Source organism: Rosa rugosa, chromosome 2 (genome assembly GCF_958449725.1).
Source record: "Rosa rugosa chromosome 2, drRosRugo1.1, whole genome shotgun sequence".
Classification (NCBI taxonomy): domain Eukaryota; kingdom Viridiplantae; phylum Streptophyta; class Magnoliopsida; order Rosales; family Rosaceae; genus Rosa; species Rosa rugosa.
In genome coordinates, this window is record NC_084821.1 from 39,129,910 (window position 1) to 39,201,998 (window position 72,089).

The following is a 72,089-nucleotide window of genomic DNA, read 5'->3' on the forward strand; positions in this document are numbered from 1 at the left end:
GCGTATCATGGAAGCAATCACAAATACACCCTTCTACAAGTGACTGTCTTCGCTGAGCGAAACCCCGCCAGCGGAACTTCTCACTTGTCCTCTCCAAGTGACTATCTCCGCTGAGCGAAACCCCGCCAGCGGAACTTCTCACTTGTCCTCTCCAAGTGACTATCTCCGCTGAGCGAAACCCCGCCAGCGGAACTTCTCACTTGTCATCTCCAAGTGACTATCTCCGCTGAGCGAAACCCCGCCAGCGGAACTTCTCACTTGTCCTCTCCAAGTGACGGTCTCCGCTGAGCGGAACCCCGCCAGCGGAACTTTTCACTAGCTGTCATTCACGAAGTCTCCCAACAGCGGAACTTCTCCCTTGTCATCATGCAAACGGGGCGCCTTCCGCTACACACATCTAGCGGAACCCTCTTTAATCTGGCAAGTCGCGTACTTTATTCAGCGCGGTACCGCTCAATAAAGTAACGCCAAGCACGTCTGCTGGACGCTGTTTACTGCTATAAACCAGCGGGGGGACACCCGCCAGCGGCGGATCCCGAGGCCACGCCTCATTCCGATAAACGACCGCCACGAGGCGTTACAGTCAGATTGTCTCTACGGGACACGGGGACTAGTCAACAGTCTACGACGGCCCTGATCAGGTACGTTGACCCCCGTCACTCGGGTACTAAAGATTGGGCTCTCTACCCAACACCCTCTGCTCCGTGCAGCTCCCCCTCACCAAACAAATTTTGCGACCATCCGGAGGTCCATCTTAGCCGGGGAGTGGGGGACTCCCTGGGGGGCCTAGCAGGGGCCCGCCCGAAAGGGTATAAAGCGTTTGCTCAGTAATATCCATGGCTGACAACGCACTGACGCTAATTATGCTTTTGCAAAGTCTAGCGGAAGAAAACGCTTCAAACCGCCGATCAACTCCCCAACCAAGATTGCCCTCCTTGACTGGGCACTTGGGGGACTTGTACCTACATGTACATTTGCAAAGCATAATTAGCTATAATAAGCCACGCTCATTGTACCGCCAGAGGTACCAACTACCGTCAAAGGAGTGACCCACGGATAGGAAGCCAGGCGGGCTATGGCCTGAGCACAAGATTACCCCGGGATCACCGCTGACGCGCCGCCACGCGTTGTGCCAAGACGGCATCAGAAGCTACTGAAACTGGGAACTGAAGCACTTCAGTCCCACATCGAAAACAAGGAGAAGATCGGACCTCTCCTCACCTATAAAAGGTCCTTTTCTCTCTTCATTAAATTATGCATTTAACTACTCATTTATTATTGTGCTGCCTATATGTATCAACTGACTTAGGCATCGGAGAAGTAAAGACCGCCCAACGCGGTCTCCCTCTGACGCCCTGTCTTTCATTTGGTAGCCAGCGAAGATCATCAAGTATACAGAGTAGCAGTCTGCCCACCGGACCTGCGTTAAACGGAGGTCTGGCTACCGCCAGACTTTGAGCATTAACACTTCAAAAAGAGCTTTAGTAGATCTTTTACCCTTTTCCGGGCATTCATTGGCATAGTGCCCTTCAGCTTTACATAACCAACATCTGCAAGCTTTCTTGCTTGGTTGTTTATGATTGACTTGGTGATTCTTCTTTTTCTTGAAGAATTTATTTTTAGGATCTTCATCCCGTTGTTTCTTGAAATTGGAGCTTTTCTTGAATTTTCAATCTCTTTTCTTATTACTTTTTTTGAATCTTTTAGAGTAATATTTTTCTTTTTTCTTTCTGTGGAACTTGGATTCATGACATCCCCAGTTGGTTGGCATATCCAGTATTCCATAACAGAAATTTTCAACTCCTTTGAGTTGTTTTTTAGCCATCTTTACTCTAAGATTGGCTTTGCATTGCTCTTTTAGTAATTGCCTGATTCTGTCGGCAATTCCTCCAACTGAAAATCTTTCAATTGGCTTTTCCACTATGCTTTCTCTCACAGCTGTTCTCCATGGTTCAGGGAGTTTTCTGTGTAATAAGTTAACTAGATCAATATTCTCTAGTTCTCTAATCGTACAGTAATATTCTTGAAATTCATTCAAGTATTCTTCAAAATATCTCATGTCACAAATTTTGAGAGCATAGATATTTGATTTGGCCGTTTCTTTAACCTTTTCACTCAGATTTGAGAGATCTCCATAGAACTGATCGTACAGGAGTACTGCAAAATCATACGGAGATTTCGAAGTCTTGATTTCTTCCAGCCATTCTTTTCCTCTGGCAGTCTCTTTGAAAGAGAAGTAATACTTTTTTGCTACTCCGGTGAGAGTAGTTTCAAAGTACATCTGAAGATCTGGTGCTTCAAATTTTCCAAGGGTGAGAGCAGAGGCCATCATCAGGCTGTCTAGAGCTTTGTCTAAATCTAACCAGATACCATAATTGGAAATTGGTACTCTGCGTATTTTGTCCTCTAGGACAAATCTTTGAGAATTTCTTTCTCCATTTCTTCCCATAGGGGCTTTTTGTAGAGGGAGTTTCACTTTCCCTTTATCTCTAGTGATGAAAGTTTTGGAGCTTTCTCCTTCTTCCATTTCAATATCTTGATAGGGAAGGAGTTTTCTTTCCTTTCCTGGTTTGAACTCTTTCATTTCTTCGATTAATTTTTCTAATCGTTCAGGATTTTCACAAGATTCTGCTTCATCATAGAGATCATAGAGCTTTTGTGCTCTAAGCATATTGACTGGTCTGTTCAGATCAGCTTCTAATTCTTCTTCAGTGATAGGCTCTGTTGGTTCTTCAACAGAGAATTTAGTACCACTAACACTAGCTTCTCTAGTGCTGTAGCTTCTTCTAAGAAGATTGTTGTTTATCCTGATATTTTCAGGACATACATCACTTTTCCTGTCATTGTCAAAATTTAGACTGATTTCTCCAGTCTTTCTACTTTCATAAATTTTGGCTTTTGCACTTTCTGCTGGTAGCTTGGGACCAGATAGTTTCCATCTAATAGGAAAAGTTACTTCATTCCAAGCAACCTTATGAATTTGTTGTGAATGGTTCTTCTGACTGGTGAAGAATCCAATAGTAAGACCTGGGATATTTGATATCCTTGTCTTAGGTTCTACTGTGGTACTCATCAGTTTATAGTATACTCTATATACTATAGCCAATTCTTGCATATCTTTTTTCATGGATATGTCATTTGTCTTGACTCTCAGTCTTAGACAGTGAGCTGCATCTTTCAAGCTGGTTGAGAAATTTGGGAAACAGTTGAAATAAGCCACTTGATCGCATAGAGATGCTTCAAGGGTTCCCAACAGACTAGCTTGAAAATCTGTTAGTCTATTGTCTTGTAAGACACATAGAACTGAACAGTTAATGCCTTCTCGGGCAAGTTTTATGCCTACTTGGACTGTTCCAATGTGCATAAATTGATAATTTTTTGTTCTTGCTCTGGCAACTTCAGCAGGAGTGATCATTAAGAGATCTGTTTCTCTTGTTGTAGAGGGGGTTGTAAATTCCAGTAATTTGAAATGATGGCTATCCATCAGGTCAAATGTTCCCCTTTTGTAGATTTGTTTGAAATCTAGCTTTGGAATTGAGGCATTTTTTACCTTATGCTCGATTTCGTTGTATTCGAATTCTTCAGCATTTAGGAGTTGTACTCCTTTCTTTTTTCCGAAGACGCTTATCATTTTGACATCTCGGGCTTCTTTCGGATTTTCATACCGAATACTAGCTAGTGTGACTAGTAGATGGTTCTAGAAAAATCATGTTTGGAACAGGATTCTTTTCTGGTCTTTCTAATGGTTAGAATCCATTAGTTTTCTTTGGTTTTACTGTAGCCACTTTCTTGTCCTTCAGTATATTTTTCATAGAATCCAGCGTTTTTTGTTGTTCAATGATTTTTCTACTAACACTTGTTAGCTTTTCTTCTTCCGTTTTTGGAAGTTCCTTGATATAATCCAGTTTGTTTTCCAATTTTTCTAATTGGTGGATTATAGCAGGTAGTTTTTCTAGATGATCTTGACATCTAGATAATTCTTTCTGCAGGTTCTGATATTTCTCATTAGAAGATTTCAGTAGAGAATTCAACTTCTCTAATATTAAATCAGACATTGTCCCCATTAGGGGATTCCCCTTTTTGAGCTCTTTGCAAGCTCTGATACCAGTGATTTGCGGATATAACCAATGCTCAGATAATCAAGAGGTTTTTGTTCCTCTTTCAGAGTATACAACAGATTTTCAATCTCCTGCTCAACTTTATAGATTCTTGTTTGAATTCTAAAGATGATATTCCAGTAACAGGAGTTTCTCTTTTAAGACTTTCTCTATAGTCTTTCAATTTTCTCAATTTTTCTCTTTCCTTTTTCAATTCTTTGCTAGAAATATTACAGATAGCAATTAACTCAAGTCTGTCAACGATCGAAATTATGAATAGTAAAAATTAACTACTTTCCTTTGAATATAGAGGATGAAGTTTAGCTGCAATTATAGTTTAGACAAATAGATTCAAGATTGGCCCACCACGCTTTATCAAAAATAATATAATTATGTAAGATAAAGGAAAAGGATAATGAAGAGGGGTATAAGTGAGATGAATAGTGAGTGGTTTTGAAAAGTAGGGAGAAAAAGTGGAAAGTTTTGTGTGAGTGGGGATAAAAATAAGTTGGTGGGGTGTATGGGAAGTATATTGCTAGATTTGGGGTGTATGAGAATTTTCCCTAAAAAATTTTACTTAAGTTAGAAGTAAAATAACAAAAAGTGTTTGATAAAATTTAATAAAACAGCTTCTTTTGAAATTTATAGAAATTGGTATAATTTAATAAAACTGCTTTTAGTTGGTAAACCCTATATTTGTTGTGTTTGTTTAATTTCAATAATTTCCTTGTATTAGAAACCTAGATCTCTAGCGCCTCCAGCGTAGTTCCAAAGGAGGATTCCAACTATGCCTACGTACTGAAATGTCTAATGAGTGGGTCTATTTCTATGTGCCATTGTGGATACTACCACTATCTTCTTGTCTATCTATAAATGACGACAGAAGTGTATGTAACAGCTTATTTTGGCTTCTGATGAATACACTATTTCGCTCCATGGGCTTGATTTAAAAAAAAAAAAATGTTGTTTATAGAAATTGGTAAAAAACAGCTTTCTTAAGCTAAAAGATACAGGTTCTTATGATGTCACGCCCCAAATTTCGAATAAAGAAATTCAAATCTGAAATGCGATAACTTAACCATTTACCCGAAATACATAGTAACATTTTCAATTTAATTTGAGCAACAACATAACCAAAAACATGATGTCAACAAAGACTCACTCACTCGAGTGGATCGAATATTACATCAACAAGTGTTCACAAAACTCGGGGGAAATGAAATACAAATGTAAACGCTCGCTAGGAGCGTACCACATACAGCAGTATGATAACAAAATAGGTTATAAATCTAAAATTGCTGCAACTACGCCTCGAACTCAGCCCTGGTGGTCCTGACCTGCAGGAATAACCGCTACACCATGGAGTAGTGCACCGGGTTGTAAACAACAAACCCGGTAAGCTTTTGAAGCTCGTATGAGTAAACTCAATTTAAAAGACACAAGCCCGCATGCTTGACAATTTCACCACACTAGAGTAATCAAAGCAATCCAAAAACAACTTCATAATTAATAAGATCCCAAGTCCCCCCATGGACGATAAAAGAAAGAAACCACACGAACTCTCTTTTAAAAATGCGTACTCATGGGCCTCCTGTAACCCACGTGTTACTCCCATGCAATACAATGACAGATAGACTAGAGCTCTAACTGAATCGTAACCTGTCACCTAGGCCGAGGTTCAGCCTTACAATAATACATGCCTCTGTCACTACTCTGACCCGGATCCGTAGATCCGAAAACATTTAAAGTCATACATGACTCGATATGATACACTCATAACTCATGTTCACTTTCAACACAATATAATCACCAATTACACAAAATGTTACATTTCAGTAAAGAGTAATTGCCCAAAACAATTACTTGAATAAAATCACAATTATTATGCATATCACAATGCCACACCATCAAGATATATATTTTACGTAAATATATATATACTTCACGTAAATATATATATATATATATACACACACACACGTAGTCATCCACTCAAGGATGCCACCAATACCAACTATAGTTCACAATCACAAAAACATCGAGAAACTCATTTTTATACTTAAAACTCATTTTCCATACCTATGAACCGCTGTCCTATCAACCATAGTCGATCAAGTTCATATTATTTAAAACAAATATTCATTTCCGAAAACGATTTACAATTTATCACATAATTCTGAAGAATAAATAAATTCGTTCGTAAATGAACCGCATGAGATTTACTCACCTCAAAATCCCGCTGCGTCTTCTCTTACCATAGAGATAAGGCATCGACTACTCTCCGTTAATCACCTAAAGAATGTACGTCACAACTTAGTAAATGAATCAAAAATGATTAAGTTTTGAACCCCCATTTTTGCACTAAAATCCCGAAAGTAACACAAAGCGACGCGAAACTTCATCCGAGACCACCTGAGGTCTCCGGAATACTTATACAATAAATATATCAAAACTACAAGTCGATCGGACGGTCGGATCCACACGGATCGAAAACCCTAAAACCCTAACATGCTCATACGATCTCCAAAATTTAAGTGTTGTATATCAATATGCTCGTATCGACAAGTAAATCAAAATCAGGAACAGAAACAATCCCTGAAATGGCCGGAAGCCGCCGGCACAGGCGGCACCCGCTAACCACCGAATTGGGTGGTATCTCTTCGTCTCATCATGGTGAAGAACTTTCATAACTAGCACAAGGTCTGAATCAAAGTAAAACAGGTCGAAAACCTACCCCGAAAGTCAATGAAATTGGAAATTTCCAATTTTTTGGCGAACTTGATTTCTCCGTCCACGCTTCAAATCGGTTCAAATCACTTGGAGAGCATGATCACCATCTTCTGGGCTTCTTGAAATGGTAGGTGGCTCAAGCTATGGTAGCCGGAGGAGGGAGAAATCAGCGTTGACTTCAAATTGGATTTTGGATCGAGTCGTATTTGTTACAGCGGTGGCTATGATGTGTTCATATTTTCCTATATTTCTATGCCTCTTAATCTTGATGTTTATGTTTAGTTCTCCTTATTTATGATTCATTTACATCTTTTAGTGTTTTTGTAGGTTTGTTCCATGGAAAGAAGAAAAGAAGCTAAAATGAGCTAACTAAGATTGAAAGGCAATGTGCAATCTGAGACTGGGAATCTGCCAGTGCAGAACATCCAAATTCTCCGAATTACTGGGAAAGTACCAAATCGAATTAGACAATGAGCCTTACATCATTGGAAAGCTACGGATGTCTACTTTATGTAGAACTTTACGGATCTCGATTTTGATACTACTGGAGAAAGTTATGATTATTTGAGTAAAGATAGGTCGGACAGGAAATCTGCTCGGGAATTTACAACCATTCGTGAGAACTCAAGTTCCATGGCACAAGCTGGTCAATCCTTGTGATGCCCCAGAAATTTGTATTTATTTTCCGAGGATTTTCCGGAATTTAATTTGTGGTTATTGGACGGTTTTGTGGCTCGTGGATGGAGTGGAAGCGTTTCGGACGAATTGTTATTCGGAAAGTATGACTTTAGGGGATTGCAAAGGTTGACTTTTGATACATTGAGATTCTCCGAAAACTTCCTTCATGAAAGTTGTAGAGCGCGTCGGTACGAGTTCGGGGACATGCGGAACGTCAAAATTAGAGCTCGTATGAGAAAGTTATGGCCATTGGAATAAGTTTCCGTTTTAGTATAAATAAGGAAAATCAGAAAATGAAATCATAATTCCACTTTCCATTTCCGGAAAGTCATTTTCTCTCTCTTTTCTCTCTCGGTCGATGCCTTCACTATCTGAGTTTTTCGTCTGACCCAACTCGGACCGGCCGACCCGACCCGACTTTTCCGTCGATTTCCGGCCATGAAATTTTCCAGATCATCCCGCCTCGGCCGTCTGCTCCTCCCTCTAGTGTCCTCTAGCAGCGATTCTCCTTCACGGCTGTGCTGCAAGGAGGCAAAGTTTGAGAATTTCTGACCCGACCAGAAATCCTTGTTCCGGTGACGGCACGGCTTCAAGTTTCCTTCTTTGGGTTCGTGGAAGCTTTCTAGATCAATCTGTGGTGTTTGTTTGGATCGATTTACGTGGAAATCGGTTCAACTCGGATTGAGCAAAAATTCAAAGCTTGTGAGGTAGTTTTCGACCCTTTCTGCTTGTTTTCTGACTTCGAGCTAGTTATGAAAATTCACAAGCATGCTTAGATGAACATTTTTGATGTTGGGAGTTTTGGGAAATAATAAGTTTTGTCCGGCGGCGGTGCGCCACCGCCTGTGGCGGCCTTCCGGCGGTGTTCTGGCCATCTAGGGGACTGTTTCTGGTATTATATATGTTGTACTCGTTGATACGAGCGGTTCAATATATGATATGCAAATTTTGGAGTTCGTATGGATTTGTTATGATTTTTGTCGTTTCATACCGGTGAATTTATTCAATCCGTGAGGATTTGAGCATCGGATCGACTTGTGGTTTGGACACATCGATAGTGGAAGTGTTCCGAAGGCTTTGGGAGGTCTCAGAAGTGGTTTCGCCTCAATTTGGCATTACTTTGAGATTTTGGTTCGATTTGGGGATTCGAACTTTATTTAATTATGATTCGTTAACTGAATCAGAGTTGTACTTCCTTAGGTACTTGACGAAGTATTCTTTGGATGGATATTTTGGTGATTTGGCTGCTTTGTTCTGTATTGAAGACGCAGCGGGAGTTTCGAGGTGAGTAATCTCACAATGTTCATTTACGAACGGGCTTACCTTATCGTTTTGATAGTTATTTAGTTAACTGCAAACTATAGTTGGTATTAGTAGTATTCCTGTGTGAATGTTTACGTGTATATATATTTACGTGAAATATATATGTGTAGGTGGATTTGTGTGATAAAACAATAATTATGGGTGCGTTCATTTTATTGTTTTGGGTGTGACTTTTCGTGAAACAATGTTTTGTAAAAAGGTTGATTTCTATTGTTTTGAAAAGTGTTGTGTATTGTGGAACATTTTAGTTCGCGGGTGATTTATTTAAATGTGGGTCTTGTACCGGGAGTAATTGATAGGGATCAATTACGGGAAATCTTTCATTTTAGATTCGTGTAACATTTTGGGTCCAGTGCGACTCCTTTAATGTTTTGGTATTTATACCGTGGATCCAGAGACTTACGAGTCGAGGATCGTGGATCACGAAATGTGATCGTGGGTGGGAAAATCGGGACTCTTCACGCCTTTGGCCGGGTTAGTGGATACGATCAGTTAGAGCTCTAGTCTGTCCGCCGTGATTTGTTTATTGATTTAAACGTGATTCGTGTGAGTTTATCTCGTGCTTTGTTTCTTGATTGAAACGTGATTCGTGTGAGTTTATCTCGTGCTTTGTTTCTTGATTGAAACGTGATTCGTGTGAGTTTTTCTCGTGCTTTGTTTCTTGATTGAAACGTGATTCGTGTGAGTTTATCTCGTGCTTTGTTTCTTGATTGAAGCGTGATTCGTGTGGGTTTATCCCGTGATTTGTGAAGCGTGTGGGTTTATCTCGTGATTTGTGAAGCTTGTGGGTTTATCCCGTGATTTGTGAAACGTGTGGGTTTATCCCGTAGTTTGTGAAACATGCGGGTTTTATCCCGTGATTTTGTGTGAGTTGTTTTGAGTTACTCATACGAGCTTGCAAAAGCTTACCGGGTTTGTTGTGTGACAACCCGGTACACTATTCAAACGGTGTAGGGGTTAATCCTGCAGGTTAGGATAATCGGGGCTGGAGTGGAGGTAGTGCCTTTGCAGCTTTTCGTTGTCTAAGCCACCATTGCATGTGGCTTCCTTTTGTAAAATACTGTTTTAGGTGGTATGTTGCATGATGCATTTTTCATTGTTGTAATAGAGGAGTCTTTTACAACTTTGTTTGTATGTGCAATACCATGTGACAATTGATGAGTAGTTCGGCCGAGGCTGAATCTCATCTTATTGTGTTCGGAGATAGTTGGAATGCTTGTTGTGATTTTGAAAATAGTTGACTATGGCAAGACCTTGAGTTTATTGATTGATTTGAAAATGAAATGTCATTTTAAATTTTGCATAAGAATGTTGCAATAGTTGGTATATCGATGCAGATACTGTGAGGACAGGACTCTGGACTCTTAGGTGGTTGTGCATAGTGCTGTAGTTTTGCAGAATTGTTGTTGCATTGGTATGTGATTGAAACAGGTGAGATGTTTAGATTACCTTCAAGTGGAATGGTAGGATGCATTAGAATTGCGATATTAGGTAAGGTACCTATATCGATTGTTGAGCTAGACGCATGTTGTACCTTGAGGTGTGGAGATTCGATGTTTAGGTCAGTCTTATCTCCAAGGTGTTATGTGGTGCAGCATATTTTATTGTGTCTATGCCGATGATGAAGTTTACAATGGATCCAGTGTGGTTGATCATAATGTTGTTGAAATAAAAGATGTGGCGATCAGTGTTAGTGTTTGGATTGCTTTCTGTATGGATTACAGAGAAACTTTGATCGGGGATAATTGACTAGTTCAATACCCTGTGGAGGCTTTGGAATGAGTTCTTTTCTTGCAGGGGAATCAGAATTGGATTGAGCATGATTTATACGTACTTGTGGGAGTGGTACGTCTAAATTTCGGAACGAAATTTCTTTAAGGGGGGTAGAATGTGATGCCCCGGAAATTCGTATTTATTTTCCGAGGATTTTTCGGAATCGAATTTGTAGTTATTGGACGATTTCGTGGCTCGTGGACGTGGAGAGGAAGTGTTTCGGACAAATAATTATTCGAAAAGTGTGGATTTACGGGGGGCACAAAGGTTGACTTTTGATACGTTGAGATTTCTGAAAACTTCCTCCACGAAAGTTGTAGAGCGCGTCGCTACGAGTTCGTGGACATGTGGAACGTGAAAATCGGAGTTCGTGTGAAGAAGTTATGGCCATTGGAAGAAGTTTCCATTTTGGTATAAATAAGGAATTTCTGAAAATATTTTCATAATTCCTCATTTCCTTTTTCGGAAACTCTCCTTCTCTCCGTTCTCTCTCCTCCCCGCAACCCAGACCCGACGGAAAACCGCCGACCCGACCCGACTGGTTCTCTCACCTCTGGCCACCTCTAGCGACGGGACAAGCCGAAACTGACTCATACTAGCCTCGTGCTTTGCTCTGTGGTATTGGTTTGCACGGTGGTTCACCGAAAAGTGGAGATCGCAGACGTGAACAGTGGCGCGCGGACTGACCCGACCGGAAATCCACTTTTCCGGTGACTTCTCGGCCGATCCTTCTCAGTTTTGGAATGTCCTCCTCCTTCTGATCATCCTCATACCCGCCTTGAGGGACGATTTTGCTTGTGGATTGGAAGATCAAGGGTTGAAGATCAGCGGTGCATAGTGAATCTGGAGCTTGATCAGACGGCAGTGATTAGTCGATCTTGTAAGCTTGATCTAGGACGATCTAGACTGATCTAGGCTTAGCTCCAGGTATGAAAGTTTCTCTACTCTTCATGATGATCATGTTTGTTGGTCATGATTTTCCGGTGGTCAAGTTTGACCCGGCGGCGGCGTTCGATATATAATATGCATTTTTTTGGAGATCGTATGAATATATTGTGATTTTACGGTTTTGGACCGTTTGATGATTCGATCCGTGAGGATCTGAGTGTCCGATCGACTTGTGGTTTGGACATATCGATTGTGGAAGTATTCCGGAGACTTTGGGAGGTCTCGGATGTGGTTTTGCCTCGATTGGCGCCACTTTGGGGATTTTAGTTCAAAACAGGGGTTTCGGACTTAAATCGTTTGTGAATTGTTACTAAGTTGAAACCGTATGTGATTAGGTACTTGACGAAGTATTTGGACGGTTATTTTGTGGATTGGCTGCTTTGTTCTATATTGAAGACGCAGCGGGAGTTTCGAGGTGAGTAATCTCACAAGGTTCATTAATGAACGGAATATCTTTATTTTTGAGAGTTATTTAGTAACTGCAAACTATAGTTGGTATTAGTAGGCATTCCTGAGCAGATGACTACGTATATATATATTTACGTGAAATATATATGTTTTGGTGGTTTGTGGATTTATGAAAACAATAGGCATGAATGATGCGTTTTATTGTTTTGGGTTGTGGCTTTTGGAAAACAAATGATTGTGGAAATGTTGATTTCGATTTGTTTTGAAAAGCGTTGAGATTTGGGAAAAGCGTTGAGATTTGGGTATGAAAACAATATGCATGAATTGATGCTCTTTATTGTTTTGTGTTATGGCTTTTCGGAAAACAATGATTATTGAAATGTTGATTTCGATTGTTTTGAAAAGCGTTGCGATTTGTGTAACATTTTGGGTCCAGTGTGACTCCTTTAATGTTTTATTCCATGGGACTGAAAAGTTCGAGGAATGAAGGTCTATGACCTTGGGCAGAATATCAGGTAATCACGTCTTTGGCCAAACGAGTGGTTACGTTTCAGTTAGAGCTCTAGTCTGTCTGCCATATAGGTAATTCATGGGGTAACGGGAACTGGTTATTGATAACTCATGACATTACGTGTTTTTAGGGAACAAGTGTGAATTGCTTCCTTATTAACGGTTTTTAGGGGGACAAGGTGCAAGTTGTTTTCTATGTTATATTTGATAGAAATCAAGGTGTGAGTTGCTTTCTATGGTACGATTGATAGAATTCAAGTGTGAGTTGTTTTCTATGTTACAATTGATAGAAACCAAGTAGTTTGTTGCTTTCTATGTTTCGTTTTAAAAGAAACCAAGGTGTGAGTTGCCTTCTTTTATTTCGATTTGAAAGGAAATTGAGGGTGGGTTGTTCTCCTTTATTTCGTGTTTTAGGGGATAAAAGCGTGATTTGGTTTCTTGATTGAAACGTGCAGGTTTGATCCCGTGATTTTGTGTGAGTTGTTTTGAGTTACTCATATAGGCTTGCAAAAGCTTACCGGGTTTGTTGTGTGACAACCCGGTACACTATTCAAACGGTGTAGGGGTTAATCCTACAGGTTAGGATAATCGGGGCTGGAGTGGAGGTAGTGCCTTTGCAGCTTTACGGTAGGAAGCCATTTTTGTGACTTTACCGTTGATAAGGACTTCCGTTGTATAGTTAACTCTGAGCAGCATTTACGTTTTATTTTGTTGTTGACAATTTAATTCGTAAGCTTATGTATTATATGACTCTGTGGGCGGGTCAATATTGACATAGTGGGTTCATTGCATCAATATGTATGTAGTTTAAAGGGAAAAAGTTTCCAGGTACTTGGTATTGATGGTTGAACGATCACGCATGTATAATTATGAGATTATATATCGATTTTTATTTGTGTTAAAAATTAGGGGCGTGACAGTTATCCCGTGATTTGTGAAGCGTGTGGGTTTATCCTGTGATTTGTGAAGCGTGTGGGTTTATCCTGTGATTTGTGAAGCGTGTGGGTTTATCCCGTGATTTGTGAAACGTGCGGGTTTTATCCCTTGATTTTGTGTGAGTTGTTTTGAGTTACTCATACGGGCTTGCAAAAGCTTACCGGGTTTGTTGTGTGACAACCCGGTACACTATTCAAACGGTGTAGGGGTTAATCCTGCAGATTAGGATAATCGGGGCTGGAATGGAGGTAGTGCATTTGCAGCTTTACGGTAGGAAGCCATTTTTGTGACTTTACCGTTGATAAGGACTTCCGTTGTATAGTTAACTCTGAGCAGCATTTACGTTTTATTTTGTTGTTGACAATTTAATTCGTAAGCTTATGTAATATATGACTCTGTGGGCGGGTCAATATTGACATGGTGGGTTCAATGCATCAATATGTATGTAGTTTATAGGGGAAAAAGTTTCCAGGTACTTGGTATTGATGGTTAAACGATCACACATGTATAATTATGAGATTATATATCGATTTTTATTTGTGTTAAAAATCAGGGGCGTGACAATCCTAATGTTTCAAGGAAGTTAATTCAGATGAAGATTCAATGATGAACTTATTCCTACTTCTACAAGAGATATTTCAAGGTTTTCCCATTATTCCAAATGAAGAAAGGAATCTAAACCCAAGTTTTACAAGGAAACATGAAGCCAAAGATGAGCAGAAAACTTCCCTATATAAGGGAGCACGAATTTACATGAGGAGGGAGTCTCGGGAGCACAATGTAGACGCCTAAGGAGCGGAGACGACTCACCCATCTTCCCCTTCTTTTCCCTTTCCATTCTTTTCATGTTTTTCCTATGTTTTATTTAGTTTTATTTTTCTAAACCTCTTTTCTAGGGCTAGGATAAGGCCCTAGCATGATTGTTTACATGTTTTGATATTCAATTGATGGATTAACAGTTTCTTTTTGATAAATTCTTAATCTCTGCTTGAATTGTTGCTTATGTTAAAGTTCTAATGATTCACGACCTTTAGGGCTTTGCATCTAGTTATCAGAAGATGAATTTGAGGCGTACCTGCAACATAATTCAAATTAGCTTCATGAGATAAAGAATTGTGAATTACATTATTGTCGTACCTGAAGTAATGGTTTGCATGATTCCCTTGTTTTCTAGAATGTAATGAGTCCTATATGTTAAATTTATGCTGTACCTGGATAGACTGCATGCTAGGATATACGACCTCTACCGTACCTGGAGAGAATCATACACTTAAGGAAAACTATGGTCTAAGTCTCGTTCCTGAACTTAGATACGGGAATTGTTATCTAAAGAAACGAAAGAATTCATTGATTGGTTCAAAACGTAGATAAGATTGCTTGTGGTTGATTCCGACACCCTAGGCTCATCATCATCATATTCTTACTTTTAATCATTATAGACTCTTTTCAATTTATTTAGATTCACTTTTTAAGTTGTTGTTTTCAAGTTATTTTCCCATTATCATAAACTCTTTCAAAACCGTGAAAGAGTCATTGTGTGTGTCTTAATCGATTTGTGCTTATTGTTTTGTGTGTTTTTCGTTTAATTAACTTAGGTTTTCATATTGTGAAGTGAACTAATATCCTCGTGGGAACGACAACCCCTTTTCTTCCATTACTATACTACATCCACCCTGTATATTTGCAGGAAATCCATCAGGCTACAGGCCGAGATAGGCTACAAGGCGACCACGGGGAAGAGCGCAAGGTCAAGGCAAAGCTAACCCCTGAATTTCACGTCCAAAGGTGACCGGAGGAGGGAGAAATGGCCGGAAAACAAGAAAGAGAGAAAACCGAGCTCGGGAGAGAGAGAGAGAGAGAGAACAAGGGCCGATTTCCAATTTTTTAAATTGTGTCATTGGTTGCAATTTTCGGATTTTTTTGGACTTTATACTAAAATGGAAAGTTTTTCCAAAATTCATTACTTATTCATACGAACTCCAATTTTTGCGTTCCGCTTATGCACAAACTCGTATCGACGCGATCTACGACTTTCGTGAAGGAAGTTGTCCCAAAATCCTAACGTACGTACAAAAAGTCAACCCCTAAATCGAAACATTCTGAGCGACTAATTGTTCGAAATAATTCAATTTCTCGATTAACCAAAAGAACGAGACATCGAAACCATAATTTGTACTAACTGGGATATTTATTAATTTCAAGAAAAATACAAGAAATTAATACGAAAATCCAGGTCATTACAATCTACCCTCCTTAAAGGAATTTCGTCCCGAAATTCAAGTACACTAATCAACAAAAAGTTGTGGATATCTAGTCCTCATGTTCGACTCTAACTCCCACGATGCATCACTGTCATCATGGTGACTCCACAACACCTTCACTAAGTCCACCTCCTTCCTACAAAGCCTCTTTGTCGACCTATCCAAGATACGAACAGGTTCTACATCAAAGGTCACATCTGCATTCACCTCGATAGTACCATAATCAATCACATGTGACTCATCTTGGATATACTTCCTCAGCATGGACACATGGAAGACATTATGTACACCAGACATATGAGGAGGTAAAGCAAGCCGATAAGCCAACTCTCTGACCCTCTCTAAAATCTCAAAGGGTCCAACATACCTTGGTGCCAACTTTTCCTTGCCAAATCTCACCACACCCTTCATGGGTGAGACCTTCAAGAACACATGGTCACCAACCTCAAACTCAACCTGTCTTCTCTTCAAATCAGCATAGCTCTTCTGCCTACTCTGTACGGTTTGGATCCAGTCTCGGATAATAGAGAACTTCTCGGTAGTCTCCTGAACAATCTCAGGACCCAAGAATTCTCTATCCCCAACTTCCGCCCAACAGACAGGAGTCCTACATGGCCTACCATAAAGAGCCTCATATGGTGCCATGCCGATACTAGAGTGATAACTGTTGTTGTAGGTGAACTCAACCAATGGTAGATGATCCTCCCAACTTCCCTTGAAGTCTAAAACACAAGCTCTCAACATATCTTCCATCACCTGGTTCACTCTCTCAATCTGCCCATCGGTATGTGGATGAAAAGCTGTACTCATATCTAAGGAAGTTCCAAAAGCCTTCTGGAAACTACCCAGAAATCTGAAGTGAAACGAGCATCCCGATCAGAAACAATCGATACCGGCACCCCGTGAAGTCTCACTATCACGTCAACGTACAACTTGCACAAATTATCACCCGAGTATGTCTTCGACACAGGAAGAAAGTGTGCTGACTTAGTCAAATGGCCAACAATCACCCACACTGCATCATGACTTTGCCTGGACCTAGGCCAGTCACAAAATCCATAGAGATCTGCTCCCACTTCCACACAGGGATAGGTAATGGCTTCAACATACTTGCATGTCTCTGGTGCTCTGCATTCACCTACTGGGTAAGGTAAGACATCTGGATACATATTCAGCCACATCTCTCTTCATCCCATTCCACCATAAATGCCTTCGTAGATCCATATACATCTTGGTGCTTCCCGGATGTACAGTGTATCGAGATCGATGTGCTACTCGAAGGATCTCCTCTTTGAGCTCATCACAAACCGGAACATACAATCTCGACCTAAACCTCAAACCACCATCATATCCAACTGTCCACTCAGAAGGACAATCATCAATCAAATTTGCAGCTAACTCTGCCAACTTTGCCCGTGGGAACTCATCCTGCGCTTGACCCTGAATAATCCAAGAAATCAAAGTAGGCTACACAGAAATACTACCAAGGAAGATCCTCTGCTCTCCTCCTGATGGTATAAGGTCAAACTCAGATGCAGTCTCCAACATGAGCCACTCCTGAACCATGGTAGAAGCAATAATACCCCTCAGTCTCCTACTCAAGGCATCCGCCACTACATTGGCCTTTCCGAGATGATACTCCAAGGTGAAGTCATAGTCCTTTATGAGCTCCATCTACCTTCTCTGTCTCATGTTCAACTCCTTCTGAGAGAACAAATACTTCAAACTCTTACGATCAGAAAAGAGTTCGAACTTCTCACCATACAAGTAATGCCTCCAAATCTTCAAGGCAAAAACCACAGCAGTCAGCTCTAAATCATGAGTGGGGTAGTTTCTATCATGAACCTTCAACTGTCTAGAGCCATAAGCAACAACACCGCCATGCTGCATCAACACACACCCAAACCCAGATGAGATGCATCACTGTAGATGACTAAACCACCACCTCTAGTGGGAATAGTCAACACTGGAGCCGTAGTCAATCTAGTCTTCAGCTCATTGAATGACTTCTCGCATTCCTCAGTCCATACAAACTGAACATCCTTCCTCGTCAACTTGGTCAAAGCCGAAGCAATACTAGAGAACCCCTAAATGAATCGCCGATAGTACCCAGCCAAACCAAGAAAGCTAAGAATCTCGATAACAGTAATGGGGCGACTCCAACTCATCACTGCCTCAACCTTTGAATGATCCACAGAGACCCCATCCTTCGATACCACATGAGCAAGAAACTTGACCTCCTCTTGCCAAAACTCACACTTCTCGAACTTGGCATACAACTTGTCCTTCCTAAGAACCTGTAGCACAATCCGCAGATGCTTATCATGATCCTCCAAAGACTAGGAGTAAATCAAGATATCATCCACGAATACTACAACAAACTAATCCAAGTACGGACTGAACATACGGTTCATCAAATCCATAAAAGCTACAGGTGCATTGGTTAGACCAAAAGGCATGACAACAAACTCATAATGTCCATACTTGGTCCTGAAAGCGGACTTAGGAATATCCTGATCTTTCACCCTCAACTGGTGATAACCGGATCTCAAATCGATCTTAGAGAATACAGTAGCCTCTCTGAGTTGGACGAACAAGTCATCAATCCTAGGCAAGGGATACCTATTCTTGATGGTCAACTTGTTCAACTGCCGATAATCCACACTCAAACGGAGTGAACAATCGTTCTTCTTCACAAACAATACCGGTGTGCCCTATGGAGAAACACTGGGTCTAATGAACCCCTGCCCAAGTAAACCCTCAATCTGAACCTTCAACTCTTGAAGTTCAGCTAGCGTCATCCGATAAGGTGCCTTTGATACAGGTGCAGTACCTGGTATCACATCGATAGCAAACTCCACAACCCTCTTCCGAGGTAACCTCGGTATCTCCTGGAACACATCAATATACTCGGAAACAACAGGAATATCTGCAATAACTGAAGCATTACTTACTAACTCTATATGGTCTAATACTCCAGCCCTCATAGCAGTATCAGATCTCAGACACCTATAACGAAACACAGGCTGTCCAGGGATATGGCACTACTAGAATTTTGTTCATAGACATCGGCCCAGAACCGATGTTAAACTAATTTTCGACCGATGTCTTAGTGGGTGTAGAGAAAGATATAGACATCAGTATAAGCGCGTTTTTAACCGATGTCCCAGACAACAACCAACATCGATTCTAAAAAACAAATCGATGTATAATCGTTATAATCATCATATTTTTGTATGTTAGGTATGTCTAATTCTTCATATTTTCACATTTTATGCTTAATAAAGTATATGTCGAACAATACCTACGTGAACATTTGCATCGATTTCTATTCCAGAAGCGATGTCCAGTACACTTGTAGACATCAGTTGCCATGAGTATTGTTTGTTCGTGGGCATTTTTACATGTAGCTTGGCACATTATTTTCTTAGGAACGATGTCTGTATCTTTAGGCATCATCGGTTTTTTTTAAGGACTGATGTTTCATTTAACACAGCACATCGTTTTCATTTAAGCAAAACGATGTTCAATGGTTTTATGTACATCGCTTACTTTTTCTAGAATCGATGTGTTGTTTCATTGTAGACATCGTTTTTGTTTTGTAAAATCGATGTGCACTGATTTTGAGTACATCGGTTCTGCGGACACAACTCGATACATTAATAATCATAAGACATCGATTTTCATTTTGATACTGATTTCTAATCTCTCAAGTGACTTCGTTTTCCTTGGCATTACTGTTTTGTTATGCTTTTATATACTTCACTTCATTTTGACAAGCGTGATGAGCTAAGTTTGCATCTAGCTGCTGCTGGGAAAAGAAATGCATTTCATAATCATCCAAAAATTAGGGCTTTCCATTAATTTTCTTTCCAAATTCATGATTGAACATATGTCACAAAAGAAAACCCCAAAACCTACAAAGGATATCCTAGAAACATATGAGCAACAATCTACAAAATTTCTACACCAAGCTTTGCTTCAAAGCAAAAAAATAGCCTTGCTCAAAATTCATCTTGGTAGTCAAGTGCAAGAGAAATATGTATTAAGCTAAAGGTTCACATGAAGTGAAGTTAACAGCGGTAACCAGACCAATGTGACTAGATCACCTTATCAGGCTTGCCCATCCATTTCACTTCACACCCTAGCTCTTCATATTTGGCAGCCAAATATTTCACAACTTGTAATCCAAGGCCCTGCAAGAGAATGACAAAGTCAATTTCACAGTGCAACATAAACCTAATGACAGTGATTTTTGGTATTACTAAACTCAACGAAAAGAAATACCGACATGACTGAGCTTAAAAGGTACTAAAAAGGCAGTGAATCTCAATACTAATATAACTGGACTTTACCAAATGTAAACACACATAAATTAATGACAAGAAAATTATAGATCCACCTATACCGAATGGCAAAAGACCGAACTAGTATAACATGAGTATTCGTGATTTTGAATCTAGTATAACATGAGTATTCATGATTTTGAATCTGCAAATGGAACAACTGAAAACATAATCCTGAAGAAACAGTCAATAGGGGAAGCGCAAAGAAAGAATCAATCAAGCAAAATAGGAATAAAGACAAGCCTCTTGGACTATTTCACTGACAAAATTCAAGCCTCTGGGTGACTGGGTCCAATGGCAGATCCTGCTAGTAAGTATCCAGTAATGACCTGAAAATATTCAAAAGTAAAAAAAGATAAATTTTTTGAAAAGAAGCAGTTCTAGAAGCAAAGAAAAAAACTCTGTACAAATGCCAAGGCCTCACTCTTGAGTTTAAACTATGTAGCTTTGACATTGTAGCTGCTGTTCTGCTTTAAACCTGCACAAAAGAGTTCAGTTAGCCCCAGCTTTTGGTACTTTGTATGGTTACGTTCACAAACAAATCAAAAGCATTTTGTGAACTAAATGTTTCCGGGGGAGTTGACAGTGTACCAATTCAAAAAAAGAAGAAAGAAAAGAAAAGCACAACCAATGCAAAGAAACTAAAAGAAAATAGTTACCTCAGTTGGGCCACCTCAAACAACGGCAAAATGAAGAATTCTCTCGTTCTCCTCATCATTTACAGTTGGCAGGCTAGCCTTTTCAAAGCATTCAATAACAGTTCTTCGTATCTTCTACTTCCTGCATGAGGCAAGTATCTCAAAATGAGTTAGTAACAAAGATGCATACATTGATTCCCACTACCTGAGAAACCTCATTCCAGAAGAGATAATTTTAAAGTATTGCAAGACATGAATATACAAGGTTGCAAAGGACATCACGTTCAAGAAATGGCAGTTCTCCATCACACCAGGAGTATTGAATGTATTAACATTTGCTCCCACAAATATTACAAGGTAGTCGTAGTCCACTCAAATATCTTTTTCCCCATTCTCTAAATTAGATTGGCAATAGACTTTCTTCTCTTTTACACACTCAGCTTCGGTGAATTGAAAGCCAATCTTTTTCTGTATAAAAACGTCAAGAAAATGAAGTTAAATGACAAGTAATTGAATTCTGGCAGGCATTGCAATCATACAAATTAATAGAGACTTTATCTGCAGGGATATGAACCTAATTTCCAGGTTAACATAACTTCAAGTTACAGCATGCACAAGCATGGTGGTGACTGGTGAGAGTTTGAAATATGGTACAAACCAATGTGAAGACCATTTTTCTTTGATCACGCATGACCCAAGACTCCGAAATTGATTATGCTTTGATCCCGGTTGTGCACCAAGTATTATCCATGACAAAAACAACTCATGAATTGAAGAAAGGAATCAACAACTGAAAAGATAAGTGGAGCATACATTATCAATTACTTGGTCTATTTTCCTGCAGTCTTTCTGCTCCTTTTCTTCTGTAAGGGTGCAAAAAGAGGTTCCCCACTTCCCCTGTTGTTATAATATAATTGGCCCGGATGTAAATGTTGAATTAGTGTTTAAGTATATTCTGCAAAAGAAGAAGAATTTAAAACTCCTATGTTTATCTGTGGGGAGAAAAAAAGACTGATAAGAAACCATGGGCATTTAACAGTACTACAATTCAACTTATGACATGTTGATTTACACTTTATGGCCATAATTTAGGTGACATCTCATAATCCAAGCTATCAACCAAATGTCAATTAGGAAAACAAAGACAAGTCACATCTAAGTGAAATCCTATTCCCAGTATGTTAATGACTAGACAAAAGTAAATTCCAAAAGAAAGAAAGTTCCATACAATGAATTGATCAGATTGCTCTTGGAGGTTTCTCTAACACTGCAGAAAAGTAGACCTCATCCTTTGATTTGGGAGAAATAACCCACTTGTGTTTCTTGTATCTCAACTGCAGAAACATATACATGAAATCATCCAAATCCTTTTTATTGCAGAAGAACCGGTCAATCCATAACAATCCGCCGGGCCTCAGAATTCGGTCCCAATCAAACAGGATGAAATCCAGCAACTGCAGGTCAATCCAGCCATCCAGAAACCCAGCGGTATGAATCAAGTCCATTATATTATCAAAGAAAGGTAGACGCTGATTCAATGTTACATACAGCGGAACCAAACCTCTTAATGCAATCATTTCATTGAAAGGAGCCCCAAGGTTAAGAGCAGTAGAGACTACTGTAACATTATTTTCTCTCATTCTTGCAGCATAAGTTCCTGTGCCAACACCAAAGTCAAGACCAATTCTTATCTCCCCAGGCTTAATAGCCCAAATTTCACTGATCAGGAAATCAACTGGTAGCGATTTATTGGTAATCATCCATCTAAATCCTGATCAAGCTAAACCCAAAAAGCTCAACTCACTATAATTTCTATAGGGCACCCTAATAATCCACTATAAACTCAAAGAAGGAAATCATTACAAACCAGAAAGCGGCATCTTCACGAGGAAGCTTCAATTCCACACACTTGGGACACCTGCAAATGGAAAATTAAAGCTTAATTCAACAAAAGTTCCAATCTTTCAAGCCATGAACATTCAAGAAATCTCATAATCAAGTATTTCTGATTCAGTAGCATCAAGATTATAGCTTTATTAATCAAAAAAATCATAAAGATTAGCGAAATTGAAAAAAAAAATTGAGAGTGAGAAATTGACATACTGAAGATTGGCGGGTTTGCTGCAACGAGCACACGACTGGGTGGCGACGTCGGCCATGATCGCATTTAGTAGCCTCAGGCGAGCTGTTAGACAAGAGGAGGAGGGGCTAGGGTTTGAGTTGAGAGGGAAAGTAGCTCCAATCTGGGCCAGACCAACATATTCAGATTATCAGGATACATTCATACATACAATTTCATTACTCTAGGAATTCAATTTCAATTTCAAATGGGTTATTCATGAATCAATCAGATTAAGAAGAAGAAGATAAGAAGAGAAGAAGAAGAGGAAGAGGAGTAGAAGAAGACGGAGAGGGAGACTGGGAGAGAGAGATACCTGGAGCTCGGAGACGGAGACTCGGATATGGGAGACCGGAGAGGCGGAGATGGAGATTTAGAGACGGCGGAGACCGAGACACGGAGTCACGGAGAGAGTCAGAAACGGCGCAGTTGAGTGCAGCTGGGTTGCTGTGTTCGGGTTTAGGGTTCCAACCCCGACTTCGGTGGGGCTTGAGAGGAAAGAACCATTCCTCTTTAATTTCTTCAACTCTGCCAATCTCAGATCGAGGCCGGGCTCAGGATTCAGAGTTGTTACTTCAATTTTATATCGAGGTCGGGATCTCGGCGCTTCAGATTCTGCCTGAGAATGGAGGAGGGAGGATTGTGATGGTGAGGAGGAGGAAGAGGAGCTCGAGTTTGGGTTGAGAATGGAGGTCGACACTGAGCTTAGGGTTTGTGTTTCAGTTTTGGGGTCGGGCGCAATTTTTTTTCTAAGTGTGAAAGTTTTGAGTTTTAGTCCCCGGTTCTTCATTTCACTTAAAAGACTTAGCGCTTTTTGCAAATATAGGTTCCCGCAAATTTTCGAACTAAATTTTTAACACCAGTCATTTTAAGAACTGATGTTAATGACATACATTTAAATCGGTATTTTCGTAAAACGATGTTAAATTACTTTTTTACATCGTGGGCAAGTCTAACCGATTTAAATGATGTGATGTAAATGAACAGATTTCTAGTAGTGTGGAAGGACACTATCATCTCAAAACAATCAATCATATCATGGTTCGGCCTCAACCAATCAATACCCAAGATCACATCGTACGTGTGGTCTGGAATCACAATCAAAAGCTGCAGAGAACTCTCTACCACAAATCACAATAGGGCATGCATCACAAATCATACTAAGCTCAAGAAAAACATCGAGAGGCGATGTAACACACAAATATCTAGCAAGAGGCATAAAAGTCAAACCCAACCCGCCTACCACAGAACTAGATATGAAAGAATGAGTCGCTCCAGTATCAAACAATACTCTAGCAAGGTAGTTAAAAACAGATAATGTACCTTCCACCCCAGAACCTTGCTGACCGATAGCGAATACCCTAGCCTAACCCAGAGGCAACTGTCTCTGCTGTGCCCTCTGCCCACCATCCTGAGGTCGAGTATACTCTCTGGCGAAATGTCGTGCCTGTCCACATCTAAAGCATATCCTGCTCTTCGGCTTTGTGCTCGCTCTGGAAAGATGTCCAACCTCGCCACAGTTGTAACATGTCAGAGGTGCAGCCGGTGCTGCTTGTCTGATAGGCCATTGCCTTCCCCTTTCCCTGTGGATCTTTTGAAGCAAAGGTCTCACTCTCATGCATCTTGGCCTCCTGGTCATGGGCCATAGCACTAGCAAAGATGGCTGTCTTCATAGGCAGCATAAGGGGGTACACAATCTCCCTGATCTCATGCCTTAGTCCCCGCAGAAACTTCTTGGCCAGGGACACTGTGTCCACCTGTGGGACGTACCGATACAATTGGGAGAACCGTGCCTCATAGTCTCTAACGCTCATATTCCCCTGAACTAGACCAATGAACTCAAGCTCCAACTGCTCCCTCACTGCAGCCAGAAAGTACTAGTCCTCGAAGATCTCCACAAAACCTTCCCATGTCAAGGCAGACACATCTACAGCCCGCTGTGTACCGCTCCACCACACTCGTGCCTCACCCTGGAGAAGATACGCAGCTATCTTCCATTTCTCGATCTCCATGCAGATGACCATCTCGAAGTATGTCTCCATGTTCTCAAATCACTGATCGACCAACATGTGAATTGTACCTCCCTGGAATGGGATCGCTCCTAGCTTATGAACCTCCTTAGCCAATCTAGCTAAGCAGATGGCCACCCCTACATCAACGACAGGTGGAACAGGCACCACGTACAGTACCTCCACCTCCTCCTCGTAGAAGTCCTCCACAGGAGGGACCCTGCCTCTACCCCTAGTTCTGCCCCCTCCTCGGGGCCTACCTCTGCCTCTAGCTCTGCCTCTCGAGAGGATCCATCACCTGAGAAGCATAGCAACACTTGGTTACTACTTGTATAAAACATAAACACAAGTATAAATTGAATACAAGACCACGTAAACCAAGACACTAACACAAGGAGGGCACACAAAGCTCCTAAGACGACCTAACGGTCAAGACGACACCTAACACTCCAACATACCCAATGACTATATCAATACTGAAGAGTATATGATGGGGATCCGCTGCAGACGGGCCATCATTTCATCAGTACTGACTATCACCAAATATGTACCTTACGCTCTGATACCAAACTGTCACGCCTCGAATTTTGAAAAAAGAAATTCAAATCCGAAACGCGATAACTTAACCATTTGCCCAAAATACATAGAAAATTTTTCAATTTAATCTGAGCAACAACATAACCAAAAACGAGATGTCAATAAAGACTCACTCACTCGAGGCGAATATTACATTAACAAGTGTTAACAAAACTCGAGGGGAATGAAATACAAATGTAAACGCTCGCTAGGAGCGCACCACATACAGCATTATGATAACAAAATAGATTATAAACCTAAAACTGCTGCAACTACGCCTCGAACTCAACCCTGGTGGTCCTGACCTGCAGGAATAACTGCTAAACCATGGAATAGAGCACCAAGTTGTAAACAACAAACCCGGTAAGCTTTTAAAGCTCGTATGAGTAAACTCAATTTAAAAGACACAAGCCTGCATGCTTGACAATTTCACCACACTAGAGTAATCAAAGCAATCCAAAAACAACATCATAATTAATAAGATCCCAAGTCCCCCCATGGACGATAAAAGAAAGAAACCACATGAACTCTCTTTTAAAAATGCGTACTCATGGGCCTCATGTAACCCACGTGTTACTCCCATGCAATACAATGGTAGACAAACTAGAGCTCTAACTAAATCGTAACCTGTCACCTTGGGCGAGGTTCAGCCTTATGATAATACTTGCCTCTGTCACTATTGTGACCTTGATCCATAGATCCGAAAACATTTAAAGTCGTACATGACTCAGCATGATACACTCATAACTCATGTACACTTTCAACACAATATAATCACCAATTACACAAAATGTTACATTCCTATAAAGAGTAATTGTACAAAACAATTACTTGAATAAAATCACAATTATTATGCATATCACAATGCCACACCATCAAGAGATATATTTGACGTAAATATATATATACATTGTCATCCACTCAGGGATGGCACTAATACCAACTATAGTTCACAATCACAAAAACATCAAGAAACTCATTTTTATACTTAAAACTCATTTTCCATACCTGTGAACCGCAGTCCTATGAACCGTAATCGATCGAGTTCACACTACTAGAATTTTTGCCTTTTACATCGGCCAGAAACCGATGTTAAAAAAAAACCATCCGATGTCTTAGTGGGTGATGTTAAAGATCACGAAAAAAAAGACATCGGTCAAAAACCGATGTCCAGTTCAAAAATAGACATCGAATAAGCTTATGGAACCGATGTAAAACCGTTATTATGATGACATATTAGTGTGTTTAGATATTGTTAAACCTTCATATTTTGACATTTAATGCTTAATGAAGTATAGGTCCAATAGCAGAAGTATTCAGTTTAACATCGTTACTCATATTAGAAACGATGTTTTATATGGTGTCAGACATCGGATTCTTTTCATTTGGCCTACGGTTTGTGAGGTTCACGCATATATTCCATATATCCCACTATTTAAGATTCAATCTACATTCCTTAGTATTGTATGAATGATGTGCAATATTATAAACATCGTTTCCTTTGATGAAGTGATGTCCATTTTACTTTATTACATCAGGTTTTAGGTTAACGACGATGTCCATATTAATAGTAGACATCGTTTCCCAAATTGTAAATCGATGTCCATTTTGATACTATACATTGTTTCCCAAATTGTGAATCGATGTCCATATTGATACTAGACATCGTTCCTTGTAGTTTACATCGACGTCCATTAGTTTTTTTTAACATCGCTTCTTACTCAATATGTCGTTATCCATGAAAAACGAGACATCGATTTTTGTTTCGAAACGGATACATTATCTCTTTATTGACATCGTTTTTGTAGTTTAACACTGATTTGAAACAGGTGTATATACATCATATCCTTTATATGAGATGATGTCCAGAAAATTTGTAATTGATGCTAAAATGCTTGTAATCCACATTTGACAACATGAAATTCCGAATTAATTGAATATGGGGCATTGCATTAACTTCTGTCCAACATCAGAATTGTTAATAGTTCCAAAAATAGGCAAAAACACCCCAACCTACATTGTTAATGCTCAAAGTCTGGCGGTAGCCAAACCTTCGTTTAACGCAGGTCCGGTGGGCGGACCGCTACTCTGTATACTTGGTGATCTTCGCTGGCTGTCAAATGAGAGACAGGGCGTCAGAGGGAGACCGCGTTCGGCGGTCTTCACTTCTCCGATGCCTAAGTCAGTCCATGCATATAGGCAGCATAACAATAAATGAGTAGTAGAATGCGTAAATAATGAAGAGAGAAGAGATGACCTATTTATAGGTGAGGAGAGGTCTGATCTTCTCTCTGTTTTCGATGTGGGACTAATGTGCTTCAGTTCTTAGTTTCAGTAGCTTCTGACGCCGTCTTGGAGCAGCGCGTGGCGGCGCGTCGGCGGTGATATGGGGACGACCCTGCGCTCAGGCCGTAGCCCGCTTGGCGGTCTATCCGTAGGACATTACTTTGGTGGGAGTTGATACTTCTGGCGGTATAATGAGCGTAGCTCATTATAGCTAATTATGCTTGCAAATGTACATGTAGGTACATACATCAAGGCTAGCCCAAAACAGACCATTGCAATAACTATATGCAGTTTAGTTCACCTGCAACTGTACAACGTTCTACTTCAAAATGGTTCTACAAAATCTAGCTAGCCTTACTCAAAATCACTTTGGTAGAGTCAGCATTTATAGCAAAGTCTGCAAATAGTCAGCTACTTCAGTGCGGACCTCGTCAAGTTCCTCTTGGGTGTATAGTACATTTGTTTCAAGCAATCTGATTATACGCAATCTTAAAGCATCAACCAGTGAACAGATTTTGGACATACAAACCAGGCCAAAATCGAATCAATACATCTTATTTCCCTTAAGTACATCATAAATTGAGTAAAACTACAACCTTTCTTGAAACATCAAGTATCCAGATTGCTTCATAGTATATACTAGAAAAAGGCGCCCGCGCGCTGCTGCGGGTTTTATTGTCAATTGATCTACATTACAATTTTGATATACTCTTATATTTTAATAACAATTGGAATTGTTTGAAATGAAGAAGTTTAGAACATGAAGAAAGATATAATTAAGGAAGTAACCCAAGGATAGGATCCTTAATCTTACACAATTCAATTAACCCTACATGGCACTCTCTTGACATTACAAAAGATCTAATACAAATTCAGAGGCATCTCTAGTATGACCTGTACCTCCAATATGCTCTTGATCCTCTCCTACCGCCCATTCCATAACCCCACTACAGATTAAGATTGCACAATGTAATATGTTAATAACTAATCTGAATTACAAATAAAAAATTTCATCCTTTAGCTTAAAGAGATTAACCAAAAACAAACCATAATGCTGAACTTAGCAATGAAAAAATCACATACAGCAAACACGAACCTACTCTTTTCGTGAAACTTTTTGTGGTCACTATTTCTCACAAACATGATAGAGCATTAATATTATAAACTACACTGCAATCAACCACTCTGTGGAAACCCGCTTATTCGATAAATTATCTTATATTCATGAAGAAAGATCTTCCAAACTTATGAAAGCCATCAGGTGAAGTGGTGAACATACTATAGAATTCATATATTCAAAATCCAGACTTCCATACATCCTGCCATAGGGGTGCATAGGACCACCATACTACATTTAATTCTCCACCAAAAGAAATAAATAAATAAACAAATAATTTTTTTTGTGACACAACAGCTTCTTTCCAGTTTTGGCCAATGTTCCTTTCCGCAGAAAGCAAAATATGCAATGGTAAATTACATTGATCAATTGATCAATGATCATACATATATCTCTAAGAATTAACAACAGAATTGGGTCCACAACCAAGCTATTATGTGTGTGTACTATGTGCGCAAAAAAATGCAATTTGAAACAGATATAGATAAACAGTAAATAAATAATGTCCAAACACTCAAAAGCTACTTTTGTAGTTTTTCAAATTACCAGAACACTCTTAAACATATAATGAGGATATAATGACTGCATATATAAGTATCACAATGGAGTTTCAAAAATGGGCAACAGCTTTGAAAAGCATATGATTATCCACATTATGGATCAAATTCCATAAGAGAAAACAATTCTATCAAAAACATTAGGCATACAAAATATCCATACTCAACTGCTATAAGCACCCTACCCATCACTGTTACCACATTCAGTTCTCAACTGGTAGTGTTAAAATCCCAAGCCCCCTACCCCCAAATATATTAAAGTTATATGTGCTCTCCCTTCAGAAGGACATACGTACTGCTATATTCAAACAACAAAGAAAACAATATGCTACTTGTTTCGCGATGATCATGAACTAATAACCATATCAAACATACAAAAATATTTGATCCATTTAATCAAATCTCATCAAAATTGACAAAAATTGATTCTTCAAAGTTAGCCAAACAGTAGATAAAGCATAACCTTAATTAGTCCCAGATACAAAAACAAACCGTTTAAATTTGTAATAAGTCCAATTTCTCTATTGGTTATGAATTAAGATTAACTGTCAAATAGAATTCAAAGACAGCAAATTGATTTCTAAATCAGTAATAAAACATGGATCTGTTGGACCTCCAAATGTTGAATAATCACCAAATTCATACGCTGCAGGTCTTTCTCTATTTCAATTCTTCTACATAAATCAGTTGCCAAAGATTAGCAGAACTCAGAAAATCAAATCAAGAATGAGTATCAGTATACACTTCTTAAGCACATGGTCGCGGTTGTGAAGATCTATACCTTGCAGCACAGAATTTAGACAAACAAACACAGATGGAGTCATCAAGTTACAGATTCATTTGTAGTCAATGTATTTTCAAAGAAATGGAAACTGAACAAAACAAAGGTGCAGTAAGCTTCTGTTTCTACTGAAGAATACGGTAACTAAGATAAGAAGCATGATAGGGAGAGAGGGAGAGAGATGACATCGGATGTATAGTGGTTCACCTTGCACTTGGAGCAAAGCTACGTCCACTTAGATATTTTACTATGAGTGAGTGTACATACATGTACATTTGCAAGCATAATTAGCTCTAACGGGCTACGCTCATTGTACCGCCGAAGGTACTGATTCCAACCAAAGGAATGACATGCAGACACACCGCCAGGCGGGCTACAGCCCCAACGTCGGACCACCTCCAGATCGCCGCCAACGCGCCGCCACGCGCCGCGCCAAGATGGCATCAGAAGCTTCTGAAACTGGGAATTGAAGCATATCAGTCCCACATCGAAAACAAAGAGAAGATCAACCTCTTCCTCACCTATAAAAGGTCCTCTCCTCTCTCCTCATTAATTAAGCATTCAATACTTTACCTGCTGTTACTTTGTCAACATAAATACATTGACTAACTTAGGCATCGGAGAGTTGAAGACCGCCCAACGCGGTCTCCCTCTGACTCCCTTTGTATTTTACTTGACAGGTAGCGGAGGCTTTGAGAACACCATAGGTATCGATCCGCCCACCGGATCAGCGTTAACAAAGGTTCAGCTACCGCCGAACTTTTAGACATTAACAGTGAGGTCAAGTGACCTTTGTAGTGATACAAGTGTGGGGATCATGGATCCATCCCTTACCAAGAAGGGGAGGACTCCCTTTTATAGCTAAAGGAGTCCCATTCCATTTACATATTCTCGATGTGGGACAATAATACATATATTTCTTCTCTTGAAGCCTCTTGGAGAGCATGGGAGGGTGGCCTCCCTACGAGGTACCGGTCGACCTCCACCATAGTGATGTAGCTCGGGTGTCGGACTACCGGATGCATGTCGTAGGCGAGACTAGCCATGTCGCGGGGCCCACCTAAGAGGTCGTTGCTTATGCTTGGCGGTATGTGATATAGGTAGTATGTACAAGTCCCCCAAGTCCCCGAGTAAGAGGCGCTTCTTGGTTGGGGAGTTTAAATGTGATGCCGCCAAGTATGAGTGATGACCTTGTTGAACGCCATACCCATACTAGTCCCCCAACTCCGTAAGTAAGAAGGGGCTCTATGGGTATGTTGGTGTCACGAGGCCCTCATCAAGCTAGTACCTGCAAATAAGATAAAAGTGTACAAAGAGCATATTGATTGCGCCAGGGCAATCTAGGTGACATTTGAGTCAAATGCACCTTGAGGTGCATGAATGTTTATGTGAGATGCATGTTACACAATGTGTGTATGTACATATTATGTAATGTTTGACATACGACGTATAAGTCAAAAATGTACGTGTTATGCTAGTATAACGAAGTGCATATGATGCAAAGATGTGTGATGAACACGATGACACATAATGATATGTAATGTTGTATGCACGTGATGCACATGTGTTACGATCGGGAGTGTTGTTACTCGCCGAGTCCCCCAAGTCACGCAGTTAGTAAAACGGGAATTCGGACTTAGATTATGTTCGACGATGCCGGTGAGACTAAGAATGAAGCCCCGGTATCGAAGTTACGTGTCATACTAGCGAGGTTATGGCAAAGACCATGATAGTCCCCCAAGTATGAATGTAAGAATTGCGATCGCTCATATTGAGCGAGCAGTAGGTTGTGTGAATTAGGTCCTATGGTCCTATTAATGGGATGTAAAAGAAATTTAATTGTTATGATCAACAATAGGTGAAAAATTTCAATATTTCCATTTATAGACCGTAGCACGGAAAGTATGAGCGTGCAGCTCAATGATAGTCTCGGGCGGGTACCACCCCTAGTGATAAGTGGTATGAATAAGTCCCCCAAGTATAGAGAATGCTCGGGAGGTGAGATGACTCAAAAGCAAAGGATTGGACCTTGGCTTATGTAAGGGAGCTACCCTTTAGTTATCTTATTGGGATACCTCGCTTGAGTAGAGGATTTATGAGGGCCTGTGGGCCTTGTGTATAACGACTCTGGTACCCGCTGTGGTAGAGTGAGGGCTTCATGCCTCTAGTACCCGATAGGGTAGAGTGAGGGCTTCATGCCTCTAGTACCCAATAAGGTAGCATGAGGGCTTGATGCTTCTAGTACCCGATAGGGTAGAGTGAGGGCTTCATGCCTCTCGTACCCGATAGGGTAGCATAAGGGCTTAATGCCTCTCGTACCCGATGGGGTGATTGATCCAATGATCCCGGTGGGGTAAGAGATTGGTGTCTCGTACCCGATGGAGTATTTCTGGCCTTGGGCCTCCGGTACCCTATGAGGGTGTCTGGCCTTGGGCCTCCCGTACCCGATGAGGGTTGGGCTGACTCGTATACCTAGTGGAGTAGATAGGCTCGGGGCCTCATGTACCCGATGAGGTGAGTGAGCCCGTGATCCTGGTGGGATTGATGAGGGCTTGAGCCTCCTTAACCCAATGGGGTTGAATGAGGGCCGGTAGGCCTCCTTTACCCGGTGGCGTGGCCCCGGGTAGATTGATGTAACCCCGTTGGGGTAACCGGTGGCCTTGGGCCTCGGTACCCGGTGGTATGGCCCCGGGTAGGATGATGTAACCCCGTTAGGGTAACCGGTGGCGTTGGCCTCCGGTTCCCGGTGGCATGGCCCCGGGTATAATGAGGGCTTGTGCCTCGTGACCCCATTGGGGTACCTCGCTCGGGGCGGGGATTTTAAGTGCCGCATGTTACTTAGTGTCACGTACATGTGTAGCAGTTTAATTGATTTGCAATCAAGTTAAAGTATGACATAAACGCGTAGGCATAATAGGATATGCTAGTTAAATTAGCAAGTGTCATAGGCATGCTTAGATTATTGTAGTCGTTATTGAAGCATGTAAAGCATTTGTATTAGCTCAAATTTAAAGAGCATAAGTGAGAACTTATCTGGAGCCGTCCGAGAGTGATGCAAATATTGTAAGAAAAACTGCAGTTGTCCAAATATAGGTGTCTATATTTTGGAGAGTAGCATCACATTAGAATGTGTAAGTGATATATCCGGATCGAGTGATCGGGACTCCTCAAAATAGAAAATAGATGTTAGCCCCCAGGGTGGCTAGTAAAAATATATAATTATGAGTGTAAAGTTTGAGTGCAGCAAATGTATGATAATTTGCCAAAGCCTCTAACCAATTAATGTGGCTACCACACGTAAATTGCATGACGTAATTTGTGCAGTCATGGTATGTGCTGTTCGAAATAGTACATATATGCCTTAATTAAAAAGGTTATGTAATCAAGCATAATAAGGTTTGAGAAATCATGCAATAGTAATAGAAATCATGTGATCACGTGGATTGCATGGTAATAGAAATCATGCAATAGTAGTCATAGGTGAACTTCTAGTTTGAACTTAAGAGTAATATATAGAATCGAAGTTGTGTTTGTGTGGTGTGGTGAGACCACGTATAACTAAAGCAAATGTGCTTGACTGGTGTGTATAGATATTTGTTTTTTGCATGTGTACACTTGCACGGTGATATGCTTGATCATGTGTATTTGGTAAGATAGCTGGTATCTAGGAATTGTCAAGAGATATGCTAGCCAATTTGATAATGGTAATTGATGAAATCATGCTAGAGCAACCAAGTGTTTTTGTCATGCTTGACATGTGTACTAAGGAAGCCATGTGATATTCTCATGGTAATGTACCCGTGTAATACTGCATGTAGTAGTGATGTACTAAGATGTGGTTGCAAGGCATTGTATCTAACAGCCTTTGACAGGTGTACATGAGACATAGATGATCACATGGGATGTAAAAAAAAATTCTACGTGTACCGTGGACGTATGCTAATGAATTTCAAGATGTGTAGTGTCAACAACTTAGCCAAGCTTAGCCCATGCAGCCAATAGAGAGACATGCTAAGATTATAATAAATATGGCATTCTGTGATGTTGCTCTGTGCGCGCAACAGAGAGAGCAAACTAATTGTATACGAAGGACTTAGCTCAGTGGATGCCGGAGGATTCTTCTGGGTATGAATCCAGTGACTCGATGATGGCGAGTTCTTGGAAACAAAGCGCTGCTAAACAGAGTTGGAGCCCGGGTGTTGAGAGCCAATATATATGTAATTCTGGATGCCGGAGGATTCTTCTGCTTCTCTTTTTTTTGCGCAACTGCTGCCCCATGATAGTCAGACTGAATTGATGATGCCCGACTGGGTTAGTGCAAACTCGGAAATGTTCATTGATGTTGTGAAGTCTGGACATGCTGGTCATGTGTGTCGTGAAGGTGAATTATGCATGAATTGCACTGTGCCTTGAGTTTGGTCAACGGGATCAGATGGAACAGAAGCCGCCCGGGTCTCTTCACTAGACTGTTGGGTGTGAAGAGAAGATTTGAGGGTGAATATCACTGAGTGACGAAGAAGTTTTGGTGAGCAGTGTGGACGTATGGAAGCAGGAGAAGTGTTGGTGAGAGCCCTCCAGGCTGGGCAGCTGGTAGTGTTCTGGTACCGGTGAGGGCATGGGTACCGGTAAGGGCTGGGGTATGAGGTACCGGGAGGTATGAGGTACCGGTGAGAGTATACTGGGGTATGAGGTATGAGGTGTGAGGTGCCGGAGGGATGCCGAGCTTAGAGCTTGACCCATTGGGATTCCGAGACCGAGATGGGTCAAGGTACAAAGATGGATCCTCCGGGATGTGCAGTGGATACCGGGCGGGGTCGCCGTGGTTGGTCTTGGTGATGCCGGGTGCCGGGATGAGAGGTAGCAAGACCTGAAAAAGTGAACTGGGTGCCGGATGCTTAGTGGATACCGGGCGGGGTCGCCGGGTTTCTTCCTTGGAAACTGAGTCTTCGGTGCTCAGGGAGCTTGGGTTGATGCATGAGGCCAAGAGAGTGCCGGAGAGTCATTCGGGTTCCGAATTTTGTCACCTAGAGGTGATGAAGCTTCTGGTAAGTCATTGAGGAAGACGTTGCCGGAGAGACATGGATGCCTGGAGAGTTCGGGTCTGCTGCCACTTGAACTCCAGTTAACATGGATGGGGATGCTGGTGAAAAGACAAACCTAGCGGGTCCCTGTATGAGCCAGGGTCTCCGGGGTGGGTCACTGGTCCACCGGGTGTCCAGAGATTGAGGTTGCCGGTGATGACGATCTGGGAGAAGGCGTGGGTGCCTAGATAAGATCGGGTACCGGGCTCTCAAGCATGACGTACAAGAGCGGGAGAGAGGTCTGTTACGTACCGGGAGTTGTTGACTCGGTGTTTGACTCGATGACGGAGCTTTGTGGATCCGGGAAGGTAAATGCCACCGAGACCCCTTGGTGAGTTGCTAAGGGAGCTAGCAGTGAGGTGATGGAGTTACCGGTGATGATCTCCGGGAAGTGAGGATGCTGTTGAGGAGGCCTGGTTCCCAGAAATTTCGAAGTACCGGGCGGGTTGCGCAATGGTACCCGTACGTGACTCGTTGAAGGATCCGGGAAGGTGAATGCCACCAAGACCCGTGGTGTGCAAGTGAAGCTTGATTCCCGCTGACTTGTGAAAGTCCCGGAGGCTTAGGAGTGGAAGTACCCGCTGACTCAAGTACCTGCATGTACCCATGTACCTGGATGGCTCGTGTACCCGGATGACTCACGTACCCGGATGGCTCTTGCTTAAGGTCGGAGGTTCATACCCTAACTCCTAGGGCCCCTCCTTCTAGCGCCAATGTTTCTACTGAAGAATACGGTAACTAAGATAAGAAGCATGATAGGGAGAGAGGGAGAGAGATGACACCGGATGTATAGTGGTTCACCTTGCACTCGGAGCAAAGCTACGTCCACTTAGATATTTTACTATGAGTGAGGTCAAGTGACCTTTGTAGTGATACAAGTGTGGGGATCATGGATCCATCCCTTACCAAGAAGGGGAGGACTCCCTTTTATAGCTAAAGGAGTCCCCTTCCATTTACATATTCTCGATGTGGGACAATAATACATATATTTCTTCTCTTGAAGTCTCTTGGAGAGCATGGGAGGGTGGCCTCCCTACGAGGTACCGGCCGACCTCCACCATAGTGAGGTAGCTCGGGTGTCGGACTACCGGATGCATGTCGTAGGCGAGACTAGCCATGTCGCGGGGCCCACCTAAGAGGTCGTTGCTTATGCTTGGCGGTATGTGATATAGGTAGTATGTACGGCTTCAAAGCTTCTATGAATTGGATTAGTAAGTGCTTATGATTCTTTTCTGAATAGATACAAAATCCCATACAAATAACTCTAGAAAATCCAGACTTAATTTAATTTAAATACTTCAAAGGTAAAGATTGATTAGTGAGATCGTCAAACCCATAGAGCAATAACCCTGTTTCATATACCATCTTTTAAGCATAAGAAGAGTTCCTCAACAGCATATAATCTCACACCAGCAGACCAGCTCATTTCAGTTTTCTACTCTACTCTCTGGCCATGGCTTTAAAATTGTACTAAAAAGTTCAAAACTTACAACTTCAAAGAAATTAATCCTCTAGAGTTCTCAGAAAAAGAAACCTTATCAAAAAATTTCTAAAGATTTAAACTTGAGCATGATTTCTCTGACAATTCTCATGCTAAATTCAACAAAAGTTTAGACAGCAAGAACACTTACCAAATGAGGTCTTCTTTGCCGAATCTATTCCTGCACAAAAAAATAACATGCATCAAGTAAAAACCCAGAACCCGCCCACCTAATTACCCTAATCAAAAGCAACTGGAGAAAAGGAACAAAAGCAAAGCATCGATGATCTGACCACAATTACCTTGATCAAAATCCAAATTCGCAAATTACAAGAAACAAAGCTCCGTCTGATGCCAAAAAAAAAAAAAAAAAATTATAAAAACCCCAAAAAAGAAATTGGTGAGAAAGAGCTTGCAATAATACCTGGGTTGCACCATCAAAAACTCCTCCAAACGACGACTCTATCTCTCGATCATGGAGGAAAACATTGATGTAATAATCGGTTGTAGCTGGGTTGTACCGATACGTACCCTCTCTCTCTCTTTTTTTCTCGGCTGCTGTACCTACATGTACGTTGCAAAGCATAATTAGCTATAATCAGACACACTCATCGTACCGCCAGAGGTACCAACTATCATCAAAGGAGTAACCCACAGATAGGCAGCCAGGCGGGCCACGGCCGGAGCACAAGAGTTCCCCAGGATCACCGCTGACGCGCCGCCACGCACTCTGCCAAGACGGCATCAGAAGCTACTGAAACTGGGAACTGAAGCACATCAGTCCCACATCGAAAACAAGGAGAAGATCAGACCTCTCCTCACCTATAAAAGGTCCTCTCTTCTCCCTTCATTAAATTACGCATTAACTCTCATTTATTACTATGCTGCCTATATATATCAACTGACTTAGGCATCGGAGAAGTGAAGACCGCCCAGCGCGGTCTCCCTCTGACGCCCTGCCTTTCATTTGGCAGCTAGCAGGAATCACCAAGTATACAGAGTAGCGGTCCGCCCGCCGGACCCGCGTTAAACGAAGGCTTGGCTACCGCCAGACTTTGAGCATTAACATTGGCGCCGTCTGTGGGAATCCTTGAACAAGAGGTCATCCCATCACAACTACCATGACTAGCGGTAGCGGGGGAAACGTCCATGAGCAGGCAGACCAGTCCGCCATCCCCCAACCATCCAATCCAGCGGTAGGTGTTAACCGCGCACTATTCAACACCCCAACTAACCCTGGCGGTGAGACGGATCCAGGCAGCAGCCGCCCACCAGGCCAGGACCTCGCCGCCATGTACGAGTTGGCACTGGCAGACCTTCACAAGGCAAACAGAGAACGTGAAGAGGAGCGCAGAGAGAAGACCGAGGCCCAAAAGCAGGTGGCTGCGCTGATGTCACGTTTTGATGACCTGAAAAGGACGTTAGAAAGAACCGCCAACCCGGTACAAAGCGAGCATTCGTATAGTACAAGGAGTAGTCATCCCAACGCTGGTACATTGGGACCGGAACCAGTTGTACAGATGCAGGTCCCGCTGGACCCCCCTGAACTACTGGGGATGGGACCACCGCCCATTCCCCAACTCATGTTGGAGCAGGAAGCAGAGTCGGTACCACGCACCAACCGCTCGGAAATTAGGGCAAGAACTGAGGGTGGTCCGCCTGCGCCAAGGCATAGGCAGACCCAGCGGAGTACATGTGCCGGACCCGCTGGCGACGCAACAGCCCAAATTCTGGAGAGGATGCAGCAGTTGGAACAAAGGCTGGTCCGGGCGGAGTCGGGCGCCGCGCCATCAACTCAAAGTCCACTTTTCACGTCCAGACCAGGGCCCTTCACAGCTGCAATCCTACAGGCTATCAGGCCTGCGTACGCAAAAACTCCAAAAATGTCGCATTACAGCGGTACAACCGACCCCTTCGTCCATATGGACACCTTCAAGAAGGTCACCAACAACAAGGGATTTGACGACCCCACTCTGTGCCACTTGTTCAGCGAAACACTGGACGGGGAGGCAATGAATTGGTTCTTCGAATGTCCGCCAGGATCCATCGACTCATTCAACGCACTGTCACATACCTTCCTCTCCCGGTTCATCTTACTGTCCGCCGGACATCATAACACGAGTCAGCTGTTCAGCGTCAAACAGGGAGAGAATGAGTCACTCAAGGCATTCGTCACAAGGTGGCGAACGGCGGCATCTCAGTGCCGCGATCTGGACAAATCGATGGCATCGGCGGCCTTCAAGCAAGGACTCCTCAAAGGGCCGTTCCTCTATCACCTCAACTACAATCATCCAAATGCGGCATATCACCATATCATGAGTGAGGCGGTCATTCACGCCCAGGCGGAATTCATTACATATGGAGAAGTCCCACCGCCACCGGTAACGCCAGCAAAGGCCACACAGCCTACCTCCAGTCATGAAACCGTTAATAAGGCACCCGCCGCATCACCAACTGACAAGAAGAGGGAATCGCCACAGGGTCACTACCAGAACAAGCGGCAGAAGGATCAATACCACAAGGGAAACCGCCCAACCCAGGAAGATAACCGCAACAGGCAAACGGAGTCTTCTCAACGGTATGCAGTGTTCACGGTCCTCACAACCTCGTACGAGGAAATATACAATCAGTGCAAGGATCAGATCCCGCCACCTCCTCCAGCAAAATACCCAAAGACGGGCAAACCCAAAAACACCGGCAGATGGTGCAAATACCACGAGGACAGCGGCCACAATACCAACAGCTGCAACGCACTCAAGACGGCAATTGAGACCTTGTACCGTGAAGGCAAGATGGAACAGTTCAAGGTGCGCCAACCGCCACCAGTGATCGCCAACGTAGAGACGTTGGGCCGCATCAACACAATCGACGGCGGTGCTCCAATCAAAGGCTTGTCTCACAGAGCCAGGAAGCGTTACGCACGCGTTAATCACCCAAAGGAAGTCTGCAATATCCGCTACGAGAGATCCGCCAAGGTCCCAAAGGTTGGTTGGGAACCTATCACATTCTCTGAGGAGGAAGAGCGCGGGGTGCACCTACCCCATGATGACCCCTTCTTGGTCGACGCCATTCTTGGTAGGTTCTCAATGGGGAGAATATTGGTAGATAGCGGGTCCGCTGTCAACGTCATATTCAGCGGTTGCTACAGCCATCTCAAGCGGAATAACAAGTTGCTCCAGGATCATGAGCCACTGCTCAGCTTCTCTGGTGACGTCACACAGCCGCTTGGTTCTGACTACATGCGGTTGACTATTGGCACTAGTCCGTGTGTAGCGGAGGTACATACAGAATTTATAATCGTTGATTGTCTCAGCTCATATAATGCCATCCTCGGACGACCGGCGCTCAACAAGCTTAAGTGCATTATCGCCGGGTACATGCTTCTCCTGAAGTTCCCCACACCTAACGGCACTGGCAGTGCGAGGGGAAGCCAGCAGTTGGCACGCGAGTGTTATTCAACGACTATGGCACGGTCAACACGCCGCCATGATGTCCTAACGGTAGGAAACCAGGCACCGCCACCAAATATCTTCGAGGACCCTAGGGATGAGGAGAAGAAGTATGTAAGGAAGGAGCCGGTCAACCCGGACACATCCTTGAAGGTTGTCTGTATCTCGGACGAGCACCCTGAGCGGACGGTCCGTATAGGCGCCCAACTAGATCCAGAAGTAGAGGCAGAACTCATTCAATTCCAACGTCATAACGCCTCCGTCTTTGCATGGTCCTACGCGGACATGCCAGGTATCTCCCCTGAGATTATCACTCATAAACTGACCATCAAACCCTCTTTTTATCCCATCAAGCAGAAGCGGAGGGCCTTCGATGAAGAAAAATACCAGGCAATCGGAGAAGAGGTCGCCAAACTCCAGGACATTGGATTCATCCGCCAAGTCATCTATCCCCAGTGGATCTCAAATTTGGTGATGGTCAAAAAACCCAGCGGCAAGTGGCGGATGTGTGTTGACTTCAAAAACCTCAACAAGGCATGCCCAAAGGATAGTTTCCCGCTACCCCGTATCGATCAGCTGGTCGATTCCACCGCCGGGCATGAGCTCCTCAGCATGATGGACGCTTTCTCCGGATACAATCAGATCAAAATGCACCCTAGCGACCAGGAATGCACAACCTTCACCACCGACAAAGGCCTCTACTGCTACAATGTCATGCCTTTCGGTCTGAAGAACGCCGGTGCCACTTACCAGCGGTTGATGAACGCCATGTTCGCGGAGCATCTGGGAAAAATCATCGAGGTCTACGTAGACGACATGCTAGTTAAGAGCATAAAGGCCGGCGGACATGTGGCAAACCTCAGGATCATAGTAACCATTCTCTTGGCCTATGGTATGCGCCTCAACCCGGAAAAATGTTTCTTTGCGGTCACCGCTAGCAAATTCCTGGGATACATTGTCAGCGAGCGGGGCATCGAGGCTAACCCAGACAAGGTCCAGGCCATCCTTGACTTGGCGGACCCAGAGTACAAGGTGCACGTCCAATGCCTCCAGGGCAAGTTAACCGCCCTTTCTCGATTCATCTCTCGACTCACTGACAAGTGTGCCCCATTCTTCAAACTCCTCAAAACAACGCACAAGAAGGTCATCGACTGGAATCCGGAATGTCAGGCGGCGTTCCAGGGCCTGAAGGAATATCTGGCGACAGTCCCTCTCCTCTCTGTCCCTGTCCAAGGAGAAACCCTATTCATATAACTAGCGGTATCTGCATCAGCGGTAAGTTGCGCAATTGTCCGAAGGCAAGGCCAAGATGAGCTCCCGGTTTTCTACGCCGGCAGAGGCATGAACGGAGCGGAGACAAGGTATCCTCCCTTGGAACAACTGGCCCTTGCACTTATCGTTGCCGCCAGGCGCCTCCGCCAGTACTTCCAGGCCCACACGATCCATGTGTTAACAAATCAACCGCTGAGACAAGTAATGCAGAACCCTGAACACTCGGGGCGCCTCAGCAAGTGGGCCATCGAGCTCAGCGAGTTCGACATAGAATACAAACCAAGAACCGCCATAAAGGGCCAGGCAGTGGCGGACTTCATCGCTGAACTCACCGAACGTCAACCTGAACCCGGTGTAGAGATGGTACCTGGAGCGGAAGTGGTAACCGTCGGGGAGGCAGGTCCCCTCCAGTCGGATTGGAACCTACATGTGGACGGATCCGCCAGCGCCAAGGCCAGCGGCGCCGGAGTCATCCTAACAGGACCCGGGGGACTGAACGCGGGGTACGCGTTGAAATTCAACTTCAAAGCTTCAAACAATGTGGCAGAGTACGAGGCACTGATCGTCGGTCTACTTCTCGCCATTGACTCGGGGGCTGACAGCGTCAACATATTCAGCGACTCTCAATTAGTCGTTAACCAGGTCAACGACAGCTTCCAGGCAAAGGACCAGCAGCTGGCGGCATACTTGGGATATGTCAAAACGTTGCTCAAAAAGTTCAACTTTCACACCATCACACAAATTCCCAGGGAAAAGAACGCGAAGGCTGATTCCCGGGCAAGACTGGCAACCGCCCAGCCATATCAAAGTCCAGCGGACACAAAGGTGGAATGCCTTGACAAGCCAAGCATCACGAAAACCCTAGCGGAGATCTTCAACATTGAAATCAACCCCAGCTGGATGGACGAGATCACTGCATACAAGCGCAGCGGCACACTACCAGAGGATAAGGTCAGGGCACGCCAAATTCAGCGGAGAGCAACCCGCTACAATATCCAGAATGGCAAGCTTTACCGACAGGGGTTCACTCACCCCAACCTCCGCTGTTTAACCCCGGAGGAAGGAAAGGTCGTGTTGGCAGGAATCCACGGCGGGGAGTGCGGAAACCACTCGGGCGCCAGATCCCTGGCCAATCGTACAATGCGACAGGGCTACTTTTGGCCTACGCTTGGTGAGGACGCCCGGCAGGTGTCAAGATCTTGCCACAAATGCCAGCAGTTCGCCGATCTCCCGCATGCGCCAGCTGAACCACTTTCAGTCATCATCGGTCCATGGGTCCACTCTACATGGGGCCTCGACTTAATGGGAAAATTCCCAACCGCCAAGGGACAGTTCAAGTACATCATTGTCGCTATCGACTACAACAGCAAGTGGATAGAGGCAGAGCCACTGACGGCCATCACTACCGCCAAAGTCATTCACTTCCTCTGGAAAAACATTTACTGCCGCTATGGTGTCCCACACACAATCATTACAGACAACGGCACACAGTTCAACAATGAGGAGCTCATTTCGTTCACCGCCAATCTGGGCACCAGGATGAGCTTTGCCTCTGTCGCCCACCCCCAAACCAACGGCCAGGTCGAAGCGGCAAACAAGATAATCAAGAAGCTGCTAAAAAAGAAACTCGACACTGCCAAGGGCCTGTGGGCGGAAAAGCTTCCAGAAGTGCTATGGGCCATCAGAACGACTCCATCCTCCGCCACTGGTGAAACCCCCTTTTGTATGACGTTCGGAACTGAGGCCGTTCTGCCTGTCGAGGTGGCTCAACCCACCGCTCGGGTCGAATGCTACCACCCAGAGACCAACGGCGATGGCATCAACCTGGGTTTGGACCTCCTAGAGGAAAAACGACACAAGGCCCATTTGCAAAACCTGCAAAACAAACAACGAGTTTCGCGTTTCTACAACGCCAGAGTCAAGGCCCGCAACCTCCAACTGGGGGACTGGGTAATGAAGGAAGTCATTCCAGTACCAACAAAACTCCGCCCAACTTGGGAAGGTCCATATAAAATAGTAGAAGTCGTTAGTCCAGGCACCTTCTACTTAATGGACAAGGATGGAGTCACTACGACCCACCCTTGGAATACCGAACACCTTCGGTATTACTACAAATAGTCATGTCGCTACCCAGGAGCATCTTGACTTAGCTAAATTTTTGTTCAATATTTAGCTAAGGGAAGCTACCCAACGGGTACATCCCCACTTTTGTTAACACTGACCAGTCAGTTATCAATGAAACGAGGAATTATTCAAACCATTGTTACCAAGTCTAGCACTGAGGGCAGCTGGCAACGCCGGCAATCGTCAGCGGACCTCGTCCGCTACGTTGTGCACTTGGACCAATCTTAATTCCTTTAATTTTTCATTGATTGCAAAAGAACATCCTAAGTCAAAACTCTAGCGGTATAGACATGTCATCACACAACGTCAAAAATTCCATATTTCATATATTTAGGGCTGGGACTCCCCACCCAAAAATTGTTCATTACATTAAAAAAAAAAAAAAACAACACAACAAAAGTACATATATTTTCAGCCTCAGCGGCTACACAGTCAAAACAGGGCACGTCCGGCATGTCAGGGGTTGGCCTCGGCGTCGCCTACTTCGGCCTGCGACGGCTGTTCACGGCTTGCTTGGTCGGTCCCTCGAGCGGTGGGACTTGGCGTCTCAATGGTCCCATCCGCCGGAGTCTGATACCCACTGCCTGAGCTGCCACATCCTGCTGGGGGACTGGGTACTGGCGGGGGTCTCTTCGTCGGCGCTGCATTTTTTGCCTGCGGCGCCTTGGGCAGGGACGCCTTGGCCCAATCAATGGCACCCTTCGCTCGCAACATCTCGACATTCGCCAGGGCGCCGGCCTTCGCCGCTTCATTCAACGCGTTTTTGTATTCCGCGCTCTGCTTGAAATTCTCCACAGCGGCGGCGGCGGCTCGGCTTCCATCATCCCTCAGCCGGGTCAGCTCACCCTCCAGTCTCTTCACTTCCCCTTGCCTGGCGGCAGACTCCCGCTGCAGGATGTCAATTTTCTTCTCCTTGGCGGTCACACGCTCTTGCAGCAAGGCCCTGTCTTGCTCCAGCTGGGAGACTTGATCATTTCGTTCTATGTCCCGCTGGATGGCGACGTCTAGCTTGCCTCGAGCGTCCGCCGCGTCACAGTCTGCCTTCATCAGGCGTCGCTCCACATCTGCCAGCCTGTCCTTGGCTTCCCCCAGCTCCCTCTCAAGCCTCTTAACCTCCTCCCGGAGCTGACCCTCAATTCGAGGTTGCTTGGGCGCCGCCAAGAACATTTCGTTCAGCCCCACCGCCAGATGCCCAAAGGCTGAACTAAAGGGCGACTGCTCGATCGCCGTTGGCCGCGTCATCCCTGCCAGACCGCCGAACCCCAACCGCTCGCACAAATGGTAGAGAAACTCCCGCTCGCTGTCGGTCATGAACTCGGTGAAGGCAGCGAACGAGTCCAGATCGCTCACGGGCATTTCTCTCTCGGCCGTCACAGGAGCCTTCGACGGGCCTTGTCGGCTCTTCTTTTGCCTGTGGACCTCGATGGTCTCGTCATCATCCTCCTCCCCGCCTGAGTCACACTGGCGCCGCTTCCGCAGAATCCCCCGTGCATCTCCAGTGGCCGCAGCCCTGGACCCCATCGGCGGTTGTCTCCCCACCGCAGTCGCGGCAGCCCCTGCCGGCGCCAGAACTCTTTCTTTCTGCGGCCCACGTCGAGTGCCAACCGCTCTTTCCTTCTGCGGCACGGTAGAGGATCCCTTTTTTCCCCCGCCCGCATTCCCATCCCCCTGCACGCTGGGCAGACCGTCGGCCCCTAGGTGCGAGTGGTGCGGCACGGGCAGCGTCACCGCAACCTCGGATGCGCTCACCTCCAGCGTCTCCGGGTTCACAACTGTCATCTGGGCCGCCTCGCCTGAAGCATACATTGTCTCCAGGAAGTTGTCTATCTCCGCGCGATCCATAGCTTTGTCAAAGGCGTCACGGCTCGCTTTGTTGCCTGGCGGAGTCTTTGAGAACATGCAAACACTTGTCAGCTATAACCAAGTTATCAAAAGATACAATGTGGCGGAGGCCTCTTACCAATGGCGCGCGTTAGCTGCTGATCGACCAACAGCTCCCAGCCGGTGAGGAGACGGAAGTCCAGCAAATTGCGGTTCTTCCAACAACCTTTGATACGCGCAACCCGGCACTCTTCCTCCCGCGTCAGATTGTAGCGCAGGCCCGCTGTAAAACAACAGAAAGTGTCAGTCAAACGATTGCAACATGTATACCATAAACCGCCAGCTATGTTCAGCGGAGATCGACGGACAACCTCGGATTGGCTGAAACTCCGACTTAATCCTAAATGTCGGCTCCCCCTGGTTGGACTCCGCTTGATACTCCCACCTCGTCGTGGCCACGCAAAACGTCCCCCGCCAGTAGGACATCGAATCCCTCAAATTCTCTATCAGCTTGGGCGCTCCCTGCCGGCGGCTCAAATTTACTTGCCCCCTACACCCTTGGCGATTAATGTACACCAGTTCGTAGAAGTGCAAAACCTCCGCCACCGTCGGCCCCTCGCACCCGGATAGCCGCCACAAGGAGTTCATCGCCAGCATCAACCGCCACATGTTGGGACAGATCTGCCCAAAAGCGACGCCGAACTCACACACCAGGATCTGAAGGTTGGGCACTAGTGGCAACGTCACTCCTTGGCGGAATATTGCCTCGTGAACGGCGGCGAACCCCGCTGGAAGAATTGAGGCCTTTTCGTCCGCAGTCGGTTGGCGCAGCTTCACCACTCCCGGCAGCCGGTATGTCCGTTTCATCCGGTTGACCACGGCGGCAGTCATCCGCCCTCCCGCCTCGTCGACGGGGGTCCCATCCGGAAGCACCCACGCCGACTCTGTTTCCTCCCCCGTCACGTTTCCCCTTCAGCAGAACCACTGGCGGCACTATTACTTGCTAGCCGCTCCTCACTCCTCTCCCGCGCAGCAGCTTCCTCACCCGCCCTAGAACTCTCCGGACGCGACGTACGGCCCATGACAACTTCCCAGGGTATGGTTTGCAGCGGCTCGATGTCTAACGGCTCTGGCAGTGAGGTTCCTGCACGGGCAGACGGACGCAACGAGTCAATAAAAACCCTATCCGCCGCACTGATTGACACGTCAGACCCGGAGTCCTCACTGCTCGAGATCTCTACGACGTTGGCCATCCCAAAAACCCTAAAACCCAAATCAGTTAGCCCACAGAAGGATCTAACCTATCCCTATATCAGCCATAGCAAAGCACCACGAACAGCTACCCAGAAAATACCAAAACATGAACAAACCCCCCCCCTCAACCCAGATTCAACCATCTAGCAAAACCCTAACTATCAACTCTCTGTCAAAGCATCATAACCTACCTCAAATCTCATCTTACACCCCCGAAGAGCATCAAGAAACCCAGTTCACACACCAATCCCAGACACAAATACCAAACCCACAATTCGACAACAACACAAAACCGAAGAGAAGGATAACCAGAACACTAACCTGTCGTTAACTCGCCGGCGTACTGATGCTCGCTATGCCCCGACGACGGAAATTTTCGTCTCTTCGACCACGAGAACTCCACCAACTCATGGCACTCTCTCTGCAAATCTCGGCTGGGCAGAGCTTGAAGACGACAAACAGTTCGAATGGATTTTCTGATCTCCTTTCTCAATACGTTCCCCCCCTTTTATGTCAACATCAGCGGCTTTTGGGCCATCCGCTAGAAAACGACATCACATCCCAGCCGTCCACGTGTCCCCTGTCCGCACTAACCCTCCGGGTTAACCGAGGCGTCGCCTCGGTTACGAAATCCATCATTACTCGCATTAATGACGAGAAGACGGCCGGACTGAGGAGACGCGTCTCCACACGCTAACCCTCTAGTTACTTGCCACGTGTCAAGGTGTATCACGAAAGCAATCCAGGGTACACCCCTCTCCAAGTGAGTCTCCGCTGAGCGAAACCCCGCCAGCGGAACTTCTCACTTGTCCTCTCCAAGTGAGTCTCCGCTGAGCGAAACCCCGCCAGCGGAACTTCTCACTTGTCCTCTCCAAGTGAGTCTCCGCTGAGCGAAACCCCGCCAGCGGAACTTCTCACTTGTCCTCTCCAAGTAAGTCTCCGCTGAGCGAAACCCCGCCAGCGAAACTTCTCACTTATCCTCTCCTAGTGACGTTCTCCGCCGGGCAGAACCCCGCCAGCAGAACTTTTCATTAGCTGTTATTTACGAAGTCTCCTAAAAGCGACACTTCTCCCTTGTCATCATACAAACGGGGCACCTTCCGCTACGCACCTCTAGCGGAAACCTCTTTTATCTGACAAATCGCGTACTTTATTCAGCGCGGTACCGCTCAATAAATTAACGCCAAGCACGTCCACTGGACGCTGTTTACTGCTATAAACCAGCGGGGGGACTCCCGCCAGCGGCGGATCCCGAGGCCACGCCTCATTCTGACAAATGACCGCCACGCGGCATTACAGTCAGATTGTCCCTACGGGACACGGGGACTAGTCAACAGTCTACGACGACCCTGATCAGGTACGTTGGCCCCCGTCACTCGGGTCCTAAAGATTGGGTTCGCTACCCAACACCCTCTACTCCGTGCAGCTCCCCCTCACCAAACAAATTTCGCGACCATCCGGAGGTCCATCTTAGCCGGGGAGTGGGGGACTCCCTGGGGGGCCTAGCAGGGGCCCACCCGAAAGGGTATAAAGCGTTTGCTCAGTAATATCCATGGTTGACAACGCACTGACGCTAATTATGCTTCTGTAAAAGTCTAGCGGAAGAAAACGCTTCACACCGCCGATCAACTCCCCAACCAAGATTGCCCTCCTTGACTGGGGACTTGGGGGACTTGTACCTACATGTACGTTGCAAAGCATAATTAGCTATAATCAGACACACTCATCGTACCGCCAGAGGTACCAACTATCATCAAAGGAGTAACCCACAGATAGGCAGCCAAGCGGGCCACGGCCGGAGCACAAGAGTTCCCCAGGATCACCGCTGACGCGCCGCCACGCACTCTGCCAAGACGGCATCAGAAGCTACTGAAACTGGGAACTGAAGCACATCAGTCCCACATCGAAAACAAGGAGAAGATCAGACCTCTCCTCACCTATAAAAGGTCCTCTCTTCTCCCTTCATTAAATTACGCATTAACTCTCATTTATTACTATGCTGCCTATATATATCAACTGACTTAGGCATCGGAGAAGTGAAGACCGCCCAGCGCGGTCTCCCTCTGACGCCCTGCCTTTCATTTGGCAGCTAGCAGGAATCACCAAGTATACAGAGTAGCGGTCCGCCCGCCGGACCCGCGTTAAACGAAGGCTTGGCTACCGCCAGACTTTGAGCATTAACAGCTGCTTTCTTTCTGCTTCTCACTGTCGGGGAATAAGATCAGAGAGAATGAGAAATTGTGGAGGGACAATCCACTAAATAAGCCAATCAACAATCCAAAACAAACCCGGAGATGAGTTCGCTTGTTCAAAACTGATAGTATAGGGCCACAAAGAATGAATTCCTAAAGAAATTGTATTGGGTACCTGAAATTAGAGGAGATTATGAGCAGAAAGAAAGAAAGCAAATCCAAATCATAGACGAAAACCAACGAACCTAACTCTCTCAATGTCATTTATATGGCTGTAGAAGACACGGAGGAATCAGTAGTGGCACGATTGGGACCAACGATTTGGGTATTTGGGTGTAACAGTAGAGGTCGGTGTAAACAGATGCTTCCCGAAGAAAGAGATACAGTCGAAGGTTGAGGTCGGTGTAAGTAGAGGCTTCCCTCACAACTGAAATCAGATATTTGTAGGACGATGGCAACACCGTAAGTTGAGGGAAAACAGAGGGCAAAAGCGTCATTTCCCACCCCCAAGATGAACAGTAAAATGAATAGTGCAGGCGCTTTAGTATATAGTAAATAAGAGAAGTGCAAACAATAAAAAACGTAGTTCAAATCAGCTGTTTATTCACAATTTAATCTGGAACATTAATACACAACTATGGGATAACATTTGTTCAAGATACATAATTGATTATATTTAAGTTTATAACATAAAGCTAATGTTCTTGAATGAGGGTGTTCAAATATTAATGACTAATGCCCTCTGGAAATTAAAAAAAAAAAATCAAAGATTATTATTTCAGTGGACGTCTCAATAAACATAAGTTCTGAACATTGGTACTTTCATATTGTAATCTGCTAGTAACCTTCGTTAAACACAAAAATAGACTATAATAGACCGTACTAGAGACTGGACATACTGATCTGGTATAGAAAATATGAATAGATTTCTTATGTTTGTTTCGAACAGTGGTGCAACTATCAAACAAATCTCACTTCAATTTTACAGTAAAGTAAGTAAGATTTAATTAGCTACAGTAGACCCCAACTCTTTTCTTTCCTGTTTGAGTTCCAAGATTAATATTTTTTCTTTTCAGTTTCTTGTATTTATGTGCTTTTAATTCATCTACTATACCATAATCTCAAGCTCCATCACCAGTTCACGTATTTGGAAACAGACCATTGAAATTAGTTAGATGGGTTGGTGAGTTAGCACCCAAAATGTCAAAATCAGAATAGAAAAAGAATAATCTTAAGTTGGTGATTAAGAGGACTAGTTTTCCCAATCCTACACTTACCAAACATGCATATATCTTCCTCTTCTCAAGCCTCTAATCCACCAATCAAAAGGCCACTTCCAACCGCCAGTAGATACAAAAGCAAAGCATAAACGTCCCCGCGTTTTTCTGAAGACACACAGATTCAATCATAACAATTTCAGATTTCAAATTCAATATATAACATCAAAAGGAACATGCTTTACAATCACTACCACAGCTTATCATATATAAAACAACACATACAAGCTGCCATACAAAAACAAGCCATACAAAGACAAACAACCAAAAGAAATAATCGAAGCCTCACCCTTTAAAAGTTGTTTTTAATCCCTCTCTGTAACCTGCAAACAAAAAGAAACAAAGGAGTCAGAAGGCAGAGCTGCAAAACGGAAATACAAGGGGTTAGAATTAACAAAAAAAAGGGCAGAACTGTAGGCCACTATTTCTTTACGGTGCTTACCTCTGAAAGATTGGCAGCAGGGCTTGGCGGTGGAGACACAATGACGCCTGAAATGAAAAGGCTAAATTAATGTTCACAAATAAAGAAAGAGAACAGTTAGCAAGTGCAGTGTGCGGTGGTGAAGCAGTGCTGACAATCAAAAGTGACAGGATTAATTAATTTGTTCAGCCATTTTGAGGCGGTGATGTGCTGCAGCAGTGCCAGACATGGTTAATAACAAATGACGGCTACGTTAAGTAAGCCTCAATCTGGAACTTGCAAAAATCGAACGGTGGCGACTATAATTAATTCAATCTTGCAGTTGCTAGACACATAAAGAATTAAGCTTTGTACACCACAAGCTAGCAGACAAAAAAAGATGGCATGTTTAATCAATTAATCTTTGGAGTGCTAACAAGTTTAGTTAGAAGACAAATACAAAGTGCAGCAACAAGGTTCAATTAACAATTGCTTTGCCAAAGAACAAATAGCTTTAATCATGTGAGGGCTTCTTAAAACGTGCTGCAAGTCATGGCCCTTCAAAATACATAATTGATTATATGTGCTACAAGATAAGCTTTCAAGCCTATATAATTGATTATTAAGTCATGGTTTGCTTGGCATAATTCAAATCATGAAAGGCATGTTGTACTTTTTGACAAAAATGATGGCAGGAGTCTTCAAATATATATTGCATGACTCTTCAGTGACCAACATATAATCAAATATATGAAGAAAATATAATAAGTGATACCAGATTGACATCACCTGCATTTACCAACTCATACCAAGATTATAGAACTTGAATCTTCTTAACACCCAGCCAAGGGACTGAAGTTACTTGTAGTCCATAGGTTATTGCATTCCTCACAAATACATGTATACATATCCAAAGGAATGAAAATCAACAAACATTCACACACACACACACAAAAACAACGATCGAACAATGATAATTTCCTTGTACCTGTATAATAGAAGCAACTAACCAAGAATTCTGAATTCATTACAATACCCAAAACCAACCAAATAGTAGCAAAGTGAAGCAATATCAGAACATTGATAAAGCATTAAGCATCTGCAATTATATGACAAACCAGCAGAGCCCAAATTCATGCCTATAAGAAAATACCTTCATGGGGACATTCTCTGAAACGTGCAATTCTATCTTGTTAAGGTCCTGAAGCAATCCTCCACAAAGACATACACAGCTAATATGTGCATAAATGTTTGCCAGTAAAGACATACATACATTTGTTACCATTATTATTACTATTATTTGTTAAAAGCAAATCATAAGTAAACCATGATAAGGAGAAGTAATCACTGAACAAAACAACCAAAGCAGTTGACTCTAATGCCAAAAGAATAGTAAATAACCAATTACTCCCAAGTAGACAATGCGGTCATATTCATATCCATTTAAACGAATGAGACAACACACATTTTAGTCACCTTAATAAGCCTAGATTACAGGGCTCAAACCATGAGCCTGACCACTTCACACAGAACCCTTATTGGTGATTTACTTGCGCATTTCACCAAATGAGTTTATTCTCTCTACATCACTGATCAAGTAAAACCATATCCCTATTCACAAACACCATCTTTCATCAAAAATAAAAAGGCAAACCATACGGAATCACAGATAATTTGCATTAACAAAATTCACTTTGCATTAACAGCAAAATGCAAGAAAGCAAATCTCACACAAGCAATGGCTAAAGCTTTCAGTCCACAATGAATTAAATCAGAGATAATTTCTAGCAAATCATAACTGAAAACCTCAACATAAAATTGAATCTAACAGTAAAATGAAGAAGCCCAAAACAAAAATCAAGCAAAAAGAGGTTGGGAACTGACCCAAGACGCAAACTTTCTGAGAACAGAGAAGAGAAAGCATCTGAGTTGAATCGAAATTCAGCACGTACAATTCCGCTCGAACAGACCGATACTCACTCGAATAACCATGCCAAATCTCCAAATCTATAATTCAAATTTCGATTGATTACCAAAAACCTAAAATTGAAAACCCCCACCATTTCGATTTACCTTTTGAGAACCGACTGTGAATCAGTGATTTTTGCCAGTGCCCGAGATTTCTTTGACAGAACTGTGCTGGTCGCCTCTGGGATGTTGTCTTGGTTCACAGAAGCAATCGATTTCCCTAATTCGAGAGAGAGATTGAGAGAAGGGTTCTATGCCTTCTTTCAGTCTTTCGAGATCCAAGAGAGAGAGAGAGAGAGCTTGCTCATGGAGGTGATGGAGCCAGCAAGGGGGCGGAGGTGGTCAATGAGAGAGAGACATAGTAGCGGGAGTGAGCAGAGGAGAGGGAACTCAGGGAAGCAGTGGTGGCCGTGTAAAGAGAGTGGGAGAGGAAGGAGGAGAGGGCTAGGGTTCGGGGAATAGCAAGAGAGAAAATGTGAAGTTAGAGATAAAGTGAGTTGGAAAAATAACAAGTGTGGGGAATGAAAATTTTGTTCCCCGCGTTTCTGAAAATTTTTAACGTAGTCTTTCCGCGTTTTTGAAAATTTTAGAATGAAAATATAGACATCGGTCAACAGTAAAAATCGATGTCAATAATATGCATAGAAATCGGTATTTGAGGATCGATGTTAATGACATTTTTTTACATCGCGTGAATTCCTCACCAATGTAATTGTCGTGATGTCTACGGCCAAAATTCTAGTAGTGTCATATTATTTAAAACAAATATTCATTTCCGAAAACGATTTGTTTGGACCCAAAATGAGCATTTTGGCCTGACAAGGCACGTCTTGGAGAAATTGAGCCAATGTCAGTGGCTCAAGCTATATATTGTCGACAAGTTCGAAATATATATTTAGAGGCTAAATAAAGCCTATTATGGAAGCATGGAAGCATGTAAACATGAAAAGTCAACTTTAGCACATTTTCCTACTTCGGCTAGGAGAAACCGAGCTAAACAAGGAAGGAGGGGCGGCAGACTAACCAAATGAAATTGAAATGAGTTAAAAATGTCCAGATCAAATCTAGACATCCCAAGGATCATTTCTTATGAAGAGTGCCAAAGATATTTGTGAGTGGAAGGCCTTCAAAAAATCAGTCCAATCTTTTGCAGAAGCAAAACTGGAAAACTGGACCTGTAAGAGGTCCAGCAGCGTTTTCGGCCCAACCACTATATGAAAAGCTCTGAAATTTGAGCAGTATGATCTACACTAATAGTGGAACATTTCTTATGAAGAGTTCCAGAGATTGTTTTGAGTGGAAGGCCTTCAAACAATCAGTCCAATCTTTTGCCAAAGCAAAACTGGAAAACTGGACCTGTAAGAGGTCCAGCAGCGTTTTCGGCCAAACCACTATATTAAAAATTCTGAAATTTTACCAGGGTGATCTACACTCATAATGGAACATTTGTTATGAAGAGGTCACGGTCAAAATAGGAATTCTTGATGGAGATAAAATTCAAGGAATAAAGGAGCCGAAAGTGCTTCTTTATCTTCAAAATTCATCATTCCTTATCTCCAATTATGTCTCCTTATCTCCTTATCTCCGAAATTCATCATTCTTCATCTTCAATTATGCTTCCTTATCTCCAAAATTCATCATTTCTATCTCCAATTAATGCTCCACTATCATTTGTTTAATGCTAAACACTTTGGCATGGTAGCCTATAAATAGAGGTTACAATGAAACACAAAAGACAACACAGTTCACAACAACAATCTCTAAGATTATCCAAGCCTCTCTAGAGCAAACCTCTCTAAGAGCAGCTCCTCTCCTTCTCTTTCTCTTACCGGTGATCACACTCCTAGTCATAGTCTTCTCAGAAGCCGACTTTCAGTGCCACCAAACCCTCTGTCAACGTACTTCGGTCCTAATCTCCTCGGGAGCCGATTGTAGTACCACGACCACAACGATTACGGAACCAGCCAAGCAAGGGTAACGCCCTCGCAAACCAGCCAAGCTAAAGTCACGCTTTAGCAAGTACTTCTCTCTACTTCCCTGTGATTTCGCTCTGCTTAACCTACAACGTTGAGTATCGACTTGGTGACACAAGACAAAGTCCTCCAGCACGAGGCACAAAGAATCCTGAGACGAGGTTGGTGCTCTCCTCGTCTACAGTCGCTCAAAAGAAGTCAGGTCAAGGGACACCCCCAACGACCGCACCCGAACGGTGCTGGCACGCCCGCGCAGAAAAGAGACTGTTGACCAGCTGCAGCAAAATTGGAGCCAAACATTTTGGCACGCCCAGTGGGACATATTGTGAGCTGTAAATCACACCACTATTAAGAAGTTGAGGTTAGTAAGGGGTTGTGAATCATAACGGAATAGGTGAAGTCTCTTTTGTTAATATTAACCTAAACTCCTTATTGGTGCCTAGTTCAGGTCCCTTAAGGTTAAGGGCGGTTTTTATTAACACTTGTTGAACTGTCTTCACACTTATGATCTTTCTCATCTTAGTAAGTATAGCCTATGTGAAATGGTGTCTAGGAAGGGGACAACGTTCATAACAGGTTATTGAATCTAGAAGTGCGTACAAATGGGCCTAAACCACTATGTGGGAGTAGTTCATGCCAAAATGGATTCTGCCTCTTTTGTTCGCCCTCCCCCACCTGGCCATTCAGTAAGGTTGCCCAAAGGATTTGAAAGAAAGTTTGTGTCTAGGCGACTATACTTGGGCCGCACGTCTAAACCTTGATTCACAGTGTCTTATTGAATTCAGCTACTTTCAATTCAGATTTCCAGAAGCCATTGGGAAGTCAAGTGCAAACCCTTATCAAAAGGTTTACGTTAACTGCCCGAAACATAAGACCTCCAGTTACAGACCGCACTCGCGTGCAGACTGTCGTGGTCTTTCCGAAGAACAAGTAATCCAAAGATTTTCTCCCCACCCTCCATCGATAGAGATGTCAACTGAACGAGGAGGAAATCAACATCCTACTACTGAAGGCGAGAAAGTTCCCACCGCCCAGCCTAATCAGGCTGGCGATACGTCTAGCATCACCCAGGTAGCCGCGAGCGCAGTTACAACTATTGACTTTGTGCCTATTCTCGTTCCAAAAAATGCGACCATAGAAGAGCGGCTTAACATCCTTCAACAAAATTTTGCTGCATACCATGAGAAGATGGAAAAAGCCCTTGCGGAGGACCGTCGACGGCTTGATGAGTTCACGATCTCAGTCAAGAGGCTTGAGCTAGGGGCACAACAAACACAAGGTCAATTGGATGGCATGAACCAAAAAATGCAAAAGAACCATGAAGAGCTGTTGGTCGCAAGCAAACACATCGCTTCAGAAGTCGCGACGATTCGCAAAGAAGGATCCAACGTCGCGACCCAGGTGGCCATGCAGAAGGCTGACCTCGATCAGGCCAAAGAGGTTCTACATAAAACACTGGGAGATCCTAGCGCCATTTTAGGCTCTCTAGGTCAGTCCCCCATATCTGGCAAGTACATACCACCAAATGCTCGAGAAAAAGCAAGCGGCGGCAGTACAGCCACATACGCTACTGCCGCATCAGTCAGAGGTAAAGAGACTACTCTGGCAACGGGTGGGAAGAACAACGCCGCGTCATCAGTCATGCAAGGGACCAGGACTTTGAAAATCAATGAAGGGGCCTTTGTTGATCATAGCCTGTTTCCCCAATATGACAGCGACGGAGTTGAATACGTGTACCACGATCCACCTCCAGCAAATCATTATGGTACCGACTGGGTTGAAAGTCCAGTGAAGGTCACCGCAACCACAAAGGGTCAGCCAGCAGTGGGTTTTACGTCGCAGACGTTAACCTAACACAAAATGACCCATGGAGGCGGCATATCTTTGGTTAATCAGGCCTCACAGGCGCCACCGCTGATCTGGCCAGTTGATGATACAGTGGTTCACCCACCTCCTCCTGATCCAAGATATATAAGGAGAGAGGAGGTAGAAGCAATTATCAGGGCAGCGAACCAGAGGCTTAACCTAGAGGAGGCCTACCAGGGGCCCTTCCCACCGCATATTACACAGACACCTTATCCTAGGGGATATAAGAACATTACGTTCTCTACTTTCTCGGGAGAGGAAGTCGAAAATGCCGCGGCCCATTTGGTTAGGTTTCGAGTACAGTGTGGCCAGTACCAGAACGACGACAATCTGAAGTGTAACATCTTTGCTACTTCTTTATCGGGGTCTGCCTTCACCTGGTTCACTAAGCTGCAACCGGGATCAGTTGCGAGTTGGCCCGCGATGGAGAAGCTGTTCAAGGAAACCTTCGGGACTATCGAGCCGGAAGTAGATCTGGCTTCACTCACTCAGATGGCACAGCAGCCAACTGAATCCGCTGTCATGTACCTTCAGCGCTTTCAGATCCAGAAAGGAAAGTTGAACGTGATTCTGCCAGAGAAAGAACTGGTGAAGTTGGCAATCAAAGGCTTAGAGCCCCGCCAACGCAAAAAACAGCATGGAAGCATGTTCAATTCCATGGGGGAACTGATCACAGAAGTAGGAAGTTTCGAGCACTTGCTCAGGGAGATGGACGCTATGAAAAATGCCTCGAAGGGGACATACATCCCAGGGAAACGCCGAACAGTGGCTGCGCTCAGCCACCAATCCAGTTCCTTTGATCCTTACTACAAGAGTGAGGAATCTAGTACAGCAGAGGCTGATGAGTCTGAAGAAGACGAGATAGCTGCCCTGGAACTCACCGGGAAAAAGGCTTCAACGCTAAAGCAACTGAAGCTGTGCAAAGAGCTAGTGAAGCTCAAGTCGGTGGTTTTCACCAAACCAGAGTTCGCAAGTTATACTTACGACGCGAACAAAGCACATGAAATCTTGGATGAAATGATTACCGCGAAGATGGTGAAAACCGACTTCGGCCTATTTCCCAAACCAGAGCAGCTAAGGGGGAAGAAATACTGCAAACTCCATAATATGTGGAATCATAATACAGCCGATTGTATTAAGCTGAAGGATCAGATCCAAATCTAGTTAAATAACGGTAGTTTGCAAGTAGAGGCGCCGACAACAGCAGCAGCATTGGTGGACATAGATCCCTTCCCAGATACCGGCATCAACATGGTGGACGTGGCATGGGGTGAAAAAGATCAGCAGAATCAAAGTTCAGACCACACGGCTAAGGATTTGAAAAGGGCTGGAGACAAGGTCGTGAAGCGGGAATCCAAAACTCGTTTACCCATCGTCCTATGCTCGCGGTGCAAGGAAGAATGTGACACTCAAGCCCTGCATGAGGAAACATCCCAGACTGTCCGCTTTGGATCTCTGCCACCAATACAGATAGTATCATCCTCTAGAAACTTCCAACCATGCAGCCCAAGAGTACACAGTGGTTCAGAAACTCCTTCTCCAAGGGACTCAAACTTATTCAAAAAGTTGAAGACCGCGAGGGAAGAAGGGCAAGCAGATAAGCGGCAAGGGGTTTTTACCAGACCTTACATTCCGCCGGTGTCGACGTCCTTCATTAAAGAAGGGAGATGGTATACACAGAAGAAGGGCAAGGCGGTGAAGATGAGCTCTTCAAGGAAGAGAAAACTCCAGCGGAGGTTTGGAGAAGCAAAGCGAACCTTGGAAGCACTAGATCAAGGACTGATCAAACCATCGCAATTACTGAAACCTCCAGAAGAGTATCAGAGACAATTGGAGGCACTGGCCTCCAAGAGATTAGTTTCCCCACAAGTTCAGAAACATCAGCCCAAAGATCAAAAGCCACGTGCCCCCAAGAGTAGCGCTCAGGAGAAGTCCCTAGTTCTCGCAAGGCAAGAACCGCTGCCAGCTCGTAAAGTCAATGTTTGGCGGAGAGTATCTCGCGAAGGAAGAAATAGCGAGCCTTCCATCTTTGACAGGCTGGGGGGCAAAGACAATCGGTCCGCAATTGTGCAGAAAGTTCAAAGCTTGGTGGTCGCTCTCCCAAAGGAAGTGCCAGCGGAAAAACAAATTTTAGAGTCACTGAACCAAGTTCCCATGGTACAGGAGCACGAAAAAGCCAAGGCGGTGATCCCCGCAGAGGAATCATTGGTTGCTTTCATGGTTAAACGGTTCAACGCCGATATCCCAGCAGATGAACCCAAGCTCAATCTTGATGATGACATGGACGAAACAGAAATGGTGGATACCTCTTGCAATATGGTTTATGTGCTCCCTGCTAAGTATGCCTTACCAGTCGCTGCGCAGGAATGCGTAGAAGCTGACGCGATTGGAGAACAGCAGTTGCAGATCACTTCAGCCGCAACAACGTAGGTGAAAGAAGCAGTGTTCCTTGAGACTGAAGATGCTAACAGCAAGGGTTTCTTCATGAGCTTCACAAGACCCACACCCGCCATGGTGCAACACATGCGACCTTTGTATATCATAGCAGAAATTAATGGGACTAAGGTCAGCAAGATAATGGTTGATACCGGCGCGGCTGTGAATGTCATTACTACCAGAACCATGCAGCTGCTAGGGATCAAGAAAGAAAAGATCCAATCCACGTCCCTTACGCTAAAGAACTTCGCGGGGACTGTGACCAAAACATTGGGTTTGATTTTCCTACGAGTCAAGGTGGGTCCAGCAGAAGAGGTTTACGCTTTCTTTGTTACAGATTGCTATGCGGCATATAGCGCAATTCTGGGCCGCGACTGGATCCACAGGAGTTATTGTGTCCCATCCACCCTTCATCAGGAGCTGATCATATGGGACAGAGTCGCAAACAAGGCGGAAATTGTTAAAGCAGACCCGCGACCTTTATCGGTGTCCGCCAGCTACGTGGACGCAAGGTATTACCTAGAACCAATCTCTCCTTTACAAGTCATTGGTATTGATGATAAGGGCCGCCCCGCAGGGGTGACGACCTCTGAATTGGCACAATGGGGGCTCGCGGTCGCAAAAAACGACCTCGAAAGGCCTGGATATGCGGTGCCATCTCCAAGTGTTAATTAATGGATCACGAACTCATGGAGGAAGAAGTAGAGGCCTTCCATTCCTTGTACGAGAGACTATCCTCATACATGGTGGAAAAAGAGGCCTATGATCGAGTCGCGACCTTAGAAATTGTTATTGAAGAGTTCACGGACCAAGAAGAGGAGGAAGAAGAGATTCAACTTGCTCCAGCGGCATTGGATGACACACCTCCGAAGGTTAGGGACCCTACTGAAAAGGTCAATCTGGGAACAACTGATGAGCCTATGGAAGTGGCTATCAGCACTTACTTAGAGCCTAGCGAGAAACAGAGGCTCGTCGAATTATTGCTGGAATTCAAGGATTGCTTCGCGGAAAAATATGAGGACATGCCAGGCCTATCACCAGACTTGGTATGCCACCAACTACCAACGTTGCCTGATATGAGGCCTTTGAAGCAAGAGCCGCGAAGAATGAACTCGGAGACCCAAGTTCTGGTCAAAGAGGAAGTCGAAAAGATGCACAAGTCAGGCATTATCAGGGTAGCCAAGTACAATCAGTGGCTGTCCAATATAGTGCCTGTTCGCAAGAAGAATGGCAAGATGAGGATCTGCGTGGATTACAGAGACCTTAATTTGGCTACACCTAAAGACGTCTACCCCATGCCTGTTGCGGACATGTTGGTAGACGCGGTTGCAGGGCACGAACTGTTGTCTTTCATGGACGGCACAGCGGGATATCACCAGATTCCGGTCACGGAAGAAGATAGACACAAGACCGCATTCCGCTGCCCTGGGTTCACAAGAGTTTTTGAATATGTGGTCATGCCTTTTGGACTGAAGAATGCCGGAGCAACATATCAGAGAGCCATGAACCTGATCTTCCACGACATACTTGGGAAGATCTTAGAGGTTTACATTGATGACGTCGTCGTGAAGTCTAAGAAGAGTGGAGATCACTTCACGGATCTCAGAAAAGTTTTTGAGCGCATGCGGCTACACAAGCTCAAGATGAATCCCGCCAAGTGCGTTTTTGGAGTTCAGGCAGGCGATTTCCTGGGATTCATTGTCCATCAAAGGGGCATTGAGGTCCCTGAGGATAAGGCAAACGCGGTCATCAACGCATCTCCCCCTCGAACGAACAAAGAATTACAGCGACTACTGGGTAAGATCAACTTTTTGCAACGATTCATTTCTAACTGTGCGGGCAAAATCCAGCCATTTTCCCCACTGCTGAAGTTGCAAGGACAGAACGAGTTTGTGTGGGAACCTAAACATCAAGAGGCTTTCGACAAAATCAAGGCCTATCTGGAGAGCCCGCCAGTGCTTGTTCCTCCCAGAGCTGGATTTCCATTAAAGTTGTATGTTTCAGCAGCTGAGGCTTCCATTGGCAGCCTCCTCGCTCAGGATGATGAAGAGGGTGTCGAACATGCCATCTTTTACCTCAGTAGGACACTCACAGATTGCGAAACAAGGTACACTCTAATGGAAAAGCTGTGTCTTACATTATACTTCTCAGCATGCAAGTTGCGGCATTACATGTTGTCCTTTACTACTTGCATCATTGCTCAAACCGATCTAGTCAAGTATATGCTATCGCGACCTATCCTGAGAGGCCGTATTGGCAAGTGGGTGCTCGCCTTATCAGAATTCTCACTACAGTATGTCCCACAGAAAGCAGTAAAGGGGCAAGCCATCGCGGACTTTCACATCACCCTATGCTGGATGTCCCTGTGGTTAGAGATTTAGAGGTTGCTACCACAACATTAGATCGCCCAGATTTGGCGTGCTTACCAGAGTACGCCGCGCTGTATCAAGCCACAATCTCACTCCAGCCCTGGGTGTTATATTTTGACGGGTCAAGAACGGATACGCTAGCAGGAGCAGGAATTGCACTGGAGAATCCGGTTGGAGATCACTTTTCGTACTCATTCAAGTTGGAGTTTCAATGTACCAACAACCAGGCAGAATATGAGGCCTTAATCATAGGCCTAGAAGTACTACTGGAAATGGGAATTAGAGATGTACAAATACTTGGCGATTCTCTCTTGGTTATCAATCAGTTGTGCAATGAGTTCAGATGCAATAGCTTCACGTTAGTCCCTTATTGGAACAGGACATTAGAACTGTTGGACCAATTTGATAACGTACATCTTGAGCACATTCCTCGCGAGCGAAATTTTGCCGCGAACGAATTGGCCCAGCTGACAACAGGGGTAACATTGAGATATGGCGTACGGGAGAGAATCCTTAAAGTCGAGCGTCGCACGCTTCCTTCATGGATGGCGAGAAGAGATCCTCCAGATGACACCTCAGTCGCGACCCTGGAATCCATTGATGTGGATTGGCGCATCCCTTTGATCAATTATGTCAAGCATCCTGATCAGACCACAGATAGAAGGATTCGCTATCTTACCCTCAACTACTTTCTCAGAGGTGATGAACTTCGTAGACGAGGAGAAGATAGCGTGGATTTCAGATGTGTTTATGGTCGCGAAGCGAAACAACTCATGCGCGAAGTTCATTCTGGCATTTGTGGAGCTCACCAAGCAGGTCCAAAGATGCGATGGTTGCTCAGACGACATGGATATTTTGGGCCCAGTATCTTGAAGGATTGTATCGCGTTCGCTAAAGGTTGTTTGGATTGCCAAGCTCATGGGCCGGTCCAGCATGTTCCTAATATTCCAATGCAGCCCATTATACAGCCTTGGCCCGCAAGAGGATGGGCGCTGGATTTAATTGGGATGATTCACCCACATTCATCACTTCAACACAAGTTCATCATCGTCGCGACTGATTTCTTTACAAAGTGGGTTGAAGCAGAACCTTTAAAGGAAGCATCTGGTGGCACGTTGCGACAATTCCTATTCAGAAACATCATCTGCAGATTTGGGATCCCAGAAGTTTTTGTTTCGGACCGGGGGGCAGCTTTCATGGGTGGTGAAGTTGATAAACTGGCAAGAGAATGGGGAATACAGTTCATCCATTCCAGTCCATATTATGCTCAGTCTAACGGTCAAGCGGAGGCCAGCAACAAGATCATTATCAATTTGCTGAAGAAAATGTTGGAAGTTAATCCACGACAGTGGCATGAGACACTTTATGAAACTCTTTGGGCCTACCGCACCTCTAAGCGGAATCCCACCGCGACAACACCTTATGCTTTGATGTTTGGCCATGATGCAGTCCTGCCGTTGGAAGTCAACGTCCAATCATTACGTGTTCAAGAGCAACATCATCTTATTGGAGAAGACTACGTTCAGGCTATGTGGCAGAAACATGAAGACCTTAGCGAAAAGCGCTTGGAGGCTTTAGATAATTTGGTCATGGAAAAGCAACGAGTCACTCGCGCCTATGACAAGCGGACGCGGGGAAGGAGTTACAGCGAAGGGGAGTTGGTTTGGAAAGCAGTTCTCCCGCTTGGCGAAAAATTAGATGGTCGCGGCAAATTGACTCCAAGATGGGAAGGTCCGTACAAAATCTATAAAATCTTAGAGAAAGGAGCTTTTCATCTCAAGGACCTGGATGGAGATGTCCATCATAACCCTATCAATGGGAGATACTTGAAGAAATACTTTCCCAATGTCTGGGACTCGGAGGAGTCGTAGACAGTTTAGTCGCATAAGACATGGGGGACAATTCTAGTGTTCCTACACTTGCGAAGCCCATTCATGAAGGCCTGTTTTTTAGGCCCATAATCATTTCTTCGCTATGCCTAGCAACACTAGGGGGCAACACTATATAATACTAAGCCCATTTAGCCTAACAACACTTCAATAGAAGTTGTTTGTTTATATTCATATTTCGGTTTTTGTTTATCTTTGTTCTTTATTTCGTTGGTTGTTTATTTATTATTAGAGTCAAAATGAATTTTGGGTAAATATCTTTTTCATCGTAGGGCGCATCCAATGGGATGTGAGGTTATTTCGTTGGTTGTTTATTTATTATTAGAGTCAAAATGAATTTTGGGTAAATATCTTCTTCATCGTAGGGCGCATCCAATGGGATGTGAGGTCTAGTTTGGATACGAGAAGTGCTGACAAAGGGTCTCGTCCCCTGTCAATCAAGTGAGCTGAGCTCCACCAAAATCGTTCCTCTCTACACCTGGTCATGTTCCAAAGGAGTTACCGAAAGGAGAAGAGAAATATCCCTAAGTCCAAAACGTTTTTTCTTGTATGTTGCGTCAGTGTTGTTCTTGTTTTTGTTTTGTTTTGAGTCTTAGGATGCCCTTTCAACTGTCTGTGAAGGGTTTCAATCTCCAAAATTATGGCTAAAATAAAATAAAGTAAAAAAGTCATAAATACAACTTTTAGGGGGCAATTCTAAGTGTTCCTACACTCGCAAAGCTACTAAGCCGAGTCAGCGGCTCCGGAAACTTTTTCCAGCTTTGCCCTCGCAGGAAAGGCTGAGCTCAAGGGAAATGTGAGAGCCACCACCGTGACCGCCACCTCCATTGGAAGTAGTCTTCATGTTGCCAAAGATGTCCTCACCATGCATGGGGAACAGAGGAAGGGTTTCAATCTCCATGTTCATAGATCCATAACCGCCATAGTTCCCCATCTGCCCGTTAAAAGCAATCATCACACCAGCGGAAGAAGCAAAAGCAGGTGCAGAAGATCCAAAGTTAATATACTGATCCTCATGTTTCCAATTGGTAACTTTGTCATCACCAACAAGCCCTGATCTTTGCATGGGCACATGAACATCCGAAGTGGACCTCTTCTTCTGCTTCTCCCGAGACCTTTGGTTCACGAACCAATAATAGACGTTCTTGAACTCGATCTTGCCGTACCATTTCAGCTGGAGACAGATCCTCTGAACCTGCTCTATAGTTGGGGACCTAACTCCCTTGTTGTAGAAAAGCTCATTGAGGATTCTTTTATGATCTGTAGTGGGAGTCCACCTGCTCCGCCTACAAAGCATGTTAGCACTACTCCCGGCTACTTTGTTGCTTCCTCCATCCTCGGTTGGTTGCTGGGTTTGTGGTTCCATTGGTGATGAATTGAGAGAATGCGAGAATTGAAGAGTGATGATGATGAGTAATTAAGAAAGATTGCTGTTAGAAATATTCGAGTTGATGAAATGATTTTGGGATTGGAAATTTGGGTTTATAATGTGGAGGAAGATATAGGCATGCAAATATCCACCCTTGGATGGACGGTCAAAGAGGAGTCAAACCGATGTCAGTAAATCGAGATTAGTGATTCCAAATCTCGGGAAAAAAGGGACTAGCAGCATATGAGGAGCGGTTTTTGAGGAGTTAGCTATTATTAAAGGATTAATAGCATGTGGGGAAACCGAACGGTTTTCGAGGAGGTAACTGTTCTTTTCACGAGATTATTTTTCACGACTGTTGTTTTTCAATGAGTGATTAGTGCCTTAAATCTCGGAAAAGAATGAGTTATTGGCGCTAAGAGTTTTGAGTTGGGAGCCAGCAAGTGGATCCAAAAGATACATATTTTCTCAAAACCCTCGCCGCGAGGCTCTTTTTGACGCGGAGCATATTTTAAAAGTTCATATTATTTTCAATATACAACTATGGGGGCCTATATTTGGGGCCTTGCGAGACACAATTATTGGCTTCTCACGGATATGTGGATATCAGGATAAGAAAATATTATTGTATTCATAAAGTGGCTTTGCGGCCAAAAGCAGTACATTCATTACAAAGCCAAAAGTGGCTAGAATACAAAACAGGAATCTTCGGATATCTTCTGAATCTTTTCTCAAGAGGAAGCATCTATGGAATCTAACGTCAGGTTGAGCCGCGCCATTATCTCCGGGAGGGGCAGAGAGTGAAGGAACCGAATATCAGCTTGAGTCTCTGCACCCCCTCTAGCCATGGTAACCACCATTAGTTGGACGTGAACTATAGGAACAGCCATTCTGTGGCTTGAACCCATTCCTTCAAAGAGTCCATCCCTTCTCATCTCTCCAAGATTCTATCAAGAAGAGAAAGGTGGAGAAGGAGGTGAGAACCAAAGCCCCTTCCATCTGGAGGGCACAACACGGGTCGGGTCCAGAAGGAAGGAAACAGAGGAGGAAAGACAAACCTCAGAGTGGCCGTCCTCCCTTTCTCCATTTCGCTCCGCATGTAGGATTATGACAAAGATGATCTCGCATGATCGTGGATCCCACACTCGGAGCCCCCTCGCGTTTCTAAACCAATCTGAAGCCTGGCATTGTTGTTGCAGAACTCCAGAAGGACGAAACAAGGGGTTGCCTAAGATTACGCCATGAGGCCTAACCCAGGCTTAAGATTACGCCATAAAGCCTAAAATTTAGAGGCTAAAGGTCATTTCATGAGGGGAAGATTTGTGAAGAAGGAGAAAAAGAAGCAAGGACTGAAAGGCCATTTCTTGAATATTTCATAAAAGTTGTTGTGAGTATTCCCTTCCCGAAATACAACTATTTATAGGGACTTCAGGCAAATCCCCACCATTGGATGAAGCTCAATTTCAAAACCGATGTCAGTAACTCGAGATTAGTGATTCCAAATCTCGGGAAAAAAAGGACTAACAGCATGTGAAGAGCGGTTTTTGAGGAGTTAGCTTTTATTAAAGGGACTAATAGCATGTGAGGAGACTGAACGGTTTTCGAGGAGGTAACTGTTCTATTCACGAGATTATTTTTTCACGACCGTTGTTTTTCAACGAGTGATTAATGCCTTAAATATCAGAAAAGAAAGGATTAATAGCATGTGAGGAGACCGAACGGTTTTCGAGGGGACCTACAGAGATTGGCCCGCAAAGCTCAATTTCAAGCAAAGTTCCTCCACGCGGAGGTTCGCCGCAATAGCACTAGCTTCGGCCTGAGTGGCCAGTTCTCTGAGACGGGCCAGGTTGCGGCCCATTTCTTCAGAAGTAGCCAGAGGTTCATCGAGTTGGGCTTCTTCTGTAGCAATCGCATTTTCAACAAAGGCTAAACCGGTATGGAGTTCCTCGATCCGAAGTTTGAAGTCGGACCTTTGGATTTGTAGTTCCCGCAGGCGGTTAGTTCGCTCATTTAAAATACCGCGAGAGATGTCCATTTCTCGAGAGAGGTTATTCAAAGCCTCTCGAGTGTCGTGAGCATGTGCGTTCGCGGCCGGTTGATGTTGGCAGGCCTCACCAAGTTCATTCAGCAGATCGTCAATGGCACTAAATTGCTGCAGGGTCAATACCTTCTCCTGGCAAAGATACCTTAGGGCTTCCAAGACTCGCGGGAGGATGTCAGTCTCCAATACCCGAGGACCCAGATGTTCGTGAAGCACCATCTTAGCCTCATCCACAGCAAAAAGAGGAGTTACCTCCAACACCCTCATCAATCTTTGGAATCTGGTAGGAGGAGGAGGCGGCGGAGGCGTCACAGGATCACAAACCACCAATGCAAAAGGGTGGACAGCTTCCTCAGTTTCTTCAACAAGTTGGTCTGTCCCTTCAGCCGCAGGAGAATCTGGAAACCCAACTCGCGGCTCACCATGGGCAAGTGGAGTAGATTCAAGCACAGGGCCCTCGGCTTCGACGGTTGTCTCATTTATTCGCGAGACTTGGGGGGCACCACCACCGTCAGTATCATTTTCCATCTCTGGGGCGACTGTCCCGTCGATAAGACCAGCAGCGTTTGCTGCCACCTCCTCGGTATAAACAGAATCCTGGTCAGGTTCAGAAATGTCAAAGAGCGGGGTTGGATCTAAAGGGAAATGGAAAGTATTGGCCAAACAGTGGCTTACCTCTCGAGCTGTCGGGTCAATATCTGGTACGTGGTCACTAAGAGGAAGAGGCCTCACCTCATTCACCTCTTGGACCTCTAGTGCCGCGAGAATCTCTGTCGTCATCAGTTCCTCATAAGCGGCAGAATCCTCATAGTGGCTTTCCACACTTTCATGCTCCGAGGAGTCGTCATCAGAGATCGTTATTAGAATGGTAGGACCTTGCAGATGCTCTGTGGATGTGGGAGACGGAAGAGGCACCACGGGGTTAGTTGATGCTTGAACTAGCAAGAGAGTTGGCTCTTCTGCAGTGGCTGAGGGTCCAGCCTCGCTCAGGCGAGAGGGATCAGTGGTCCTTTGACGGACCTGTCAAAAGATACATAGTGAAGATCCTGCCCAGATTCTAAAATTTAAATAGGATAAGACGGGGTCGGAGTTTACCAATCGCATTCCCAGAGGTTCGTCATCTTCAAAACTCTCTTCGACGAATTGAGCTCGATCGCGTTTGCAAGCAAAGACAGCAGTGGCCTGTACGAGAAAAGAGTCATCACTCAAAAAGGGGGGAAGCACCAAATATACAAGTTTGGGATCATTCTTAACTAAATTACCTCAGCGGGATCTTCATCATGCGAAGACTCTCCCTCAGAAGTCTCCTCTGCTATTGCCTTTTGTTTCCCGGCCTGAACAGAGGCTATCCTGCTCCGGGTAGTTTGCTGCAAAACACACTCAGGAATAAGAGCGGGAAAATCAACACAAGGAAAAGGAATGGTGAAGAAAGACAAAAACTTACTGTTGCTCTAGGCTCGTGGATTTGTATCCCTGGACGCGATGAGCGAGAAGGTAGAATAGGTCGCGGGGGTTGTGCTGTAGGGTTGGAGAAGCGCTCAAGAATCTTGCGGTCCTCCGGACCAGGACTACTCATGCCACGAATGATCAGGACGAAGAGTTCGTCATGTGGCAGGTCCCAACAGTTCACGGACACTTCTTTCCACCAATCAGCATAATCATCGTCGACATCGTTGAGGGGGTACAGCGCTCTGACCCAAGGGGAAATCACTATCAAAGTAAACTGACTCTGAAAGGGGGCAGACCCAGGTGGGGCTAATCTCCGCCAAGAGGTGTAGTAATTGGCAGAATCAACCAGAGGCCAGGGTACCAACTGGGCCAACCCAAATTGGCGAGCGAAGTGGTTAGGGGCATAGAGCTCATAACTTACGCGGTCGGTGGCAAGACGAATATCTAAGCAGGAGATGGCACGACGAAAGGCCAGGAGGGCTCTTTCGCTATGATCCCGTCCACTGGGCAGAAAGCCATCGTCAAGGGGAGGAGGGAAACTCCTATAAAGGACTATTTTTGGGTCCGGCATCTCTCCCAGCAAGTACAAGTAAATAAAACACTCGGAGTAGGGAGGAGTTCGATACCTTACGTTGCGGCAAAGCAAGTTCCCCAAAAGGGAATCAACTGGAGGTTCCTTTGGAATATCACCGCGACGGAAGAGAGGGAAATAAATCTGCAGCCAAAAGGCAAGGATCCAGAAGGGACCACTAATTTCGGTATCGAAGGGGCGCATTACGGCTCTATAAAGGGAGCGATATAACGCACCCAATACAGGTTGCCCAAGGCCTACGCAAATACCATTGTAGAGAGCAGTGGCCAGAGAATTCCAGGGCCCAGTAGGTTTGTTGGAAGAAGTGCAAAAGATAAATTTGCAAAGCCAGAATTCCAGGAATGCGATACCTCCTGTATGGTCACGCTGGGTGCAGTAATAGTCGCGCCAGAATGGGTAGGATCTGCTGTGATGCCCTCGGCCAGCCATATCCATTCTCAAAGAAAATTGAATGCCATCAAACTGACCATGCACATAGGGGTCAAAGTCAATGGGCAACCCCGTGATGGTAAGAACATCCAGCAGAGTTATGCTCATCTACCCAAACTGGAAGTCAAATGTATTGCTGGAGGTGTTCCAGAAGCAAAGAGCGGCTACTAGCGGTGCAGGGCTAGTATTATGGGGAAGACAGAAGCATAGATCGATGGTTTGGGTGATACCCACCGCATCCCATCGGGCCAAATCTCTCGCTCGGACCTCCTGATACCAAACCTTTTCCTCGGGAGCGACGGTAGGCCAGAAGCCCACTTTCCCCCTTGGTCCCCAGCTGCTAAAATCACCAGGCACCTGCCGAAGAGCCGCTATGGGATGGCGGATGGGAAGAGCATAATAGGCCATAGCATCATCTGGCAAACGATCGAGAGGTGTGGGACCCAGACTCGCTTGACTATCACCACCTCCAAAGCCCATCAGTCGACTTCTCTCCTCTCTGGTCTGACTTCTACATCGAACACTCATGTTAGTCCGCCAGGTGAATGCGGCTTTCTCAGTGATTTCATCTGCCTGATCGATAACGAATGGTTTATTGGATGTCATTTCTGGGTTGCAAGGAACACTTCTCCATTACACCTTGATTTATAGCTCAGATATTTTTGGAGATTAGTTTATTAGCTGGGCCAGTGAGTGGCCCTAGTTGATAATTAATGAGTCATTATTCTATCTTGAGAATCGCATCTAAGGCGACAGTGGAGATACTTCTCCATTACACTTTGATTTATAGCTCAGATATTTTTGGAGATTAGTTTATTAGCTGGGCCAGTAAGTGGCCCTAGTTAATAATTAATGAGTCATTATTCCATCTTGAGAATCGCATCTAAGGCGACAGTGAAGATATTCCACATTTTCCTACCACCGCAGGGCCAGCATAGTGGCCTGAAGTTTTTAAATAAAACATGATTAAAACCGATGCGGTTTTAGATACTAAAGTTGCAGCAGATATGGTGGTTTCATCTGGTCACACGTCATGATGTCGATAGCCATGATCTAATCATCCTCTTCGGCATAAGACTCGCGAAGGATTAAATGACAGCAAACAGTTTGCTATTTTGCATCTTATTTCGCCAAGTACTATAGGCCTTGATCTAGCCAGGAAAGCGGCTTCAACACCTACATTTGAGAAAATCAACAGAGAGCCCGCGAACAAGGCAGATACATGTTGCTATACACATGGCGAAGCTACCACCAAGGAAGAGAAGGATACTCAGTCGCGATCAAAAGCAGTCTCGTTCGCATGGGGGGCATGCTAAAGTTCTGATCTCCTACAACCTGCCCAAGTTTCGCCAGATCCATGGGGGGCAATAAAGTTGGCAAAGGAAGCGTCAGTTCATAACAAAGGCAATTCAGATTGTGGCATTCAAGCTTTATAGCCTATTTAGAGGCCTATATGGAATCAGTCAAGTATTATCAGTCAAGCCAATACAAGTGGCTTTGGAGCAACAACATTATAAGAGTAGTGTTTATTCAAGACCTCTTCAGTCAAGACGAAGACCTTTGACTTCGAGGTCTGGGGGGCAATGTTTGGACCCAAAATGAGCATTTTGGCCTGACAAGGCACGTCTTGGAGAAATTGAGCCAATGTCAGTGGCTCAAGCTATATAATGTCGACAAGTTCGAAATATATATTTAGAGGCTAAATAAAGCCTATTATGGAAGCATGGAAGCATGTAAACATGAAAAGTCAACTTTAGCACATTTTCCTACTTCAGCTAGGAGAAACCGAGCTAAACAAGGAAGGAGGGGCGACAGACTAACCAAATGAAATTGAAATGAGCTAAAACTGTCCAGGTCAAATCTAGACATCCCAAGGATCATTTCTTATGAAGAGTGCCAAAGATTTTTTTGAGTGGAAGACCTTCAAACAATCAGTCCAATCTTTTGCAGAAGCAAAACTGGAAAACTGGACCTGTAAGAGGTCCAGCAGCGTTTTCGGCCCAACCACTATATGAAAAGCTCTGAAATTTGAGCAGGATGATCTACACTTATAGTGGAACATTTCGTATGAAGAGTGCCAGAGATTTTTTTGAGTGGAAGGCCTTCAAACAATCAGTCCAATCTTTTGCAGAAGCAAAACTGGAAAACTGGACCTGTAAGAGGTCCAGCAGCGTTTTCGGCCCAACCACTATATGAAAAATTCTGAAATTTTACCAGGGTGATCTACACTCAAAATTCAAAATTCATCATTCCTTATCTCCAATTATGTCTCCTTATCTCCGAAATTCATCATTCTTCATCTTCAATTATGCTTCCTTATCTCCAAAATTCATCATTTCTATCTCCAATTAATGCTCCACTATCATTTGTTTAATGCTAAACACTTTGGCATGGTAGCCTATAAATAGAGGTTACAATGAAACACAAAAGACAACACAATTCACAACAACATGCAATCTCTAAGATTATCCAAGCCTCTCTAGAGTAAACCTCTCTAAGAGCAGCTCCTCTCCTTCTCTTTCTCTTACCGGTGATCACACTCCTAGTCCTAGTCTTCTCAGAAGCCGACTTTCAGTGCCACCAAACCCTCTGTCAACGTACTTCGGTCCTAGTCTCCTCGGGAGCCGATTGTAGTACCACGACCACAACGGTTACGGAACCAGCCAAGCAAGGGTAACGCCCTTGCAAACCAGCCAAGCTAAAGTCACGCTTTAGCAAGTACTTCTCTCTACTTTCCGGTGATTTCGCTATGCTTAACCTACAACGTTGAGTATCGACTTGGTGACACAACACAAAGTCCTCCAGCACGAGGCACAAAGAATCCTGAGACGAGGTTGGTGCTCTCCTCGTCTACAGTCGCTCAAAAGAAGTCAGGTCAAGGGACACCCCCAACGACCGCACCCGAACGGTGCTGGCACGCCCGCGCAGAAAAGAGACTGTTGACCAGCTGCAGCAAAATTGGAGCCAAACACGATTTACAATTTATCACATAATTCTGAAGAATAAGTAAATTCGTTCATAAATGAACCGCGTGAGATTTACTCACCTCAAAATCCTGCTGCGTCTTCTCTTACTGCAGAGATAAGGTATCGACTACTCTCCGTCAATCACCTAAAGAATGTACGTCACAACTTAGTACACGAATAAAACACTATTAAGTTTCGAACCCCCGTTTGTACTAAAATCCCAAAAATAACGCAAAACGAGGCGAAACTTAATCCGAGACCACCTGGGTCTCCGGAATACTTATACGATTAATATATCA

The 72,089-nt window shown here is 44.2% G+C and overlaps 1 protein-coding gene and 3 long non-coding RNA genes across 4 annotated transcripts; all 4 read right to left on the reverse strand.

The window, feature by feature from the left end:
• Positions 1-19,503: 19,503 nt before the first annotated feature.
• On the reverse strand, positions 19,504-20,333 carry LOC133728595 (uncharacterized). Its single transcript, XR_009855920.1, has 2 exons — positions 20,067-20,333; positions 19,504-19,860 (listed from the first exon to the last, which is right to left on the reverse strand). It is a non-coding gene; the product is annotated as an uncharacterized LOC133728595 (long non-coding RNA).
• Positions 20,334-21,659: 1,326 nt separating this feature from the next.
• LOC133734447 (probable methyltransferase At1g29790) lies at positions 21,660-22,408 on the reverse strand. Its single transcript, XM_062162100.1, has one exon. The coding sequence runs from the start codon at positions 22,406-22,408 to the stop codon at positions 21,887-21,889; it is 522 nt and encodes a 173-aa protein (XP_062018084.1). The 3' UTR covers positions 21,660-21,886.
• Positions 22,409-27,239: 4,831 nt separating this feature from the next.
• Positions 27,240-52,728, reverse strand: LOC133732758 (uncharacterized). Its single transcript, XR_009857306.1, has 6 exons — positions 52,517-52,728; positions 50,486-52,450; positions 50,333-50,366; positions 50,044-50,151; positions 27,882-28,035; positions 27,240-27,365 (listed from the first exon to the last, which is right to left on the reverse strand). It is a non-coding gene; the product is annotated as an uncharacterized LOC133732758 (long non-coding RNA).
• On the reverse strand, positions 28,327-37,214 carry LOC133733338 (uncharacterized). The gene is made up of 4 exons (XR_009857643.1): positions 37,079-37,214; positions 36,957-37,002; positions 36,806-36,835; positions 28,327-28,585 (listed from the first exon to the last, which is right to left on the reverse strand). It is a non-coding gene; the product is annotated as an uncharacterized LOC133733338 (long non-coding RNA).
• Positions 52,729-72,089: the final 19,361 nt, after the last annotated feature.

Coding starts and splice junctions, on each gene's coding strand:
- LOC133734447 (XM_062162100.1), bottom strand. CDS start 22,408: ATGATTACCAATAAATCGCTACCAGTTGATTTCCTGATCAGTGAAATT.